At 44.0% G+C, this 72,089-nt stretch overlaps 2 protein-coding genes across 5 annotated transcripts; one reads left to right on the top strand and one right to left on the bottom strand.

The window, feature by feature from the left end:
- Positions 1 to 17,537: 17,537 nt before the first annotated feature.
- LOC122932454 (protein moonraker-like) lies at positions 17,538 to 54,296 on the bottom strand. Of its 3 annotated transcripts, none has more exons than XM_044286865.1 (16): positions 54,103 to 54,296; positions 51,843 to 52,404; positions 48,726 to 48,832; positions 46,364 to 46,426; positions 37,751 to 37,990; positions 37,458 to 37,659; positions 33,375 to 33,559; positions 32,132 to 32,289; positions 29,610 to 29,729; positions 27,945 to 28,034; positions 27,585 to 27,645; positions 27,332 to 27,463; positions 25,749 to 25,827; positions 25,533 to 25,653; positions 20,280 to 20,492; positions 17,538 to 18,211 (listed from the first exon to the last, which is right to left on the bottom strand). In XM_044286865.1, exons 1-16 carry the CDS (start codon positions 54,145 to 54,147, stop codon positions 18,088 to 18,090), a joined length of 2,502 nt encoding a protein of 833 aa, XP_044142800.1. In that variant the 5' UTR covers positions 54,148 to 54,296; the 3' UTR covers positions 17,538 to 18,087. The 3 variants fall into 3 exon arrangements, with proteins under 3 accessions (XP_044142800.1, XP_044142801.1, XP_044142802.1); XM_044286866.1 differs by having other exon boundaries at positions 25,533 to 25,668; positions 37,751 to 37,966; XM_044286867.1 differs by having other exon boundaries at positions 37,751 to 37,966.
- A 550-nt stretch (positions 54,297 to 54,846) lies between these two features.
- LOC122932662 (thioredoxin domain-containing protein 17-like) lies at positions 54,847 to 60,320 on the top strand. 2 transcript variants are annotated; one of them, XM_044287206.1, is made up of 4 exons: positions 54,847 to 55,068; positions 57,275 to 57,356; positions 59,525 to 59,591; positions 59,879 to 60,320. In XM_044287206.1, exons 1-4 carry the CDS (start codon positions 54,924 to 54,926, stop codon positions 59,945 to 59,947), a joined length of 363 nt encoding a protein of 120 aa, XP_044143141.1. In that variant the 5' UTR covers positions 54,847 to 54,923; the 3' UTR covers positions 59,948 to 60,320. The 2 variants fall into 2 exon arrangements, with proteins under 2 accessions (XP_044143141.1, XP_044143140.1); XM_044287205.1 differs by having other exon boundaries at positions 54,870 to 55,068; positions 59,525 to 59,600.
- The last annotated feature ends 11,769 nt before the right edge of the window (positions 60,321 to 72,089 follow it).

Here is a 72,089-nt window from a genome sequence, read left to right as displayed (position 1 = left end):
CTCATCCATACTTAACCTTCATTGCTGTTGCGTCCAATTGATGCAACCACAATAGGTGAGCAAACTATTTTCTTTCAGTAGAAATTTGATTTGCTGAACTTACTCACCCTATGAGCGCCTTTCTCTATCCTATTGGCCACTATTTGCTGCACCACCATGTTTGACAGTGGGGATGGTGTTCTTTGGGTTGAAGGCTTCTCCTTTATACGCCAAATGAAGGAAATATCATTGTGACCAAACAATTCAATTTTTGTTTTCATCATAACACAGAAGACCAGAAGTTTTCTTCTTTGTCCAGGTGAGCTTTTGCAAAGGCTAAGCGAGCTTTTGTGTGCCTTATCTGGATAAGTGGCGTCCTCCTTGGTCTGCATCCGTGTGCAGTGTCTGTTGGATTGTCTGCTTTGAGACATTGCGACCAGCAGAGCCCAGATTCACCAGGATGGCCTTGGTGGTGATCCTTGGATTCTTTTTCACCTCTCTAACTTATCCTCCTGGCCAGCACAGGTGTCACTTTTGGCTTCCAACCACGTCCTCAAATGTAAATAAAAGCTGAGAAATGTGTTTTTTCCCACAATAATGCCTCTTGTACACCGTCTTATTATCTTTTGGGAGACACCTATGTCATTTCCCATCAAAAAATTACTTGCTGGTTGAATAAAAGTAACTTTAAGTCAAAATTTTCCAGGGGTATGAATAATTATGGGCAGCACTGTAGCTTGACATTGATTAGGATGCTCAGAGTTTGTATTTTATGATTGTTTTGAGCAGTGGAAGCACCAAACCATCAATTTCAATGTCAATGTTTGGGTACGTCAAAATTTTAAAGGGGTTTTCAGAATCAAAGTGATGAACGCCCTGCAGGTGTTTGTGGCCTGCAAGAAGGTTACCACTTGTGGTTGCTGCTATGTTAGGAGGTATTGGGTTTAAAGAAGCACCTCGGAAGCAAAGCTCTCTATGGGATGTAATTTGCGGCAGATTTCTCATGGATTTTGCCGCGGGTTTCACCCTGTGCATCTCACCATGCTTCAGATTTATAATCTACACCAGTCAATTCACACTGTGCATATTTTCAACAGAAAATGTCCTAAAATCGCATCCAGATCGATAACATACTGCAGATTTACCACGTGCAAATTTGTGATGGCAAATCCGCAGTATAGCCATCCAGGGTGGACATACCTTTAGGCCACCCGCACATGATGCGGATGAGCGCTCATAAGATCCACACAAATGTCAGTGCAAATTTATGTGCATTTCTGCTGCATATCTTTCTAATTGCGGATTTTGGTGTAGATTAGATGCAGTTTTCCCACAGATCTCACCCGTATTTGGGTAAAATCCGCTACTAAAACTGCAAACATAGATGACATGATGTGGATTTCGAAATCCGCAGGGCAGGTTAATTTCCGCATGGAATCTCATACTGTACTACCCTGCGGCTTTTCAGCGCGGGAATACTTACGGAAAAACTGTGCGTATTCCGCAACGTATGCAGGTGGACTTAAAGTGGCTCTAATATATGAGGCTTCCTTCATATAATGTTTTATGTAGTGTTTTCTGTATATGGACAGTGTAAGAAAATAACATTTTAGTGACGGCGCTTAACATATCGTACCAGGTATTGCAAAATGTGTACAATATGTGTGCGTTCTGTAAAGTACCTCTGCCATCTAGTGGCGAAAACTGGAATCAGCAATTAAATCCGTCTGTAAGGTCTCTGTCTCAGATTCATCAAATATGGTGGCATAAAATAACATACTGTAGCATGCTGATATTTTTGACCGGTAAACTAATAGACAAGTAAATGGGTTCCTTTGGGTGCTGTCGTTTCCAGTCATGTGCTGGACACCTCCTGAAGAAACTGTATTGGGTGAAACGCACGTTGAGGTATGCTGTTCTCCCATACATGTGGGTGAGCTGTTTTACATCTTGTGCTACTTTAGTTTTTATTGATCTATTACTCCTCTACTTGTAGCCTGTATTGTGGGACCTCTCTAGGAATGTATTCTGGATTATAGGACATTCGTCTAGTTTACGATATACTGATGGACATGTCGGTCCCCTCTGGAGTGTTGTTCCGCTATTGCTATTTCAAATGTTTGTTTTTATAGGTATGTAATTAATTCATACAATAAATGATTCCTTTGATTTACACGTGCTGGTGGTTAGGGTTGCATTGATTAAGAGCTTGGCACTTTATTAGGCTACTTTCACACTGGCGTTTCTGGGTCCGTCTGTGAGATCCGTTCAGGGCTCCCACAATCGGTCCAAAACGGATCAGTTTTGCCCTAATGCATTCTGAATGGATAAGGACCCGCTCAGAATGCATCATTTTGCCTCCGTTCTGCTCTGAAGACGGACAACAAAAAGCTGCTTGCAGCGTTTCGGTGTCCGTCTGACGAAACTGAGCCAAACGGATCCGTCCTGACACACAATATAAGTCAACTCGGACGGATCCGTTTTCACTGACACAATAGAAAACGGATCCGTCCCCCATTGACTTTCAAAGGTGTACAAGACGGATCAGTCTTGGCTATGTTAGAGATAATACAAACAGATCCGTTCTGAACAGATGCAGACGGTTGTATTATCTGAACGGATGCGTCTATGCAGATCCATGACGGATCCGCACCAAACGTGAGTGCGAAAGTAGCCTAATATTTACATATATGGTTGATCTATGGTGTAATATTTTCCACATTTATTAAAGGTTTTATGAGAGACATGATTCAGGCTACTTTTACATATGCGTTTTGGCATTGGATCTCAAAACTGGGCCAAAATGGTTCAGTTTTGTCGCCATGCATTCTGAATGGAAAGAGATCCGTTCAGGAAGCATCAGGATGTCTTCTGTTCCAGCAACATTCCGCGAACAAACCGGATCTGTCACTAAAAACAATGTAAGTAAAGGGTGACAGATCCGTTTTTTTAGGATCCTGGATGCATCCTGATGTTTAAAAAAAAAAATTGAACCGTTTTGGTCAGGGTTTAAGATCCTCTGCCAGATCTCAAAACCTGAAACCGAAAAAGCATATGTGAAAGTAGTCTAACTAACCTTATGTAATTTCTGGATGTTGAACACAAAATTACATGGAATATGCTAAATTGGTTCTTGTTTGGAAGCTACAGAGGACAAAGGAAAGAACATTTAAGTTTGGCAAGATTTTCTTTTATTAGAAAGAATATGCAAGTACATGCTTAAAGGGACACTGACGGCCGTTAGAGCATATAAAGTGACATATATTCTTCTATTGGTCTTAATATGCTTAATTAAACTATACCATTATCACCACTCGCTGCCTTTCCGTTACCTATGAAAAGTGTTTTTATCAATATGCAAATTACCTTTCTTCATGCCCAAGAGGCTGTCCCTCATTCAGTTCTGTGCCCAGCCGCGCCCCAACTGCCGTCTCCTAGTGCCGCCCAGCTCATTAGTATTCACTGCACTGGGCGGCTTTTTTTTTCTCCCGACGCAGTGAAATCCCGCACATGCCCAGTACTATCTTCCTGGCATCAGCCTCATCTTGTCGCTCCGTGCCTGCGCCGGATAAGGTCCCCGGCACCCTCCAGCTCGAGTAGAAGATAGTACTGGGCATGCGCGGGATTTCACTGCGTCGGGAGAAAAAAAAAAAATCCGCCCAGTGCAGTGAATACTAATGAGATGGGCGGCATTAGGAGACGGCAGTTGGGGCGCGGCTGGGCACAGAACTGAATGAGGGACAACCCCTTGGACATGAAGTAAGGTAATTTGCATATTGATAAAAACATTTCCGCTGTCCGTGTTTTGCGGATCCGTTGATCCGCAAAACACACACGGATTAAACTAGTTCACACAATAGTGAAAGCTCTCCATGATTCTCTTTCGCTGTCCTTCAACCGACTCACAAACCAAAGCACAAACACGGCCCATGCACTCAAGGTCAGCAGCTGCCTCTGCGTTCAACCAGAGATACAGGACCGTCCGATTTTGGAAAACAAGTGATGAAGTTGTAGTTCAAGAACACAGCACTTTATTATCAAACTTACTGGTCAGACAGATCAACAGCAAGGACAAAGAGATCAGCGTCAATCACTCGGTTAGGGAGTAAGATAAGACATCAGGAGATATATACAACTGTAATAGTATATACAAAGGTGAAATAAAAATACGAGAAAAGTAGTTTAATTCCCAAACATACTGCAACTGAAAAATTGTAACAAGTATGTAGATTAAAGCTCTAAAATTATCCTTTTTTTCAGCATTTGACTTTTTCCAAACAAGAACCAGTCTCACATTTTTTATGTCATTTTTGTGTTCAGCACCAGAAAATTACGTAAAGGGGTTATCAGAGTTATGCGGGGAAAAAAATTATTATAAAACTCATTAGGACATACATATACATTAGTTAAGCTTGAGTTCTTAAGAGAAAACCCGTACTTACACCTTTGCATGGCTCTGTTATTCTTGCTTTGTTTACATGCTGCAGCAAAGCTGTTGGGGCGTGTACCAACAATGACTGAGCTCGCTCTCATGAATATTTGTGGGTGTGACTAATCTGACCTTCCCCGCCTCCTGCTCTGCACATCCTAACCTCACATACAAACACTGTCACATGATCATCTCCTAGTTCATATAGGCAGAAGATCTGCACTACATACATCACACACATGTACAGTCATGGCCAAAAGTTTTGAGAATGACACAAATATTAGTTTTCACAAAGTTTGCTGCTAAACTGCTTTTAGATCTTTGTTTCAGTTGTTTCTGTGATGTAGTGAAATATAATTACACGCACTTCATACGTTTCAAAGGCTTTTATCGACAATTACATGACATCTATGCAAAGAGTCAGTATTTGCAGTGTCGGCCCTTCTTTTTCAGGACCTCTGCAATTCGACTGGGCATGCTCTCAATCAACTTCTGGGCCAATTCCTGACTGATAGCAACCCATTCTTTCATAATCACTTCTTGGAGTTTGTCAGAATTAGTGGGTTTTTGTTTGTCCACCCGCCTCTTGAGGATTGACTACAAGTTCTCAATGGGATTAAGATCTGGGGAGTTTCCAGGCCATGGACCCAAAATGTCAACGTTTTGGTCCCCGAGCCACTTAGTTATCACTTGGCAGCCAAGCGCAGAGAGAGGAGGGCGAGCACTACAGTGGATAAGGGCGATGCTCCTTTCACAAGTCTGCCGGTGTTCTGCCAAATCTGACGCACGTGCGCACTTAGGTGTATAGAGATTGTGCAGCGCAAAATGTTTCATCAGATCTCTCTACCCCTGAGTGCGCAGGCGCCCACAAATCATCAGTTGCAGTTCATCTTTACCGCAGGGCTGAGTGCTGGATACCAAGCTCACCACATAGTAGAGCTGAACAGCAACTGATGATTTGTGGGCGCCTGCGCACTCAGGGGTAGGGAGATCTGATGAAACATTTTGCACTGCAAAATCTCTATACTCCTAAGTGGGCACGCGCGGTTTACGAAGTACTTCTATCGCGGCGCTGCAATAATTCTTTGCTAAGCCGGTGGATGTGCGCTTGCGCAGCGCCGCACATACCCTCCTCCAGCTGATTCATTGGCGATCTTGTCACTTCCGGTATAGACTTTTGGCAAGGTATAGAGATTTGGCAGAACACCGAAACTGGTAAGGATCGCACATGCGGAGGGGGGGCACACAAGGCTCTGACGTTTCGTGTACAGAGCAGGGCCCCCCCCTCAGGCAGGGATAAGCCTGTACACAAGACGTCATCACAGGAGCCTGGTGGATGATGTGACCGGGTCACATGACCCGCATCGGCCCTGCAGAATCCCGGTACTATAGAAGAAAAAAATTAAACGACAAAAGTATTATTAGAAAACGGAAAGTACGGATTCTGCAGATAACTGACACCTAACTGAGCTTAACGGAGCCTAAAGACCCCATAGACTATAATGGGGTCCGTTCAGAACATGCAGGACTTTCGTCTCAACTTAAAAATCATGTTCTAAGCGGACACCAAATGGACCCCATTATAGTCTATGGGGTCTTTAGGCTCCGTTACGCTCAGGTCTCAGTTATCTGCAGAATCTGTCCTTTCCGTTCTCCTGCTCCTCAATGGAGCCGGAGAGCGGAAAGGAGAAACGGTGATGTGAATAGAAGCCTAACACAGACAACTCCTTTAAGCATGTCTCCGTTACAAAAAACTCCTAATTTTTGTAGGACTGTTTTTAACTCAAATGTGGGAAGAAAGGGATGCAAATGAGCTCTTAAGCTCTGCCTCTGATGCCACCAGATGTAAGGCAGCTATCCTATAAGTCAATGTTCAGTCCTTTAACTATGCCTTGAGACAAGGCTTCTTTAAAGGGTCAAGCATTGACTTCTAGGATAGCTGCCTTACATCTGCTGGCATTAGAGGCAGAGCTTGATAAAAGCTCATTTGAATCCCTTTCATCCCAGAAGAACATGTATGGCCTGTAAGTCTCCTCACGTCGATTAAGGCGCTCTCCCCCCAGAGAGAGAGATAGAACCCCCCAAATCCTAAGACCTCATGCACACGATCGTACTTTGTTTCCGTGTCCGTTCCATTTTTTTTACGGATAGGATGCGGACCCATTCATTTCAATGGGTCCGCATCAGTATGTCCGTTCCGTTGCTGCACAAAAAAAATAGTGCATGTCCTATTTTTTTATAGTTTGCGGACAAGGAAAGGCATTATTACAATGGATACGCAAAAAAAAAAAAAAAACAACGGATGCCATATGGAACGTCATCAGTTTTTTCTGCGGATCCGCAATTTGTGGACCGCAAAACACATACGGTCGTGTGCATGTAGCCTAACTCATATGTGAACATAGCCTAAACTTGTAAAATTATGTAAGGTTAATATTTTAGTACCTTCAGAATGTGTGTGTCCCTACACACATTAATTTGGTCTAGTGCTTCACCAGTTAAAATAACTTCTGAACAACCACTTTTTTGGGCTACCAGAATTTGAGACTTTTTTTGTAAAGTGTATTTGACCACTAGCATTTTTTAATAGTGTTTTCCCCCTGGAGAAAAAAAAAAAAAACATGCTCGAGTGTCTTGCATTTTATATTTCCAATAGACCTGTAGCTATAAACCAGAGCTGGTGTTTTTACTGCAAAGAATGCACCAAAAAGAAGCAAGTCCAAAAATGTCCGCCTTCTCTCTGACCGTCGCTGGCAATCGACATTGGCAAAATTAAGATATTGGCTGTGTGCATACCGAACTTTGCTCGGTCCCCATTATAGAAATGCCTATTCTTGTCTGCAAAAATTTGTAGAATGGCTGCATGGATGCCATATGGATTTTGCAGCGCCAATGGAAATGAATAGGTCCCCGTCCAAACTAAAATGCATATTGGACGTGGACCGAAAATATGGTTGTGAAAAAGCTGAAAAGCAAATCTAGGGTAGATAGGAGCCAGCATATACTGTATAGATAAGGTCACCCTATCACTGAATTACTTTTGGATAGTCTGCCATCAGTACACCAGAGCTTTGACTTTTAAAGGCTATGGAAACCCCTGACATGGAAAAAATTATCTTTAAAAATGGTAGTGATTACCTTAGGTAAAAAATAATAATTAGGTTTCAGGATACAATCTTCATTCCTTTTCAGATGCCCTGGTATTCAGTTTGCAACCTGCATCTAGTTTCAGACTCTTCCAATGTGGTTGTGTCCCTCCAAGAAATACATGCTGGATGTGTGTCCAGGATGCTGATGTCTTCTCTCCGCAAACTGCCTTGTAAGTTCTTCTCAATATATGCAAGAGCTCTCCACATATCTGCCATGTACAATCTCTAAAACTGAAAGAAGGGAGAGCAGAGAGCCATCAGAAGCTTGAGCAGTGCACTGACAGGTGTATGTCAGATTCAGCAGCACCACCAGCTAGGACTTACACACTGCAGAAACAAAAAACGGTAGGAAATTTATAATGGGGAATGTTTAGTAAATTGCCCAATTGTGCATTTAGGAAGAAATTGAACAATACAAAAAATGTCAGTACAAAAGGTGTCTATAGTCCTTAAAAAAAAAGTTAATAAACGCAAAGTCTTAATAAACCCAAAACCTCTAACAAAGCCTTCGCTGTGCGTCACAACTGACAATCAAGCAGCGCCGTCACAAACCACTCAAGAGCCCGTTTAGGATGAACCCCAGCTGATAACACCATTGTATTGTAATTGCTATTAGGTTAGAAAAGTGGGTTTGCAATCTAGGGAAAGCATTTACACAGCGCAAAAAAAAAAAAGACAAAGTTAGTCAGCACATCCTGTAGAAGGAAGTGAACGCACAGGTTTGCGTCGCCATGGCTGAAGATACAAAAGTACAGGGAGATTCCCTCAAAAGAGGCCCCAAATATTTTGTAATAATTCTCACTAGGGCAAAGCAATTAGAAGGAAAGAACATGAAGTGTGCTCCTCAGTATATGGAGCTTCGAACAAGCCTCGATGTCCTGCGTAGGAGCAATGACAGAGGTGCCGGGCGGCCGTTGTGACGTTTAACCTCAGTTTGCGACTTCCAGATGAATAACCCATACCTCTTCATTCAGTCACTCGACTACTCATCAGGATGGTGCTGCACAGTATTCAGCAGGACATCTTCATGGTGTGACGTGTCCCTGGACATTTGTGAACAGTTCATGAATCAAATGGATGATTGTGAGTTAACGGAAGGTTACTGCCAGTAAGATGGAAGAACTAAAAATGATTACTTTTGCAGCAACAGAGTAATTTTAATGGGGCTTTGGCCACCATGGTTATGACACCACCAGACTTCTTTCTTTGAGGAATGCTCAAAGGAAGAGTCAATCGGAAAAAGGTCAAGTGATATTTTACACTGTGTTGGTTTCCTCTCCAGATGACAACACATCCGCAGCATGGCAAGGCTTGTACGGCTCTGCCCTGTAGACACAACAGCATCAGCCTCTCAGGGTGTTTTTTTGCTAGGAAGGTTTTAGGGTTATATGGAGGATGAGTCAGGGCAGGTACGAGACCACAGGCCATCCACCATCAGGGTGTTCCTGTGGGTTGAGGCACCACTGAGGGTCCTCGTAGGGATAGCCTAGTCCCCCCTCGTGTCCTCTCTATCAGTGTCTCCCCTCTGTTTCGATCAAGGTGATACAAAAATTGTGACAAATTTTCTTATTTGTTCATATCTATACTTTGAAGTGGTGGAAATTATTAACATTAAATATTAAAAGTTCCGTTTTATTCATGCGTACTGTGATCTAATTCTCCTGGACCTTGCCCTGTGTGGACTTTTTCCAGTAGGGCTTCAAGCAGGGCGGGCATCAGGAATTTTAGGGCTCCATACAGGCAAACCGTGTGGGGCCCCCCCCCCTCTCCCATTTCTATTCACACTGTTTACCAATCATCATATATATATTATGTTCACTATATTGTGCAGGTTATTATGATTTACAGAGATATCAAATACTGTTGTCATATTTAATTAAAAAAAGCAGCAATACTATAAAGGCATAAAAAAAAAATCTATTTTTAAAGCAGAGGTTTATCTGTAGAAGAGTGGGTAAGGCAGATGTTTACTGTACAGAAGTGTTGGGGCTAAAAGACCTATAAAATTATGATTTTTATGGTAAAAGTTGACTTTTTTTTACAAAGTTACCATTGAAAAATATCAAAGCAAAAAACAGTAAAGTTTTTGTAACATAAACCACCAAAAAATGTGAACAATGCAACAGTGAGCCACTATCCGAATCAACTACCACTAAATCCAAAAAACAGTAATTAAACTGGTGGAATAAAACCTAAAACTTTTAAAAATCGATATTCTTAAGTTAAATAAAATCACAATAAAAAAGGGACATATCTGTGTACAGAAGATTCCGCCATAGCACCGCTGATAAAGCTTGGTTTTATAACACAGAGATTTATTATAGTCATCAACATAGTATGAAATATAAAAAAATTTACTAAGTATCCCTGTAATCATAATATGCTGTACAATATAGTGAACACATTATTTATGGTGACTGGCAAAAGGTGAATTTTTTATTTTTTTTATTTTAGTAATATATTATTTATTTAATATTATGCCTGTGAAGAAAATTGCTTTTTAAGCACAGAAAATTCAGCTCTTCCAACAGAGCAGGTCTGCAATGTAACTCTTCTGCCTGTCATACAGAAGGTCTGGGTTTCAAATTCCAATACTACACCTATAAAATAATTTCTTTAGTAAAAGTCTATGTGCTGGGAGAGGGCCCTATCCCAAATCATATCCAGCACAGCTTCACTAATATTTACTGCACTACTGCACTGAGAATACTAACGAGGCTGATAGGGTCTGTGGTGTTCCGGCTAGGAGAGGAAGGAGATGCAGAGACCTGATGCACTGTGCCGCCGGAAGTCCGCTCCGGTCACATTGACAATAATGGGGGCGGGCCGGAGGTCCGGCCACAGCACGGCAAACATGCTGAGAGGCGGCAGAAATTAAACTACGACATGTGCACAGTGCATTAGCAGCAGCACGGATCAGGCAGGCTGTTCACCCGCCAGAGAAGGCTGCCGCTAGTGTGAAAAATGGTATTACTTACCGGTAATTTGATTTTACAGAGCCCATGACAGCACCACCGGAGAGAGGAGGATCCGCCCCACAGAGACAGGAAACCTGCAGGATAAAATGGGCGGACATTCTCCTCCCCTTCAGTGAGTTTTCCCCAAGTATCGGAGGAAGGCCGCCCACATATGTTAGACATGCAATTTATATATAAGAGATACCCCTTTGCCAAAGGAAGAATCACCAGAAAAGTTAAAGTCCAACCTGTAGTGCTTAAAAAAGGTGGAAGGAGAAGACCAGGTTGCTGCCCCACAAATTTTTTCAATTGGAACCGAGGACCTCTCAGCCCAGGAAGCAGCCACCGGCCTGGGCGACCAACCGGGGGAGATAACCCCGAGGAAAGGTAGGATAAGGAAATGGCCGAAACAACCCACCGTGATATAGAACTCTTAGAGGCAGCAGAACCCTTGTTCCTCCCCTGAAACTGCAGGAAGAGTAAAGAAGACTTCCGCCAAGAGGAGGTAGAGGACAAATAGGCCAAAAGGGCCCTTTGGACATCCAGACAATGGAGAGATTCTTCTTCCTCAGAGGAAGGATTTTGAAAGAGTAGGAAGAACAATCTCCTGAGAGCGGTGAAATTTGGTGGCGACTTTTGGCAGAAAAGCCGGGTCAGGACGGATAAGGACTTTGTCCTCTAAGATTAAAGTGTACGAAGGGTTGATAGAGATGGCTTGTATCTCACCAATCCTGCGAAAAGAAGTCAAAGCTATCAAAATGGCTAGCTTCAGGGTAAGATGCTTAATTGAAATGGAATTAATGGGTTCAAAGGGGGGGACCAGATAAAGCATTTAACACTACTTCTAGACTCCAGGGGGGAGCTCTCTGAGCTACCACTAAGGAAGACCTCTCCATGGCCCTAAAAAACCTGGAAACCCAAGGGCTCACGGCTATGTTCTGGTTAAATAGAACAGACAGGGCAGAGACCTGAACTTTCAGGGTACTGACTGATAGACCCATTTCTAGACCCTTCTGAAGGATAGAATGCAAAGGAGCAACCAAAGGAATGTTCCTTAACTGGATCTGGGCAAAATCTAAGAATTTGTGCCAAATTCTTCTATAAATCCTTACTGTAACCTATTTTTTTGCTTTTCAGCAGGGTAGAAATTAAAGCATTTGAGAACCCTTGCTTTTTTAATAGCCACCTCTCAAAATCAAGGCCGTTAAGTGTAGGCTGTCTACAGCTGGATGTATCACTGGTCCCTGGCTCAGAAGGCCCCGGACCGTCGGAAGCACCCAGGGATCGGAGACCGACATGGTCCGGAGACCCATGAACCAGGACCTCCTGGGCCAGAAGGGGGCAATTAGGATTACCGTGGCCCGCTCTTCCCTGATTTTCCATAAAACCCCGGGAATCAGGGGAAGGGGGGGGGAGGCATAAGCCAGGCGGAATTTCCACTCCTGCGTCAGGGCGTCTATCCCACAGGGGGATCCTGCTCTGCCCAGGGAAAATAATTTTGGCACTTTGTTTGAATGGGTAGCAAATAAGTTGATTTCGGGGATACCCCCAAAGATCTACTATTCTCTGAAAAACAATTCCCCCTGGGACAGGGTATGGCGGCTTAGGAAATCTGCCTGTCTGTTTTCTACCCCTCTGATGTGAACTGCCGACATCGAGGAGCACATCCTCTCTGCCAGACTCAAAGTGACATAAGCTTCTTCCATGTTCTTCTGTTCAAATAGGAGACTACAGTCCTGATGTCTGAAATAATTCTTAGGTCCTTTCCTTCAACCTCCGGGAGGGAGGCCCTCATCGCAAGGCCAACCGCCATCAGTTCTTTTAGATTGGAGGACTTTTTTTTTTTGTAGGGGGTCCCAACGATCCTGGAAGAAAGTTCCCTGAATGTGGGCGCCCCACCCCCAAGGACTTGCATCCGTAGTCAGGCACACTAACCTGTCAGTCTTCCACGGGGTACCCTGAATAAGATTCTCCGTATTCAGCCACCATGATAGCTTCTGTAGAGTTTGGACTGAGATCGTCAGCTTTGCATCTAAGGACCAGTTTTTCTTCAAAGCGGATAGGATCTCCCACTGTAAGGCTCTGGAGTGCAGCTGAGCCCACCTCACTCCCGGAATGCAGGATGTGAGGGAGCCGAGGACAAACATTGCTGTTCTTACTGAACTGTATTCCGGGTCAGATTCCTGATTTTATTCTGAACGACATCTACCTTGTCTGTAGGTAAAAAAGTTCTCTGGAGAGACGAGTCCAGTATTAAGCCTAGGAAGGTCTGCCTTCTTGATGGACGGGGTCTTGACTTCTCTTCGTTCACTATCCACCCTAACCTGTTTAAGATGGACCGGATTTCTGAAACTGCCGAATTGCAGGCTTCTTCTGTCTGACCCACTACTAAGAAGTCGATAAGGGATAAAGAGAATATCCTTTTCACTTATGTGGGCTGCCATTTCCGCCACCAACTTTGTAAACACCCTTGGGGCCATGGAAAGGCCAAAAGGGAGAGCCTGGAACTGGAAATGTTCCAGTTGACCCTTCAAATGGATGGCCACCCTTAGGAACCTCTGGTGCTCTGTTGCAATGGGGACGTGGTAGTACGCGTCTTTTAGGTCGAGAACAGCCATGAAGCACAGAGGATATAGAAGAGTGATTGCTGAACGTAAAGTTTCCATCTTGAAACTTTTGGGTTGAAGAAATCGGTTTAATTTTTTCAGATTTATGATTGTTCTGAAAGAACAGTCTGGTTTTCTGACCCAAAAAAGTGGCGAGTAGAACCCTCTGTCTTCTTTTTTTACCGGGGTTAAAACTGATTTTTATATTAATTTTAACACCTCTCCCTGTATGACTGACTTCCCTAAAGCTGAAGAAGGATCTACGGTTGGTAAGAATCTGGCAGGAGGGGACTGAAGGAATTCTAATCTTAATCCGTTGCCGATGGTATCTAAAACCCACGGACTTCGGGAAACTTTTCTCCACTCTGCTAAGAAGTCCTTCAGTCTGCCCCCTACCGGAGTTCTGGTGTCATTGTTGGTCTGGCTTTCTCTTATCCGAAGAGGGCTGGTTAAAGAAAAAAAATTCTGTTTTCCCTTTGACCTCTGAACCAGTCCTCCCTGGCCTTCTTATCCTGTTCCTGGCTACCCCTAAAGGGACGACAACCTATTCTTATAAGAAAAAGATCCCTGGAAACCAGGAAACCTTTTCTTTTTGTCTGCCGCTTTATCCAGCAAGTCGTCTAGGCTTGGACCGAAGAGGTATTCCCCCTCACATGGAACTCCAAAGCTTTGATTTAGAAGCAATGTCCCCAGTCCAATCTTTTAGCCAAAGTGTTCTTCGCGCTGAGTTGGATAAAGCTGCTGATCTGGCTGCCAACCTAACAGAGTCAGCTGTGGCGTCTGCCAGAAAGTCTGCTGCCTTCCTGATCGTAGGGAGGGAGGCCAAAATATCTTCCTAGGGGCACCTATTCTTTAACTGGGACTCTAGCTCACCTAACCATACAATAAGAGACCAGGCCGTGCAAGTGGAGGCTATACTAGGCCTAAAGGAGGAGGTTGATGCCTCCCAAGCACCTTTAAGAAAGGCATCCGCCTTTTTATCCAGGGGGTCCTTCAATATTCCCGTGTCATCAAATGGTAGGGCAGTCTTCCTAGAGACCTTGGATATAGCCACATCGATTTTAGGCGCATTATCCCATAAGGCAGAATCTTCCTCTTTAAAGGCATATTTACGCTTAAGATTCTTGGAAATAAATACCCTTTTATTGGGTCTCTTCCATTCTCCTTTTATCAATGCAGAAACATTTTTATGTACTGGAAAGGTACTATGTTGTCTGGACTCCAACCCCCCAAACATAATATCCTGAATTGAGCGGGGTTCCCGAGTTTCCTCTTTGCCCATAGTCGAGCGGATAGCTTTAAAGGAGCTTTTCGGTGTCTTCTACCGGAAAACAGGGTCTCCCCCCTATTTCTTCTTCCCCCGAAGAGGTCTGCGATGAAACATCAGAGGGGCCAAATATCGAAGAAGGGGTCTCTCCCTCATCTGATGAAGGGGGTTCTCTGGAGTACGCTTAGATTTTTGCTGTTTTTGGGTAGCCTGGGATGCATTAACTTCAGAGCGTACTAACGCTTGCAGGCACTTGTAAAAGGAGGGAGACTCCTCAGCCACTGTCCTATCTATACAGGGCTGGCACATCTTATCCCTGAGAAATATGAATTACATGAGGATGCAGGCCATAATATAAAAACATAAAATGACCCCCGACCAAGCTATAACCAACAGCTATGTCAGACGTTCCATCTTACCAATCAGATGATAATCCCACTCTGCATAAGGCACATTCCTTATTATTTTTCTTTGACACAACTTTCTTAGGCCTAGCTGGAACAGGAAGAACAGTGGGCTCCTCAGATAGCTTGTCGTCTTCCATCCTGCAGGGCTGAACAGCTCAAGTCAAAGGAGACGCCGGCCGTATTAACCTTGCACTCTTCTCATAGGGCGCCCGAAGATGACGTCACAGCCAGCGTTTCAGAGGCTGGTCATGTGACTTTTAAGAGCTCTCCATGGCCTGCGCATAGCTGGAGCCGCTCCTCTTCCTCCCCCTGGTGGCCGGCGTTCTTCTTCCGGGCGTAACACGATGCAACCAGTCTCCAGCACCCCAGCACACTGACCGCCCCCTCCGGAGCTCAGCTGTGCCTCTGCCTGCCTTCAGCGCACCACCTGATGCCGCAACTCACCCAGGACTCGCAGGTTGGTAGAGGAACCACCAGAGGGAAGGAACAAGCACGTCGATGCTGCAGGCTTCCCATCAGAGACAGGAAACCACACTGAAGGGGAGGAGAATGTCCGCCCATTTTATCCTGCAGGTTTCCTGTCTCTGTGGGGCTGATCCTCCTCTCTCAGGTGGTGCCGTCATGGGCGATAGGAAAAGTAGCCTTATATGATGCCGTAAGGTTGAATGCTGGTGTAATTTTTTTGCGTAACCAGAAAACCTCTTTGTAAAGTAGAACAAGAACACATCTTACAAAATGTTTTATTTTATATTTAAAGAATAAAAATAAAATTTACACAAAAAAACATTAAAATTTTCATGATTTTATATGAGCAAAGTCCAGAGGATCATCATTTTTCAAGATTGAGGTACAGTAAAATATTATTCACATTAAGCAGATTCTCCTATTCTGAGTCACATCATCGACATGAGAATATTACATTTATATGTTTATCGCACACAATGGGCTACTTGCGCATTTCTTACTCCATGTACACTTAGCAACAAATTGATAGGTTGGGGGGAAATTATCTTTTTTTTTAGTTTTACAATTCTCCCTTTTTCCCCCTGCTGGACCGGACCTATGGAGTCAAGCATACTTACCTGCACCCTGCTGTTTGGTTCTGGCTCCTCCAGTCCCTGAAAGTAAACTTCTGGCATAGATAGGGGTCATGTGTTCCCCATCTGTGCTGGAATTTTACATTTAGGGACTGGATCGTGGTGAAGAGAGCAGTGGACCAAAGGAGCTGGAACAGAGCAGAGGGGGTAGGTGAGCAAGGTTGTCTCCTCAGATCTGGTGGAGAGGGGGGAGAATTAAAAAACTTAAAGGATGAAAAACCCTTTAAACATTTATTACATCTTCACACACAAATTTAAATGCAGTTAGGAATATCTTTCCTATAAAAATTTGTCACCCTAAACAGTAAAACATGAGGCAAAAATAGAGCTCTGCAGTAACTTGAAAACGTTTTTTAGTAAGCATCACAAATATTGTGGCAAGGAAACTAAGGCTCTGTTAAAGGGGTTCTGCAGTTTTTTTTAAACTGATGATATATCATCAGCATCTGATCGGCGGGGGTCCAACACCCAGACCGCTGCCGATCAGCTGTTTGAGAAGGCAGCGGCGCTGGCAGTAGCGCCGCGGCCTTCTCGCCGTTTACCGTAGGCCCAGTGATGTCATGACTAGTATTAATGGCCTGGGCAGGGCTAAGCTCCATTCAAGTGAACAGAGCTTAGCCCAGTCCAGGCCATTGATACTTGTCGTGACGTCACTGGGCCTGCGGTAAACAGCGAGAAGGGCGCGGCGCTACTGCCAGCTCTGAAGCCTTCTCAAAGATGAGGATAAGGGACTGTTATATATTTTTATCATGTTAGACAGCAAATAGAAGATAAATATGTGAAGCTTCAGATACTGTCTTAAAAGATGCCTAAGGAAGAGGCCGACGTGGTCTCCAAAGCTTGTAATTGTGTCATCATCTTTTCAGTTAGCCAATAAAAGTTATCAACCACTGAGGAATCTAGGGACGTTTGTACGTTGGCATCCGTTGGGCTTACAGTGGTGTATGGAACCTTGATTGTATGTGCCAGGAATTCAGACCTCATATTTTCTCCACGTTCACAAACACATGTCCCGATGTCTGACCGACAGTAAAAGGACACACACACACACACAAAAAAACTTGTCAGAATGTGTGGGTTTTTTTTGCAGGCAATGCTGCAAAGCAGTCACACTGACAGTGGCCACATTTATTTTTACATCAGTTTAGTAAGATGTGGGCTTCTTTTTGGTAGGATGAGTCCTTTTTTTCATAGAACTATTTGTGGCTACATATAAATTATGGATTTCTATTTTTTGCATTATTGACTGAGCGGAATAAATATAGTGTAACTTTATTATACGGGTCTTTGTGGTGATACCATATACCGTATGTGTGCGGATTATTTTAAACACCTTTGCAAAATAAATTCATTGTTTTGATGAACTGATTATTTATATTTTGAGTGTTTTTTTAAGTATATTTTATTAAATGGGTGACAGGGTGTCCAAGCTGTAGTGTACAAAGTCCTAGAGCAAAAGCTATATCTCTGTAAAGAATAAATCAAGGCAACTGGACGTACTGTAGATTTCCTGAAAACGTTTCACTTGTTCTTCCAACGAACTTTCTCAATTCTGAGTGACTGTACAAAAATTCTGGGAATATATACGTAACTGAATCCACATCTGGTAATTATACCCAGCATTGGGTCAAAGGTGTTGATTCCATTATCCTAATTGGAGTCAGTAAGTGATAAAGACTTCCCAGAAAAGGGTGTCAAGACAGCATTGTATGTGGCAGACAATAGATGTCTAACCCCCCCACGTCTATTCAAGCTTGGCTTCTACATTTCTGTACAGTCACTCGGAATTGAGAAAGCTCGTTGGAAGAACGAGTGAAACGTTTTCAGGAAATCTACAGCAAGTCCAGTTGCCTTGATTTATTCTTTACAGATATACCATGACCTGGATAAATGAGAACCTTCACAGACATAGGAGCAAAAGCTGCTCAACTTTTAGGGTTCACATTTATATAAGACAAAAACAAAAACACAACAACATGTGTTTGGCACAATATTTAGGTGCATAACAAAGTAGCCTCCACTTGGTTCCTTTTGTTCTTGCTAAAAATAGAGATAATGGAAAGACTGCTCATACAAGCAGGAAATGATTAAAAAATACCCCACATTCTGCAAAGTTGTAGATAGTCATTTTGCTTAAAATAAATATAAAAATAAAAAATTTGCAATTGCACCAATTCATTAAATAAAATTTATGGACTAGTTGTTTTCTGAAGGCTCCATGAACTCTGAAGTAAAGACAGCTTCTGCGTAGCCCTCACAAAGGTCTTGTAGTTCTGCCGCTACCTCACCTACGGCATCACTTATAAGCTCCTCTGCCAGGCTGCAAAATAATAGACATAGTTACTTACTGGAACTTCGGGTATCTAGTCACTTTAGCAGGAGAAAGCATGTAAAGGGAGTCTATCACCAGGATACTCACTGTAAAACCAGGCACAATGCCCTGTAGGACTCGCTCAGCTGAATGTAATTATACCTTTCACTTAGTGATCCACTGCTTCATTCTTGAGAGAAGGTACTTTTAATTCATATGCAAATGAGCAGTTAAGTGCGCCATGGGCGTGCCCAAATCACTCTGTGCATCCTCTCTCATCCAGCCGCTCACTCTTCTTCTTGATGGACAGAGCCAGGCGAAATCACTATGCAGAAACCTGGCCCAGTCCGCCAAGAAGACAGAGGGTCAGGTAGAGGAAGCAAAAGGAACAAGGCCCATCATGGGTCATAATGCATGACGAGTCCACCAGAACAGAAGCAATCCATTCTGGCACACGGAAGGAAGAGAGGTTCCGAGTGGAGAGACCCCCCCATCTATGACGATCATATTCTCGAATAAGAAAAATCCCTATGAAGTCTTGTGAGAATGATTAGGGAGGGGGTGCTGATCTGATGTCTTGTGCCTGAGAGACACTCCTCTAAAAATATTACAATCAATTTCTCAATATTTATACTGATGCTCTATCCTTTAAATAGGTCATCAGTATCTGATCGGCAGGGGTCCAACACCCGGGACACCTGCCAATGAGCTGTTTGAGGAGACTGCCTCCTCACAGGTTACCAAGTATAGCACCGTATATTGGATAGCGGCTGTGCTTAGAATCACAGAAGGGCCTAGGACAGTGTTGGCGAACCTATGGCACGGGTGCCAAAGGCGGCACGCCGAGTCCTCTTTGTGGGCACCCGCACCCTTGAAAAAGTCTTTGGTGTACTAATATGCCTTTGATTTTTCCTGTCCTTCATCAGCGCAGTGTGTACTATGAATGGCACAGGCAGTGCATTGAATGTAGGCAGGCTATTATAGCTAAATGATACATGGAAAATATACTATATTGCTATTCAGGTTAAATTGCTGGCTTGGCATTTGGCGATAATTAAGTGGGCTTTGGGTTTCAGTTTGGGCACTCTGTCTCTAAAAAGGTACACCAAATGGTAAACTGCGAGAAGGCTGCAAAAAAATGAGCCCTCACACAGCTCCATAAAAAGAAATATAAAAGAAATTATGGGGGTTAAAATATGGCAATGCAAAGAAAAAAATATTGGTATTTTTTTTAAAGTATATTTAAAGTATTAAAAGAAGAAAAACTACCGGTATAACTATACAAATATGGTATTCTCTGTAATCGTACTGACCTAGAGAATGAAGTCAACAGGTCAGTTTTCCCGCATGGTCCGCAAAAATTAAGACCATAAAGCTGCAGAATTGCATTTATTTCCAATTCCACTACATTTGGAACTTTTTTTCTAGCCTCCCACTACATGATATGTAATATAAAATAGTGCCACTCAAAAGTACAACTTGTCCCACAAAAAACAAGCCCTCATATGGCTTTGAGAAAGCCCCCCCCCTCCCAAAAAAAAAAAAAGTTATGGTTCCAGGAAGTAAAAAAACTAAAACTTTTAAAACAAAAATTGGTCTGGTCCTGAAAGGGGTATTCCTGTTAGTAGTTATCCCTTATGCATAGGATGAGGGGATAACTATTAGATAGGTGGGGGTCCTACTGCTAGGACCCACACCGATCACGAGAACAGGGGCCCCATAGCCCCTGCAATTAATGGAGCGGCCGGCTGGGCATGTGTTCAGCCGCGCCATTCATTTCTATGGGAATTCCGGAGAAAGCCAAGTGTTGTACTCGACCATCTCCGGAACTCCCATAAAAATGAATGGAGTGGCTGCATGCATGCCCAACCGGCCGCTCGAGTCATTGCAGGGGGTACGGGGCCCCCGTTCTCGTGAGTAGTGGGGGTCCCTGTGGTAGGGCGCACACCGATCTAATAGTGGTCCTCTATTTTATCAGGAAAGGGGATAACTTCTAACAACTGGAATACCCTTTTAAGCAGTTGAGAAGATGAGTGGTTGTTATACCCAATACTATACATTTCAAAGTATTATTTACCTCTCTGTAATGTGCCATGGGTTGAAATCTCCCACTTCCTCGTGGGAGGTCAGTCGAAGGTGTCGGTCAAAATTGTCAGTGTAATTGCGAATACTCTGTAGCATTTGTGAGGGAACAGACAGACGCAAGAGCCCTGTAGTGTGCTCGAGAGGGTGCTGGATAAAGTGGCGAGGAGACCGGCGAGCCAACTCTTCTTTGTGTATCTGTAGGGAACTTTGGAAAAATAGAAACCAAATTAATGACAATACGCTTTTTACACTACTATGTAAAACTAGCCGATATATTTGCTTCCCTACTGTACACAATGATTAAACACAAACTCTTCTTCCAGTATTAGCAAATAGATAATCAGAAAATGACACAATGTAAGAATCTATGATATTTCTGACAATAGAGAACTCATTTCACTTGACCTGTTGTACAGTCAATACAGAAAGTTTGTGTCTCCATTATGGCCACCACATGGACTAGAGCAAAAAACAAAACAAAAATCTAACTTTTAAATGAATAAAACGAAAACCTAAAAATATAATTGCACAAAAATAAAAAGGTAAGAATAAAACACAATTTTCAAATAACGATCCATTAGTGAATGCAAGTAAAAACAGTTTTTACTGCAATATACAGTACAGACCAAAAGTTTGGACACACCTTCTCATTAAAAGAGTTTTCTTTATTGTGGAATTATATACATAACAAAAACGTGGGAAACAACTGAAAATGTCATATTCTAGGTTCTTCAAAGTAGCCACCTTTTGCTTTGATTACTGCTTTGCACACTCTTGGCATTCTCTTGATGAGCTTCAAGAGGTAGTCACCTGAAATGGACTTCCAACAGTATTGAAGGAGTTTCCAGAGATGCTTAGCACTTGTTGGCCCTTTTGCCTTCACTCTGCGGTCCAGCTCACCCCAAACCATCTCGATTGGGTTCAGGTCCGGTGACTGTGGAGGCCAGGTCATCTGGCGCAGCACCCCATCACTCTCCTTCATGGTCAAATAGCCCTTACACAGCCTGGAGGTGTGTTTGGGGTCATTGTCCTGTTGAAAAATAAATGATGGTCCAACTAAATGCAATCCGGATGTAATAGCAAATAGCATGCTGCTGCAAGATGCTGTGGTAGCCATGCTGGTTCAGTAACCAAAGAACCAAAGATCTCAAATTTGGACTCATCAGACCAAAGCACAGATTTCCACTGGTCTAATGTCCATTCCTTGTGTTCTTTAGCCCAAACAAGTCCCTTCTGCTTGTTGCCTGTCCTTAGTAGTGGTTTCCTAGCAGATATTCTACCATGAAGGCCTGATTCACACAGTCTCCTCTTAACAGTTGTTCTAGAGATGTGTCTGCTGCTAGAACTCTGTGTGGCATTGATCTGGTCTCTAATCTGAGCTGCTGTTAACATGCGATTTCTGAGGCTGGTGACTCGGATGAACTTATCCTCAGCAGCAGAGGTGACTCTTGGTCTTCCTTTCCTGGGGCGGTCCGCATGTGAGCCAGTTTCTTTGTAGCGCTTGATGGTTTTTGTGACTGCACTTGGGGACACTTTCAAAGTTTTCCCAATTTTTTCGGACGGACTGACCTTAATTTCTTAAAGTAATGATGGCCACTCGTTTTTCTTTACTTAGCTGCTTTTTTCTTGCCATTAAAAATTCTAACAGTCTATTCAGTAGGACTATCAGCTGTGTATCCACCCGACTTCACAACGCAACTGATGGTCCCAACCCCATTTATAAGGCAAGAAATCCCACTTATTAAACCTGACAGGGCACACCTGTGAAGTGAAAACCATTTCAGGTGACTACCTCTTGAAGCTCATCAAGAGAATGCCAAGAGTGTGCAAAGCAGTAATCAAAGCAAAAGGTGGCTACTTTGGAGAACCTAGAATATGACATATTTTCAGTAGTTTCACACTTTGTTATGTATATAATTCCACATGTGTTAATTCATAGTTTTGATGCCTTCAGTGTGAATCTACAATTTTCATAGTCATGAAAATAAAGAAAACTCTTTGAATGAGAAGGTGTGTCCAAACTTTTGGTCTGTACTGTATATCATTTACTTTAAGGAGTTTTGGGTATATCAAGGTAGGTGCATGCTTTGATCTAAATATCCCAGTTCCCCCACTAATTCTTTCAACACTCTTTTATAGACATCAGACCGCAGTGATATGAATGATAACTTTGCAGATGTGACAGTACATCACGAGATCTGCACAGCAATGTAGTAATACTACACAGAGTTACTATACAAGTAATGCATCAAGATGCCCAACCTGTAGCTACTGCAATAAAGCAGAACAGAAAAAAAGGAGGAAAAGTTGTGGAATCATGGATATCACTGGATCAATGTCCATTGATCAGGATATGCAAATGATAAGATAAAATAGAAAGAAAATATTCAAAACATTTCAATTTAATTAGTATTGAGCATAAGCACCACATGTAGAAATACACGCACTTACACACCTTGCCATGCTATAAATGAGGTTATTAATGGTTGTCTGAGGAATGTTCTACCACGCTGAATGCACTTGGGCACATAAATCATCAAGATTTGCTCCTGGCAGCATGGGTTGCAATTGCCAAAAAATTGCACCCCAGATTAGTTCATTGGGAGAATGGGAGAAAAGTTTTGAAATGATGGAGGACATGGTAGCACATATAGGCCACGTAGGCTGCTCACAGTAGCACGAGCAACATGCGGTCCTGTTATATAAAAATACAAAAAATTAAAATGGCTCATGGGACACTTTGAAGAAATGGCCGTACCACAGGTTCCAAGACCAAATAAATGTAACAGAGCTGTTAGTGTACCTGAAGTGATGATTAGAGGGGTCTGGCGACTGTATATTATGCTATCCCACACCATAATCCCAGGAATAGGACTGATGTAACATTCCCTTGTAAAAGTCTCTTCATGGCGATGCCCATGTGGTCTCTAGACCAATCTCCAATTATCACTGTGTCAGAGAAAAAAGTCAGACTCATCCCTGAAGAGGATAGGCCTCCATTCCAGGCTTGCTAATCACCATGATAGCCTTTGAAAGCAGTGCCGTGAGGTCAATGGAACACCTGTCACTGGACGTCTGAGTCGTTAAATATTGTGCAAATGCCTTCTGGCGGTTTGTGTAGACATTGTTTGCCACCGTAAACTTGTTATGGAATGTGATATCCAATTTCACTTGCAGAACAGAATAGATCACTACTCGCTATTCCTCTAATCAGACAATCCGTCCGTACAGAGGTTCTAGTTCATTATTGTTCTCCCAACCATCCGGACATGCAACATTGAACAGAGCTGACATCTCAGCCTAGCTGTGTAGCGATCTGCCGGAGTGATTAACCAAGGTCTGTCACTTCTAGGATTCTACTCCTCTTAGTTTTCAACAAGTGGTGATAACTGGCACGTCGATGAACAGGAGGCATCACTCAATCGTCCCACACAACTTGATCTGATTTTTGAGGTTTCATGTGGCTAAAAAACTTCTTTCAATCTGTCTTTTATGCTCCCCACCATATGCCACAGATTGGAGCTAGGTGCTTGAAAATTTGATCATCTGCAGACCTTGGCAAACACCTGACACTTCCTCGATTTGCATAACTTTACAGCTTGTTCACGGTGCTAAAATTTCAATGCTGATGAGTGTATAAACATGCTTCCTAACAGGGTGCAAAAACAGGATGTGAACCCAGCGTTATGGTCACCTTGACAAGTACTATGGGAGAGTTTTACTAAGCTAAATGTGCCAGAATTCTGGTTCAATCTGCAACAAATAAAGGGTGTTGGAGTGAATTCACAGGTGCATGCCTCTTAATAAACTTGGTGCATTTTGGACTGTCTTAAAGTTAGAAAGAGAACTCTATGAGGGGGGATTTATCATTACCACATAAAGTGGTTTTCTGGCTTTAAAAAGTCACAAAACCAGGTTTTGCGACTTTCTTAGTGGCAACTTTTATGTCACACTAAAAATACCTATAAAGGCTGAGCACTCACCACCTGGACCCCACGGAGAAACAGATGAACCTGAATAGTAATAACGCCTGAGTATTTTATTATTAAGAAATGCAGATAATGCAACAAAGAATAATAATAATTAAAAACAATGTAATATGATAAAAACACAAAAGATTACAATAACTGTGGTACAATATAAAATCTAAAATAGTGACTGAGGTAGTTATATAGCAGTACTAAATATTGACAGCGTGGATGGAATCACCGTTCCGATATATAGCAGTATGTGTCTTCTAATATAATTAGAATATTCAATTCTGAGACATCGATATTGGATGGTAGTAATAATCGTAACTAATATCGCATATAATGTTCCCAACTCGATTGTATGTTAATCGATGTGCTGGCAATAGAAAATTCAGCATAAAATCGCTGATTGATATATTGTGATTAGACTTCCCAGTGGATGGTGATAATGATAATCATAACTGGTATCGCATATACTGTTCCCAGCTCGATATGCTGGCAATAGAAAGTTTGACATAAAATCTCTGACTGATATATTGTGATTGCACTTCCCAGGATAGGGTAATTGTATTGCCGTACGACTTGCGCACACAGCGCCACTGTGTGCGCAAGTCATACGGCAATACAATTACCCTATAGTGCTCAGCCTTTATAGTTATTTTGGTCACAATTCCTTATGACTGGGTGAGTCATTAGGCTTAGTAGCACCCAATCCATAGTTATCGATGGAGTGAGCCACCATATCCTAATATTCACATTTTATGTCACACTCGCCAGGTTTTTGAAACAAGGCGTGACAAGGGTGTGATGAGGGCCGGGCCATCAGTCCCAACACATTTACCATCTATACCAGACACTTGCGCAAATAATGACTGAAATGTGCACCAGCTACGAGCTGGACTAGTTGCCAAAAGTAGGCATGTAATTTATGACAGGGCAGCACAGGGCCCCATCAAGACTGGCATTGCAGACCCAGGTCTTGATAAATCAGGGCCTATGCCTCCTATGATCAGGCACAGGTTTCTGCACCATATTTTGGCTTCAGTATCAGTTAATCTGTTCACGAACTAGAGCACAAAACTATGCCCACTTTATCAATTTTATCATGATGAGCATGACAATTTTACAAAAAACTGCAAGTTGCATAAGCAAACTGACTTCATGGGCTTCAGTTTATGCCAAAAACTGGAATAAGGCTCAATAATAAATGTCACACTGTTCTCATTTGTAAATCTGCCCCAAATATGTTTTAAAGACAGATCATCTTTACTTACTCTCCTTCAAAAGGCTCCTGTAGAAGAATGTCTACCACCGGCTCCCGCTGTCCTTTGGGTTTTGTGATCCTAATAGGGTGGGGAGAATGAGGACCCTCTATTATGGCTGCCTGAGATCTCTCTGAAATGAAAGGATCTTATAATTAAAATACAAAACTTAGGACTGATATCATCATCATCGGCAGAGAAATTAAGCACAACGACAATTCCACTAACCTTTATCTTCTTGTGCCCAGAATTCTGGGTCTGAATAGACTATCCGAGTAAACCGCTGCCGAACTGCTTCTTGGTATTTCTAAGGGGTAAAGCGGTTAATTATTAGAGACTCACACTTATGTCGGAGCAGATGAAACCAGAATTAGTGGGTTAGATTTTTTGGGTTGAGACTCGATTCTGACAGCAAACAAAGGCGTATCTGGTTGTCCGTAGAGCATCCAGTGCGTCCGTTTTGTTTTCTGGATCATCCATTTGAATGAGTCTCAGATGGAAATCAGACAAAAATGGTCCGAGTGCTGCGAATGGCACCATTTACCTATTCTGCTGAGCTCGGGCAGAAAGTGGAGGAGGGGTGGGAGGGTGCTGATATCTCATGATTGGTAGCAGCTAGAAACATGCAACTGGTCTTGTTTGAAAGCTGACCATTACAGGCTTTCACAAAAGACAGCATTATTTGAAGAAACAGAGGAGAAAGCACTGTTAGAAAGAAATCCAACCAGACCAGAGATATAGCCCTCCCCCCAATCTGGAGGAGAATGAGGGAGCAGCTGCAGAGCTGACAGCCTGCAGAAGAGAAGTAATAGTACAAATATATAGAAATGTGGCATCATCATCATCAGTTTATGGACCCACATAATAAAATTACGTTATTTTTACCACAGTGAATGCTGAAAATAAATTTCACACAATAATGTAAAAACTGCAGTTTTTTTTAATCTTTCACACTAAAATAAAAGTTCTTTACTACACCATATATACCCCAAAATGGTTCCTAAAAGGTCTACAACTAATCCCGCTAAATAAAACAAAAATTTTAGAAGAATTTTTTATTTATTTTTTATTATGACTGCTGGAACACCAAATATTAGTGGTCCATAAGGCTAAAATTAATTATGTCACTAAGGGGTTAAAAATACAAGTCCCCTGAGTTGTGCGCCAACAAGATTTACTAAAGAAACACATTAAAAATCTACAATAAAAGAAAAAGAAATAAATTTTAAAAAGTTACATTTTTGGGAGGGTTTAACGTGACTGTTAGGAAGTTACTAGGTCCATGTGCTAAGCGGGTGCTGGCTGGATAGCACGAAGATGGAAATTACTGCAGTCTGAATTAAGCTATGAAATAGATGGACTGGACGGTGAAAGTGTGCAGCCATGATTTTGCAAAAATAGATTAAAAATACACTTGTGATGCGACGATGTGTTGCCATACATACCACAATTTCTTTTATTGTTTTCTAACAGTGTTCTCTGCACACTTCATTGATGGCGGTCATATAGAAATAGCCAGTACTTTCCCAAGTAAATTTGGTTGGCCTGCTAGTAAAAGGAAACTTGGCTGCAGGACAAATGCCCAGTTGGCTGTGGCTTCTCCCGGCAAAATCAACTATTTTGGGGGATGCTGGGGGCAGAGTGAGACAACCCCTTTAATACTTTCTATACTTTATACTACTCTTTCTGGTAGGTCTACTTTAAAGTGGGCTTCATCAGGCAGCACGTTAAAAAAAGATCATCCACAGACAAACACGGGGTTAGGCAGATACATGGACAGAAGATGAGACCTGACATTACTAAAGCTTTACCTCCATTTCTTCCATTTTCTGGATCATAGCCTCTAATTCACTATCAGGTTGTTGATAACTGTGTGAAAACTCCTTAAGGTTCAGTTCCTGCAGACTCTCTCTTTCCGTTCCTGATAACACGTCCTCTGCCAACTGATTTGGAAAAAAAAAAAAAAAAACTTTAAAAGGAGGAGAGTTGAGCTGCAAGCAGATTTGAATTTCTTTTTAGTCACAGGTCGTTTTCTGATTAGATTCAAGGAATGTCTTATTATACCTGTCTCCTTGCTTCATTACTACTTCCATCAGGAATTATTTTTGCAGCATGAGCCTCCTCCCTGTACAAAAATAAAGAAGAAACAGCACGTAAATCTTAACATCTGTAAATATTATCATTGTTAAAATTGGGACTTCTAACACTGTCAGACAAGCCAATAAGGACAGTCGGCAGTATTCTCAGCATCCGATTATAACATTAAATATCGCCAAATGACTCCTTCCAATGTCATTTTCAGCTCAAACTCAGTTTCTGGTTGCTATATAAATGGTGTAAAAGTGCAATCTATTAGGTCATGCCATTCTGTGTGTCTGTAATTCCATCTTGCTCTCAGTGTCAGCTTAACCTTTATCCGCTCACCTAAGATGCCGTAAATGGGCTATTTCTTCCCTGTAGAGATTGTCGAGTTGTTGCAGTCGTCTTGCAGTCTCCGTGTCCAGCCAAGACAACCTGCCAAACAGCAGAAGGAAAAGAGGTCAGACTTCTACATTTCTGGGAGATTTTTTTATTTCTTTAGAATCTATACAGGATACATACTTTAAACAGCCTTTTACAATCATTTAAAAATACGGTAATCTGCCACTTGTTTCCAGGAAAGTGTTAATCAGAAACATAGATTGGGTTTCACATTTTACTTTCTCATTGATTCTCTATCCTCACAGGGCCATGGTCAGATATTTGCTAAGAATTTATGGTACAATATATGTAAAAAAAAAAAATGGGTTTTGAAAATGCCATCCTCAAGTATCAGAAAAAATAAATAAATAAATATTTTTTTAAATTATATTATTATATAAAATAAAATAAAAAATAAAATTATATATGCAATAGATGCCTCCCCCATCTCCAATTAGTTCAAAAGGTAAAACTAATGGAATGCCGGATTTCTACAAAATACATATTTTTAAATGTAAAAAAAAGGCAGAGAAGTGTAGCAAGCGGTGGTAGTATAATGGACTGAAAAAAAAATCATTCCTGTTGGTGTTGTATAAACCTGGGCTCTCTAGATGCAAAACCAAATACTGACAAAGCTATAGCATTACTACACAGAGATGTATTTTTTTTCTACGCTTATAAGCGGACACATATTACCAGTGTCTGTGTATTCATATATTGTGAATAAAACTGTAATCTCTCAGTGTGGTGAAGCTATAGTACATAGAGTATATGGTATGTAGATGCTAGGACACAGCTCTGCCCTCATCCTGCTGTCTAGCCCTGTCAATCAAGGGGAGTGTGAAGAGCACAGGGGGAGTTACAAAGCAGTGCTGTAAGGATTTAGCCCCGCCTCCTGGTGCTCCAACTCCTCATTTGCATATGAATAAACACACATTCTGCTGCGAATTAACAGACAGACAAAAGAAAGGTATAGATTTAATGGCCATGAATAGCCCTGCCAGTCAGTAGGTCTGGTTTAATAAGGTTGATTCTGGTGACAGAGCCACTTAAAAAATAAAAAATCTGCATAATTTTTTAAGAATAATGAATAAAGTATTTTTTATTTTTTTTTTAAAGAAATTATTTATATATTTTTTTTTTTAACCAAAATCTAAGGGCAGTAGTAAATTATAACCTTTAATAATGAATCTAAAAAGTCAAATGGCCCGTGTTTGTGGATTGAATACAACTAGAGCCGAAGTCATTGTGTGTGAGGACGAGATTTATTTGGTGTGGATGCTGGTTTCGTCTACCTTTACCTACACATCCATTTGGGTAACCGGTGTATATACATTGCAGTATACCTATCCATATACATGTGTCCGACATGGACTTTGTGATGCGTATTGCTTGATTAATGTGGCCTCATGGTTACAATTTGGGCCATTTGACTTTTCAGATTCATTATTAAAAGTTATATTTTACTACTGCCCTTTTAGATTTTGTTTTTTGCATATGGTGGTAGTCTTGTAGGACGGCATCTTTGACCTATAATGGCAACAGCTTGTGCGGTGGCTGTATTTATTTTATTTTTTTACACAGCCCAAAAAAAAAAAAAAAAAAAAAAAAAAAAGGAAATGCTGTTACCGGGAGTTTATGTTCTCTTTGTCATCTTTCTCAGCTTCCCTTCTAATTGAAGAATCAACCAGATCCCTATTTTTACATGGAGAAGCACTGAAACTTTTTACTTCTGGGTTCCAGCTTGACCTGCAATGGGAACGGGACACAGTGCAGTGTTAAAGTATAGCGTCACTCCATATATACACAAACACACACACAATATAAAACACAGCTATTTATATATAATTGTGTCCAGACTTTTGTCCTAGGGAAAGCTTTTGATGCGATAATGGTGACAAAAGTTCTGATTGTGGTGGTCAGAGTGCTGTGGCCCAACAGATCGCTAGAACAAGTTAAAACAGTGCTCTCATAGCGCACACTCCCTTCTCACCACAAGACAAAGCCGTGACAGACCAGTGTCGATTCCGCATCCTGCAGCGAGCAGAGTGCGTTGTCTGAGCTTTTCTCTCTCTCCTTGTTCTAGCAACTGGCGGGGGTGTCAGCACTCTGACCCGCAGAGATAAACATTTTTGATAAGTAACTATGACAGAAGTACGGTGCCACTTTAAGAATTAAGTTTACCCTGTTTCCCATTCCAAAATGAGCAACTGTATTTCCAAAGCTTCTCTGATAAAATACCCAATATAGTTGTGCTCAGATCTCCTTAAAGGCAATTTGTTGTTATTATTGCATTGTACTCAAGTCATTTTTTTCAATTGGTCTTTATTAAAAATTTTGAACCAGCTTTGAGTTTCTCTAGGAGCAGGATCTGTATTTCCATCAGGCAGCTCAGCTGACGCGCTCCTTATCTCCGACCTTATAAACACTCATTATAGGTCAATTCTTATCTTACTGATATGAAGGTGGTTTAAATAAGTGTTTATGACTTCTGAGTAATTTAGAGATCAGGTTTATAGATGACCGGTACAAAGAGAAAGTAAAAAGTCTGATTCACACAGAAAAACAGTTAACATTTTGTGACAGAATAACTCCATATTTTTTATAAAGACCAACCGAAAAAATTATTTTTAGCCCAAACTGAGTAAAATGCAATCAAACAGATTGCCCCTGAAGGTGAACATGGCCAACTGAGCCGAATACGTAACACAATTTATAAAACAGGAGGCCGGGGCGTTACAGCCCAGAAATTATGTGCAAAAACAAAAAACAAAATCTTCTGATACGTTGCCTGGATAAATAACCGCAGCAGGTCAGAAAGTGATGTGGGTACACTCAGTTCAATTTTAGTAGACAGCAGGTATTTCAGGTAACCACTCCAGAATCAGAGTATCCACTTCTGCATGTATGGGTAAATCATTAATCTCCACAGGAATCCCTCTTCCTCCACTGACTCCTATGGAATACCAAAATCACACTGATAGTGAAGTACTGCTACTGTCGATTGCAAGCACACCTGATATTATACTCACAGGCGCAGTAGTATGCAGGCACTTCAAACAGGCGCTATAGAAGCGAGTATACCAAGGTCCTCCTTCCCGATGGTAATCAAATTCCATAAAAGGTATAAGCAATTTACAGATAAAAAGCAGCAGCCTTTTGCATGTCCCAAAGCTGTGCAAAAGGCTTACTACTGTGCGCCTGTGAGTATAATATCAGGTGTGCAATCGACAGTAGCAGTACTTCACTATTAGTGTGATTTTGGTATTCCATAGGAGTCAGTGGAGGAAGAGGGATTCCTGTGGATATTAATGATTTACCCATATGTGCAGAAGTGGATACTCCGATTTAGACATTATGTGCAACCCTCAGCCCAACTGTCTGGCATCCTAACGGTGTACAGGAGGAAAGTGAGCCTTCATATTTCATAAAAGGAGACATGAGGACTAAAGACCAAACCGCATCCTGGGCAGAGCAGTTGTTCAGGTAGCCATAGGTCCTATTTTAAATTAAAGGGACCCAGCACAATACCAGCTAAGCATCTGATGGTTGCTTTGGCAACTGACCCGGCCAACACGCAGCTGCATCTTTACATGTCAGATTGAGTAGGAGAGCACGGCTGAACTTCCCCTTGGAAATGTTGAGCATGTGCACAACTATTAATAATTAGGGTCATGCACAGTATTCCAGTGAGCACACTCCTGCCCTTCGGTCCCCTGTGATCAAAACCTCTTACATTTCATTTTGGCAGTAATTTTCGCAAACTATTTTGAGCACGATCTCGGCCGGTCCCCATTGTAATTAGGGCGATCGGCAGTTATCAGGTAGACACTTCTGGCAGGAACAGCCTGCCAGAGATGTCTAATGCAGATGTGAAGCAAGCCTAAAGCTGGCCACGGACATGAGATAAATGTTTGGAGACATAGAAGAACCGCGTTTTCATCCAGTTATTGGTCATGACCTTTAATGCAAGCAACCGATAACCAACAGACAATGTCAAAACTTTGTTCTTTTGTCCAGGTTTTTTTTCAGCCACTATGTGGACATGAGCTGCCACACTAGGTGTTTTCTCTTTTAGTGGCATTAATCTGTTGAAATCTCATGTCTATGCTCAGCCTTGCTGTATTCTCATAGTTACTTCCATAAATGACCTTTTTGGGGAAGATGAAGGAGATTTTGGGCTCGGAGGTACCCAAGGAGTTTTCTTCTCTTTGACAACTGGACGAGTCTCCTTCAGCTTGAATGACACAGTTTTCTCCTGAAAATGTGACCGTTGGGATGGGTCTGTCTTTCGTGACTGTCGGAAGCCCTAGGAGGACATTATAGTTAGTTATTTGAGATTCTACAAAGCATAGCAAACTTACACCTACTAAACTGTGTTTCTTTTATCAAACAAAAAAAAAAAAAAAGGATTTTTGCTGTTAGCATAAAATCCTTTTACTCATCTAGTCATCGAGGGATATGGTCTTGACCTTGGGTATAGCTGCTATCACTAGGAGGTGACATTAAGTGCTGGCTTCTACTAGCCAATGAGCTAAACCAGCCTGTACTAGAACAGTAGGGGTAAGAAGAGAATTATACTGAATGAAAAGGTGGAAACATAAATTCGGAGAAAAGAAAACAATGTAGGAAATATTGACCAGCAGTAAGAAGTCCCAAATAGGAAACTGACACAAGCGAACATTAAAAAAAGGAACGGGTCTGTACTGGGTCCATAACACGGTAAGAACAAAAGTACAATTTTCTCGTTCATGCTTTGGAAGATACAGCCTTGATCTTAGAATGTTCCAGAGGATTTCGTCAAGGTGAGAATAGGATCAGAGGATGCAAAAGTATGCACCCTATACAATATCATAGATAGGACGACCAGGTATACACCAAGTACATGATCATGGAGAAGGACTTGTGTTGGACACTGGAGGATGGGTTGATGAGAATAACTGTGGTCTGCTCAGACAATTATGGGGACTCCACTTGGAACTTCATGCTAGGTAGGATGACATTGATTTGCTCGATCTCTTGTACACCCTGGTGTGTCGGTCATGTTTTAAAACGTGGTAGACAGCCATGTGTTATAGCATGGTCGACCAGAGCCCTACCCCATATTGCCCATTCAGGCTAGTGATGTTTATTTACTTTTTATTATTCAGTATGTGATTTGTCTGTGTTATCTTATATTTAATCACATAAGGTTATACATTCTCAAATCTTTTGAATTCACATTACAAATCCGAACACCGGAGAGAAGAGGTCTGTGATATATAATAGTGAAGCATGGTGACCACATCCACCTTGTGCAAAGTGTTTTCCCGGGGTCGGAAGGATTTTGGTAAAAACAGCATTTAGACTCAGCATGTCGGAACATTTACACAAGCAGCCACCAGTATTATGTACCTTAGGTCTCTGAGGAATCAGCACTCCTTTGCTCTTGTTCTGTCCCACCCCACTTCTGTGTAGCCCCTTCAGGTGTCCAGCTTGAATCAGCGCTTTCAGACCTGACTTCAGTGCCAATCGCCTTTCTGGAGGGGATGGTTGTTGGTCTGTCTGGGCTGCAACACTCATTGATTCAGGAGGGTCATCTAAAGAAAGCAAAATGGGAACATAGCCGTTTTTGTTCAACATACCTATGTGAGAGAAACATCATTGTCTAAGGCTACTTTCACACTTGCGTTCTGAACGGATCCGCTTATATAATGCAGACGATGGATCCGTTCAGAACGGATCCGTCTGCATTATATTGTAAAATAAATTCTAAGTGTGAAAGTAGCTGCAGACGGATCCGTCCAGACTTTACATTGAAAGTCAATGGGGGACGAATCCGTTTGAAAATTGCACCATATTGTGTCACCTTCAAACGGATCCGCCCCCATTGACTTCCATTGTAAGTCTGGACGGATCCGTTTGCCTCCGCACGGCCAGGCGGACATCCAAACGCTGCAAGCAGCGTTCAGGTGTCCACCTGCTGAGCGGAGGACAAACGGTGCCAGACTGATGCATTCTGAGCGGATCCGCATCCACTCAGAATGCATTGGGGCCGTACGGATCTGTTTGGGGCCGCTTGCGAGAGCCTTCAAACGGAGCTCACAAGCGGAGCCCCGAACGCAAGTGTGAAAGTAGCCTAATATGCAAAAGGGCAGATTAAACAATACCACAACTGGCCAAAGCCTTCTTGTAAGTAACGGGAATATGCCACCAGAAAAGGACCTATTTTGTTCATCTAGTTTTTATTTAAAAGGTGTTTAAAAAAATATATATATATAATAATATTATTTCGCCAAAAGTGCTTAATTTCACATGCCACTATCTACATTTAAAAAAAAAAAATAAAAAAATATGAAATTCTGAAGTTTTCACATTGGCCATGCTTACAGGCTGACAATGCCCATTGTGTAGATACCAGTTTTCATCAGTCATATTATGAAATGTAACACCTATACATACAGGTGAAACTCGAAAAATTAGAATATCGTGCAAAAGTCCATTTATTTCAGTAATGCAAATTAATGCTGCTTAAAATTAGAATTTTGTGAAAAGGTTCAATATTCTAGGCTCAAAGTGTCACACTGTAGTCAGCTAATTAATCCATACCCCCTGAGCAAAGGGTACCTCAAAATTGAGACTTTGGGGTTTCATAAACTGTAATCCCTAATCATCCAAAATATAACAAAGGCTTTAAATATCTCACTTTGCATGTAATGAGTCTATCTCATAGGTTAGTTTCACCTTTTAAGTTGCATTACTGAAATAAATGAACTTTTGCACGATATTCAAATTTTTCGCGTTTCAACTGTACATAACACATGCAGTGCTCCAGACTAAAAAAAATACCTAGTAGCCATTGGCTCCTGAACTGAAAAATTTAGGAGCCAAATCAAATTTTTAGTCGCCAAATCGAGACCGAATAAAAATTTTGGTATCGTGACAACGCTACGCCGATCAGATCGGCATAGGGTTGTTTTGATACCAAAATTTTGATTCGCTTTCGTCACCATAAAAAAGTATTGCGATACTCAATACCGCGCAAAAAAAAAAAAAAAAAAAAAAAAAAACACCAAAAAAAGCTGCGTGCATTTCGCATTTTATGAAACATTCGGCCCATAATAGAACAGTCCTATCCTATTTTTTGGGGTGACAAGGTGACTATGGCGAATGCTCACCGCATAGGAGACATTTTTTAATAATTTAATAGTTTGGACAGCGCTATGTAATATGTTTATTTATTTATTGTTTATATATTTTATATGTAAAATTGGGAAAGGGGGGATTTAAACTTAATATTTTAGGGTACTTTCACACTAGCGTTTTTCTTTTCCGGCATAGAGTTCAGTCCTAGGGGCTCAATACCGGAAAAGAACTGATCAGGCATATCCCCATGCATTCTGAATGGAGAGCAATCCGTTCAGGATGCATCAGGAGGTCCTCAGTTCAGTCATTTTGACTGATCAGGCAAAAGATAAAACTGCAGCATGCTACGGTTTTCTCTCAGACGAAAAAAACTGAAGATTTGCCTGAATGCCGGATCCAGCATTTTTTCCCATAGGAATGTATTAGTGCCGGATCTGGCATTCAAAATACCGGAATGCACCCGCACTAAATCCGGACCCATTCACTTCTATGGGGCTGTGCACATGAGCGGTGATTTTCACACATCACTTGTGCGTTGCGTGAAAATCGCAGCATGCTCTATAGAAGTGAATGGGGCTGCGTGAAAATCGCAAGCATCCGCAAGAAAGTACGGATGCGGTGCGATTTTCACTCATGGTTGCTAGGATGAAAGTCTATTCACTGTATTATTTTTCCTTATAACATGGTTCTAAGGGAAAATAATAGCATTCTTTAATACAGAATGCATAGTAGAAGGTCAATATAATAAACATTGGTGGCGCAGTGCGCCCCCCAACACCCCAGTATGATAAACATTGGTGGCGCAGTGTGCCTTCCTAATATAATAAACATTGGTGGCGCAGTGTGCCCCCCTCAATATAATAAACATTGGTGGCGCAGTGCGCACCCCCCCCCCCCCAACACCCTAGTATAGTAAACATTGGTGGCGCAGTGTGCCCCCCTCAATATAATAAACATTACCCCCCCAACACCCCAGTATAATAAACATTGGGGGGGCGCAGTGTGCCCCCCCTCAATATAATAAACATTGGTGGCGCAGTGTGCACACCCCCCCCCCCCCAACACCCCAGTATAATAAACATTGGTGGCGCAGTGTGCCCCCCCCCCTCAATATAATTAACATTGGTGGCGCAGTGGGGAGTGCCAATGAGGGTTAAAAAATAAAAATTAACTCACCTCCTCCAATTGATCATTTCCTGTTCTTTCTTCAGGACCTGTCAAAGGACCTGTGGTGACATCACTGTGCTCATCACATGATACATCACATGATTCATCACCATGGTAATGGACCATGTGATGAGCTCAGTGACATCACCACAGGTCCTGAAGACAGAACAGGAGACCGACAGCTACGCGATCAACTGGAGGAGGTGAGTTAATTTTTTAAAGTTATTTTTTAACCCTCATTGGCACTTCCCACTGAGCCACCAATGTTTCTTATACTGTGGGGGGGGGGCACACTGTGCCACCAATGTTTCTTATACTGGGGTGTTGGGGGGCACACTGTGCCACCAATGTTTCTTATACTGGGGTGTTGGGGGGGGCACACTGTACAGGGAGTCTAAGAAAGAATCGAATGAGTCACAAGTCGGATCTTTAGTTCTTTTCACCTGTGACTCATTCGATTCTTTCTCCCTGTACTTGTGTCAGTGACTCAGAGCTGCTAGTGCTCGCCTTGCCTCAGCTGATTGGTTGGTGGGCGGGGAGGGGCTGGCAGAAGCAGCTTCCACTCTAGGATCAGATTACACTGCTCCCGAGCCCCTCCCCTCCCTGCTGCCAGCGTCTCTGCTGTTGTCTGTGTGCTGTGACCGAGCTGACAGACTGAGGAGAACATCGGCGGCGGCGGGGCAGAGAACTATCAGCTCCTGTGCCCGTCGCTGTTCTACTGCAGAGCTGCCGCGGAGGGTCTAGTCGCAAATGGCGACAAGACTAAAAAGTCTTGTCGCCATTTGTAAATTCTTAGTCGCATTGGCGACCATTTTGGTCGCCATCTGGAGCCCTGACATGGTTACCCCATTAACAGTAGGTGATCTTCACAGCTCACCTACTCCCCCTCCCTGCACAATGACCTCTGTAAGTTAGGCCAAGGACAGAAATGTGGCAGGTCAAAAATGGATAAAATATCATTAACCAATGGTGCATCTTCTGGACTCACTCGCTGTTCTCCCTTCATAGCATTATCAGAGGTGTAATCTTCTACATATTCTGGCTACTAGATTTGAAATATTTATGGCATAACACATTCAAGTACAACCAGGAACACCCACCAAACTGAACACCTATAAAACAACTTCACTTCATGGGGAGGTTAGAAACGTAATGTATAAAGTAAGGAGAATACGGATCACTTACCAAGCGCAAGGCGTCTAATCACATGACTCTCTTCGTGCGGCTCTATCGCTTTATGAACAGGCGGGGGATAATGAACGTCTCTAACAGGTGACGCAGTATTTCGGGAAACCTTAATAACAGGTGGAGGTCTAGCCGCAGCTGTATCGGGCAATGGCCTCCTTGCATCTGAAGACATTTTAGCTTCAAGAAGTACATCCAAGTCCTGGGTGGACAAGAAAATATGGGGAACATTGGTAAAAGCAAATTCAGGAGCCACCTGGCCAAGTGTCTGAAGAATGGGCGCCTGCGGTTACCTCGACTTGCTGGAGAATTGAGATAATCAGATTGGAAGCAGCAGGACCAGCGTCAAGCTTTGCGGTGCAGAGTGATAACTGACGGATGATGTGGCCAAGCTCCTTGTAGAGAGAAGGAATCTGTTGCTCGCCCCGTTCACTCAGCTGAGTGATGAATATCTGCAGGGCACGAATGGCTCCACGGTGAACAGCTGCCAGTCTGGACATGGCACGAGACTGAATGGGAGGGGGGGAACCAAACTGTAGAATTCAGTGATTATTATAAGAATATCACCCCAAAATGCTGCGTAATCTGCAGGCAGCGTGTTATAGAGCAGGAGGAGCTGAGCAGATTCATTTATAGTTTAGTGGGAACAAGATCCAGTAAAACTTGTAACCTATGTTTTATATTCCTGCTTTTTCTGAACTTAAGACTAACCCTGCACACAACCATCAGTAAATGACCGCCATCTCTGTATACACACTTATCAAGGAAAGCATCGATCACTGAGAACACCTCCCCTGTGCACAACTGGAGGTAGAAAAAGCAGAATTAAAATGTATAAATTACATTATTTTACTAAAACTTTTCCCATACAACTATATACGAATCTGCTCAGCTCCTCCTGCTCTATAACATGCTGCCCGCAGACTGCACTGCATTTTGTGGTGACAGGTTCTCTTTAACCCCTTAAGGACTCAGCTCTATTTCACCTTAAGGACTTGGCCATTTTTTGCAAATCTGACCAGTGTCACTTTAAGTGCTGATAACTTTAAAACGCTTTGACTTATCCAGGCCGTTCTGAGATTGTTTTTTCGTCACATATTGTACTTCATGACACTGCAAAAATTGGGTCAAAAAAGTTAATTTTTTTGGATAAAAAAATACCATATTTACCAAAAATTTTGAAAAAATTTGCAAATTTCAAAGTTTCAGTTTCTCTACTTCTGTAATACATAGCAATACCCCCAAAAATTTTGATGACTTTACATTCCCCATATGTCTACTTCATGTTTGCAGCATTTTGGGAATGATATTTTATTTTTTGGGGATGTTACAAGGCTTAGAAGTTTAGAAGCAAATCTTGAAATTTTTCAGAAATTTACAAAAACCCAATTTTTAGGGACCACTACAGGTCTGAAGTCACTTTGCGAGGCTTACATAATAGAAACTGCCCAAAAATGACCCCATTCTATAAACTACACCCCTCAAGGTATTCAAAACTGATTTTACAAACTTCGTTAACCCTTTAGGTGTTGCACAAGAGTTATTGGCAAATGGGGATGAAATTTGAGAATTTCATTTTTTTGCCTAATTTTCCATTTTAACCCATTTTTTCTACTAACAAAGCAAGGGTTAACAGTCAAACAAGACCTTATCTTTATTGCCCTGACTCTGCCGTTTACAGAAACACCCCATATGTGGCCGTAAACTACTGTACGGCCACACAGCGGGGCGTAGAGGGAAAGGTGCGCCGTATGGTTTTTGGAAGGCAGATTTTGCTGGACTGGTTTTTTGACACCATGTCCCATTTGAAGCCCCCCTGATGCACCTCTAGAGTAGAAACTCCATAAAAGTGACCCCATCTAAGAAACTACACCCCTCAAGGTATTCAAAACTGATTTTACAAACTTTGTTAACCCTTTAGGTGTTGCACAAGATTTAATGGAAAATAGAGATACAATTTCAAAATTTCACTTTTTGGGCAGATTTTCCATTTTAATATTTTTTTCCCAGTTACAAAGCAAGGGTTAACAGCCAAAAAAACTCATTATTTATGGCCCTGATTCTGTAGTTTACAGAAACACCCCATATGTGGTCGTAAACCGCTGTACGGGCACACGGAAGGGCGCAGAAGGAAAGGAATGCCATACGGTTTTTGGAAGGCAGATTTTGCTGGACTGGTTTTTTGACACCATGTCCCATTTGAAGCCCCCCTGATGCACCCCTAGAGTAGAAACTCCATAAAAGTGACCCCATTTTAGAAACTACGGGATAGGGTGGCAGTTTTGTTGGTACTAGTGTAGGGTACATATGATTTTTGGTTGCTCTATATTACACTTTTTTGTGCGGCAAGGTAACAAGAAATAGATTTTTTGGCACCTTTTTATTTTTTGTTATTTACAAAATTCATCTGACAGGTTAGATCATGTGGTATTTTTATAGAGCAGGTTGTCACGGACGTGGCGATACCTAATATGTATACAATTTTTTTTATTTATGTAAGTTTTACACAATGATTTCATTTTTAAAACAAAAAAAATGTTTTAGTGTCTCCATAGTCTAAGAGCCATAGTTTTTTCAGTTTTTGGGCAATTATCTTAAGTAGGGTCTCATTTTTTGCGGGATGAGATGACGGTTTGATTGACACTATTTTGGGGTGCATATGACTTTTTGATCGCTTGCCATTACACTTTTTGTGATGTAAGATGGCAAAAAATGGCTTTTTTTACACCGTTTTTATTTTTATTTTTTTACGGTGGTCATCTGAGGGGTTAGGTCATGTGATATTTTTATAGAGCTGGTCGATACGGACGCGTCGATACCTAATATGTATACTTTTTTTATTTTATTTAAGTTTTACACAATGATTTCATTTTTGAAACAAAAAAAATCATGTTTTAGTGTTTCCATAGTCTAAGAGCCATAGTTTTTTCAGTTTTTGGGCGATTATCTTGGGTAGGGTATGATTTTTGCGGGATGAGATGACGGTTTGATTGGTACTATTTTGGCGTAAATGCGACTTTTTTGATCACTTTTATTACCTTTTTTGGGAAGTAAGGTGGGCAAAATTTCAATTTTCTCATAGTTTTTTTTATTTTTTTTTATGGCGTTCACCGTGCGGGGAAAGTAACATGACCGTTTTATAGATCAGGTCGTTACGGACGCGGCGATACCCAATATGTGTAGTGTATTTTATTTTTATTCAGTGATAAATGTTTTTTTTTTTATCTTAACTTTTTTCACTTTTTTTTTACATTTTTTTTGACCCAGACCCACTTGGTTCTTGAAGATCCAGTGGGTCTGATGTCTGTATAATACAGTACTGTACAATATATATTGTACTGTATTTTACTTACCACTTTGTCTGAACAGATCTCTGCTTTCAGCACAGATCTGTTCAGCACCATGGACAGCAGGATGCCTGAGAAGGCGTCCTGTTGCCATGGGAACCTTCCCCGTCTGCTCAGTAGTGTTCAGAACTTCGCAGACGGGGAAGGGTAAGGACGGGTCTGTCGGGGGGCTGCCTGGGAGCTCTCTCCCTCTCCCATCGGGGGGCTGCAAAGGCACAGCAGCCCCCGATGGGAGAGGGAGGGAGCTCCCTGACCTGTTAACCTTTTCCATACAGCGGTCCGTACGGACCGCTGTATGGAAAGGGTTAAACGGCTGACATCGCATCACCGATGTCAGCCGTTTATACCAGGGTGCCAGCAATGTGCTGGCACCCTGGTATACCCACTAGAAGCCAACGATTATTCAAGGGGAGGCGGGCGGGGGATCGTGATCCCGCCTCCCGCACCGCCCGCCTCCCGCACCGCCTGCGACACCCCCCCTGCACCTCCCACCCACATAATATCATTCAGGGGTGCAGGGGGGTTAATAAAAACTTAATTTCTGGCATTTTAACGTTTGATCCCCGCGGTCAGAGACCGCGGGGATCAGAATCGGCTAAAAGCGCAGCAAACCGCAGGTCTGAATTGACCTGCGGTTTGCTGCGATCGCCGATACGGGGGGGTCACATGATCCCCCTCGGCGTTGTGACAGGATGCCGGCTGAATGATTTCAGCCGAAATCCCGTTTGGATTAACCCCCGGGGCGCCGCAATCTTATTTTAAACTCATGACGTACCGGTACGTCATGGGTCCTTAAGGACTCGGGAACCATGCCGTACCGATACGTCCTAAGTCCTTAAGGGGTTAAAGAGAACCTTTCATCAGTTCGTACTTCCTAAAATCAATAGCTGGCCAAGATTAGGAGATGTGATATCGCCATTTGTTTTCTCATACGCTGCTCTGTTGCCCCCCTGTGCCCCATTCTGTTTTGCTTCCTTGTGTGCTAATCAATACGGGGAGGAGGAGACGGCCGCGTTTCTCAGTGGGCCTTCTCCTTGGTTATGGCGCGGTCTAATCGCAACTGACCACGTCACAGCCAGAGAAAAAACAGCTCACCTTCTCCCCGGCTGTGACGCGATCCGCTGCAATTGGACCGCGCAACAGCCAAGGAGGAGACGCCCACTGAGAAACGCGTCAGTCTCCTCCTCCCTGTACCGATGATATTGATTAGCATACAGGGCAGCAAAACAGAAGTGGGCCTCAGTGGCACAGCGGATCAGAACAAACAAGTAGCTATATCACAGCGTCTAATCTTGGCCTACAGTGCCAGGTATTGATTTTAGAAAGTACAAACTGATAAAAAGGTCCTCTAAGAGTCCATTCAAATGTCCGCTAAATGGGTCCGCATCCATTTATTTTCAATGGGGCTGCAAAAGATGTGAACAGCACACACTGTGCTGTCTGCATCCGCACTTCCGTTCTGTGGCCCCGCAAAAAAAAAAAAAAAAAATAGAGCATGTCCTATTCTTGTCCGCAGACATGGACAAGAAAAGGCATTTCCATTATAGTGCCGGCAATGTGCGGTTCACAAAATGCAGACCACATATGGCCGGTGTCCGTGTTTTGCAGACCTGCAATTTGCGGATCGCAAAACACTTCGACGTGTGAATTGTTGTGCTTTTTCATAGGTGTACAACATTTATATCAAAATATCCTAATTATAGCGGCTTTGATAAAGAATAGGCCATAGTGTGTTATATTCACCATTGTGTATGTATTTAAAAGTAGGCCGAAACAGGTTCATGGAAAGGACACGGTTCATAAGATTTCTTTTCTATAAGATGTACCGGTTTGAGAAGAGTCATTCTTGTATCCTTATAAATTTATGACTGAAATAAGGATATTCTCTAGATGTGTATGGAACCAATTATCCCTATGGTTTAATGTCCATCTGTGATGTATATGTATAATGAACATTAAGTTTTAGTATAAGACAATCAATAGTACATATATTATTTTGTATTGTATTGCCAATGCTTTTATTATCTTATATATTTTGCACTAGGAATGCATACACTCCTAAAGCATGGTGAGAAATATTTTAGGTGTAAAATTGTTAGTAAGATTCTTATTTTAACTAACAATTAACCAACCGTTGGAGTAACAGAGGAGACGCATCTCAGAGAGTACAAGGTCCATTATATTCTTATCAGTACATACATTTTAGAATATGGGAAAAGTCTAAATGGCATCACAAAGGCTAGGCCTTAATGCGTTTAAGTGTCAAAAATAATCTCTCAACTCTGATTTAGGATTCCATATATTATGTGTATAGAATGTAAGAAATCAGACCTGGACAGTTAAACCCTTAATAGTGGTGATGATGCTAGTAGCTTATGCAATAGTGCCACCTAGGTATCAATAGGTAACATTGCACGAACAGCTGAAATGCATTCTGGGTGATAGTGACATCACAGTTATTATCATATGTACACGCCTAACCGACAATGATTGGAAAACTCCAAGTTAGGAAGCTGTGTCTAACTGATAAGTTTGTGATCATAAACCACAAACACACACACGAAGGGAGAGGACAGCAACAGGAAAGAACAGGGAGCAACAGAAGACACAAACAAGGAAAGAAAGGAGAGACCCCAGGAGAAAAATCCCAATGATCAGAACGGACTTTAGAGCTGACTTCCTTTAGACTCTGCATATTATTTTCACTCGGGTAACGTATAATTTTATTATATCTAGTATTGATTGAATTATTTAGCTTGACATTTAGGAAAATCCCGCTTTATTGCGGATGTGTAATGTTAGATGTACTACATCAATATTATCACTATTCAGTAAAAATGCATATTACTGAATAAAAGATCTAATATTGATTATCAGAGGGAATCTCTGATTGGAATATTCTTTCTATAGTCATATCAGGCTTGATAATTTATCATTTGTGTAGCAATAATACCAGATATCAGAGATTGGTTATAGTTTGAGCAAAGCAAGGGTTCGTATCTGTCCTAATCATTGTTGAGTTTATTGTACATTATCATCTGATAAATATCTCATAATTGTGGTCGAGACGGCTTGTATGACATTTTTATGTTTAAAGGGCTTCTGTCACCCCACTAAACGCATTTTTTTTTGTCTACTTATAATCCCTATCCTGCCATATATCATGTTATTAATAATTTTCGTTCAGTAGATTTAGCCAAAAACTTACTTTTATCATATGCTAATTACCTTTCTACCAGCAAGTAGGGCGTCTACTTGCTGGTAGCAGCCGCAGAAAACCGCCCCTCCTTCTGTTGATTGACAGGGCCAGCCGCGATCTCCTCCTCCGGCCGGCCCTGTCAGCATTTCAAAAATCGCGCGCCTGTGTTGATTCGGCGCAGGCGCTCTGAGAGAAAGAGGCTCGCCTCCTCAGCACTCCCTCAGTGCGACTGCGCAGATGACGTCTTCACTTTCGGTGACGTCATCGGCGCAGGCGCACTGAGGGAGTGCTGAGGAGGCGAGTCTCCTTCTCTCAGAGCGCCTGCGCCAAATCAACACAGGCGCGCGATTTTTGAAATGCTGACAGGGCCGGCCGGAGGAGGAGATCGCTGCTGGCCCTGTCAATCAACAGAAGGAGAGGGCAGTTTTCTGCGGCTGCTACGCCAGCAAGTAGACGCCCTACTTGCTGGTAGAAAGGTAATTAGCATATCATAAAAGTAAGTTTTTGGCTAAATCTACTGAACGAAAATTATTAATAACATAATTTATGGCAATATGGCAGGATAGGGATTATAAGTAGACAAAAAAATAATAATATGCGTTTAGTGGGGTGACAGAAGCCCTTTAAGAAGTGATATGGAATGCTGGTATTCTGTTAGAGCCATCTAGTGTCGAATTTTGGGTACTGCATACCACTGTGTGTTATTGCATATTATTGAGTTTCACATTCATTAAGCATTGATTTTAAGTTATTGTATAATAAATCATTTATATTTTTGCATAGACTATTGTACCATATTTCACTGATTGCACAACATAATTAAATTAACAACAAATTATTTTGAAGGTGTTTTATATGTTCGCTTCTAGGATCAATTCCCTTTGAATTTTTTTCTTTGATCCTTTCTTTTAGGGTACTTTCACACTAGCGTTATTCTTTTACGGCATTGAGTACCGTCCTAGGGGCTCAATACCGGAAAAGAACTGATCAGTTTCATCCCCATGCATTCCGAATAGAGAGAAATCCGTTCAGGATGTCTTCAGTTCAGTCTTTTAGCCTTTTCAGGATGGAGATAAATACCGCAGCATGCTGCGGTATTTTCTATGTCCAAAATTCCAGATCAGTTCCCGGAATGCCTGATCCGTCCGGTAAAAATGAAAATAAAAATAGAAAACGGATCAGTTTGTCCGTATGACGTTCTTGCAATGCATTTGTGAGACGGATCCGCATCCGGATCAGTCTACAAATGCTGTCCGTTTGCATGCAGATTGCCTGATCCGGCAGGCAGTTCCGGTGACTGCAAAAGTGTGAAAGTAGCCTAATATAAAGCATTTGCCTTATATCCCCGACAGAATGGACCCTTACTCCTTGAGGACTTGGCCAATTTTGCCTTTGAGGACCAGAACAGTGGGGATTTATCAAACTGGTGCTCAATAGAACTGGATTACTTGCTCATAGCAACCAATCAGATTCCACTTTTATTTTTCACAGCTCCTTTGGAAAATTAAAGATGGAATCTGATTGGTTGCTATGGGAAACTCCTCCAGTGTTTTTATTTTTGCTCTGAGCATTTTGGCATCAATATATTTTAGTGCCATGTAGCTCTAGGAGGCTTTGTTGTACTTTGTGCAGGTGCGATTTTACACACATGTACAGACAGACAGATTTTGCAGTTGTTATTTGCTTATTTATTTTACAGCATACACTGATCATATGTTATGGTGGTGACAATAAGATGGCACTTAGTAAATAAAATGTATTTATTGAAAACAAAAAAATATTAGTTTTTTATTTTATAGGATTCTTTAACATTACTTTTTAGTATCAACATAATGTTTTTGATCTATAATGTACTGCCATATAGCTATATGCCATTAGATTAGCCTGTGTAGTAACAGACCAACGGGAAATATGGTAAGACAGCGCTGGGGGCCCTTCAATAGACCAGTCACAGTCTGCCAACGCTAGATATGTGCTTTGATCATGTCAAAGGGCTTCCCTGTGATGCAATGAAAGTGGAAGCCTTAGTTTGTCCCTTTTACTTGCTAAAGCACAGTTAATTGCAGAATTCAAGAGGTTAACCGGCTCCTCTGAACTTAGAGCGGGGCGTCAGCTGTGTATTATAGCGGATGCCCCACACCTGATGACATGGGTACACATGGCGTTCCGCAGGACGAGCGTGTGATCTCCCTGATACAATATGAGTAGCGTGCACAGGATATTTCTCACTATTGTGTCTGGGTAGGTAAACACATTTATTAACTTTATTCGTCCCAACACCTTTATTCACAAATTTTGACCGTTCAAGACCACAAGAGAGGAAATCACTAGCCCCTAGTGTCACAAGTCTTTGTTCTTACCTTCCTTGTGTGCCTGATTTTCTGAGGGCTTAGCTTTTCTAAATCCTCTTGGATTTCCTTTACCTATTAAATATGAAAATGACAACATTGTAAGCGAGTCAGCGGTATACATTTACTATCCACTGCTGTGGCTGCAGAATTAATCATAAGCTTGCTGCCACACTACATCTCTTTCCTGATTGACATTCTGCTTTTTTTATTTTTATTTTTTTTACCTGCACAATGCTCTATTTGCATTTATATTCTGGCTTTTATTTCCTAAGAGGAAGTACCGTATTTTTTGCTTGATAAGACCTAGGTTTTTGTCAGCCGGTCCCCCCCCCAGATCAGGACCTCCCGTCAGTCCCCCCCCCCCCAGATCAGGACCTCCCGTCAGTCCCCCCCCTCCCCCCCCCCAGATCAGGACCTCCCGTCAGTCCCCCCCCCCCCAGATCAGGACCTCCCGTCAGTCCCCCCCCCCCCCCAGATCAGGACCTCCCGTCAGTCCCCCCCCCCCCCCCCAGATCAGGACCTCCCGTCAGTCCCCCCCCCCCCCAGATCAGGACCTCCGTCAGTCCCCCCCCCCCAGATCAGGACCTCCCGTCAGGCCCCCCCCCCCCCAGATCAGGACCTCCCGTCAGTCCCCCCCCCCCCCCAGATCAGGACCTCCCGTCAGTCCCCCCCCCCCCCCCAGATCAGGACCTCCCGTCAGTCCCCCCCCCCCCCCCAGATCAGGACCTCCCGTCAGTCCCCCCCCCCCCCCAGATCAGGACCTCCCGTCAGTCCCCCCCCCCCCCCAGATCAGGACCTCCCGTCAGTCCCCCCCCCCCCCCCCAGATCAGGACCTCCCGTCAGTCCGTCCCCCCCCCAGATCAGGACCTCCCGTCAGTCCGTCCCCCCCCAGATCAGGACCTCCCGTCAGTCCGTCCCCCCCCAGATCAGGACCTCCCGTCAGTCCGTCCCCCCCCAGATCAGGACCTCCCGTCAGTCCGTCCCCCCCCAGATCAGGACCTCCGTCAGTCCGTCCCCCCCCAGATCAGGACCTCCCGTCAGTCCGTCCCCCCCCAGATCAGGACCTCCCGTCAGTCCGTCCCCCCCCAGATCAGGACCTCCCGTCAGTCCGTCCCCCCCCAGATCAGGACCTCCCGTCAGTCCGTCCCCCCCAGATCAGGACCTCCCGTCAGATGCATGGATTATGCATATTCAAGTGCTGTAGGCATGCCTCCCATGTCCTTACAGATGAGGGGGAGGAATGCCAGGAAAAGGAATATTGATTAAAGGGAGTGGTTGGGATTGAGACGTCAATCTACAGAGTCGCTCTGCCTTGCGGGACCTTTATGGCAGTGCGGCAGGAAATGACAGAGGGAGCGCTGCAATGTAAACAATACCTAGCGCAGCTTCGGTAACCTGGAGGAGTGAGAGAGAGGGAGAAAAAAAAAGGGGGGGGAACCTTCAGGGGGACCTTACAGATACATTTAACGGTGAATACTAATGTTAGTTTAAAAGACTGTGATCCCGGACAACCCCTTTAACTCAAGGTAATGACTTAGTGTCAATAGCCTTTAAAGCAAAAATGTCTACCTAGCAATAACTTTCTGTTCTGCATCATATAAGTTAATTTTAACTTATAACTGATTAACTTCATCTGAATAACAGGAAAGCTAATTATAATAAAATTCTTCGGCGCCAGGAAATGGGACAACAAACATGGCTGCACTTCACAAAAACGGCCACAACAAAGCAGAAAAACTATAATGTCTCCGTCAGTTAAATTTTGCTTCAACTTCTGATTTACAAACTTAAAGGGGTATTCCCATCTTGTACATTGGGGGTATATTGCTATACTTAGAACGAAGACTGCAAAGTGTTGGGGGGCGCAACACGCATGTGCGGCTGCCCTTTATTCCTTTAGATGTGACTGCCGAAAAACGGCTGAGTGCTGGCTCAGCTATTTCCGTAAGCCCCATAGAAGTGAAAGTAGCGTTGGCCGCACTTGCGCGTTGCGATTCACATTCACTTCAATGGGACTTCCGAAAATTGCTGAGCGCGCCACTTGGCTATTTTCAACATCCCACAGAAATGAATGGAGGGCTGCCACGCATGGGCCCTACGGCACTTTGCAGGCTCTGTTCCAGAGATGGGACTGGCACCTATGAGACATTGGGGGCATATCCTAGCAATATACCCCCAATGTCCAAGATGGGAATACCCCTTTAAAGGCAACTTACATTTTGGGTGGTATTCCTATTCATGTTCTTGTTTTCAGAGCAGTTCTGTTAATACTAACCAAGATCACACCCAGGATTTATTGCACTCAGGAATGAATGCTCTCTTATGATCCATCCTCTGCAAAAAAAACAAATTCCTCTTTAAATGTCATCACCTGTTGCTGCAAAACATAGAGCATCCTGGCTGATCGAGCTGTTCGTTCCTGCTGGCGTACGCGGCCTCTGACTTCTTCTGATGGATCCAAGAAATCTATTTGGTGGTCTGAAAGATGAAACGTGCAAAAATAACAGAAAATATATTAAATGGTCACTAACATTCCAACAAACTTTGCATAAATCAACAGTAAAGCCAAACATAAATCTCAGAATATATCTTGTTTGGGGAAAATGCCTCTTTCTCCACTTATCAGCCACTTTCTCCCTTCCCAAAAACTAATAGGTCACCCTTCCTGTTAAATCCATCTTGAGAGACCAAGACGACTGCCAGTTCTCTGGAGGATCAGATTATAACTGGAAATAAGGAGTCGGGAGACGAGCTGTAGTGAGAGTGACTGGAGCAGCTTTTTCATTCTGCAGTCTATGGCGAGACATCAAAGCAACTAGTCTCCACCGACCTGAGCTGGCAGAGGGGAAATAAAATCAAGTACCAGATAAAAGCCCTTTATCGCTCATGTGGCAGCCAATTCTGAAAAGTCTGAAAGTGTAAGGCTACATTCACATGTGTGATTTCCTGGAAAAAGATCTCAAAACCGGAGGAAAACGCTTCAGTTTTATTTAATACAACTGGCTGCGTCCGTTCCGTTCGGATGAGATTGTAGTAAAACAAAAGTGAACAAACCCTTTTCCAGTCTGAAAACCCCCTTGATTCTGCACCATTGACTTCCATTGTTTTTAGTGCCGGATCTGGCTTGTTCAGTTTCGCAAACCATACACAAGCAGCGGTTTTGTGTCCGGTCACAGAACGCAACAAACCGGAAAGGAATGCATTTGTTCAGTTTTGTTTCCATCGACAATAAATTGGGACAAAACTGAGGTGGGTTCCTCCGGTTTTGAGATTCTCTGCCGGATCTCAAAACCCGATACGAAAACGCATATGTGAAAGTAGCCTGAGCGCGCCTTAAAGGGGTTGTGTCACTTCAGCAAATGGCATTTAGCATGTATAGAAAAGTTACTACAAGGCACTTACTAATGTATTGTGATTGCCCATATTGCCTCCTTTGCTGGCTGGATTCACTTTTCCATTGCATTATACACTGCTCATTTCCAGGGTTAAGGACCACCGTTGGCAGTACTTGCCCACTATAGGAAAAGGTGCCGACCTACAGTATGTGAGCTTCTATGGTACCGGCTAGGGATCGACCGATTATCGTCACCTAAGGGGTTTACTGCCGCTGAACGCAGCTCCCCGTCAGGGGCAGGGCGCCGGCAATGCGATTCTGTTGCCGGCACCTGCCTCCTGTATTATGTGTTAAAGCAGTGGTCCTCAGCTCCAATCCTCAGGGCCCAGCTGCCGGTCATGTTTTCAGGATTTCCTTAGTATTGGGCAGCTGATATAATTAGTGTCCATGCATCAGGACTTGCCACAGGTATTCATTCTGTGGGATACTCCCAAATCCTGACCGGCAAGTGGGCCCTGAGGACTGGAGTTGGGGAACCCTGTGTTAAAGTCTGGAACCCATATAAACTAGTCTTTAAAGAGGACCTTTCACTAGTTTAAAACCTAAAAACTAACTATATCTGTGGGCAGAGCGGCACCCAGGGGTCCCCCTGCACTTACTAGTATCTCTGGGCGCCGCTCCGTTCGCCCGGTATAGGCTCCGGTGTCTGCAGCTCCCTCTGTTGTACTGGGCGGAGTTTTTGTATTAGGGTTTTCCCTTGCTGCAGCGCTGGCCAATCGTAGCGCACAGCTCATAGCCTGGGACTCCCAGGCTATGAGCTGATGCGCTACGATTGGCCAGCGCTGCAGCAAGGGACAACCCTAATACAAAAACTCCGCCCAGTACAACAGAGGGAGCTGCAGACAAGGATAGTACTGTTCTATTAGGCTAGGGCAGGGATCAGCAACCTTCGGCACTCCAGCTGTTGTGAAACTACAACTCCCAGCATGCAAACATGCTCGGCTGCTCTTCTAGCTTCCATGGAAGTGAATGAAGCATTCTGGGAGTAGTAGTTTCTGAACAGCTGGAGTGCCGGAGGTTGCTGATCCCTGGGCTAGGGCTACACGACGACATGTGTCGCGCGACACATAGGGCACAACTACAGCGCAACACATTGATGTCGCACGACAATTTTTATAATGATAGTCTATGGTGTCGCACTGCAACATGCTGCGACTGCAATGCAACAGTCGCCGAAAAATCCATCTTGGATGGATTTTTTGCTACTGTCGTATCACAGTCACAGCATGTGGCATGGCGACTATCATTATAAAAATTGTTGCGTGACACATGTCATCGTGTAGCCCTAGCCTTAGGGGACAGCTGTTTTGTTCCGCAAAATACAGAATGCACATCATACGTATTTTTTGCGGATCCGTTTTTATGGACTGCAAAATACATACATCGTGCATTACACAGCCTGAAGTGGCAGATTGTTGGGAAGGACACGTTCGCTCTCGGCAATCGCCTGCTCGCTAGTGGAGGAGATCACTGCTATTACATGAAGCGATCTCCTCCACAGTATGGGGAGGAGTGATCACGCTGAGATCACTCTGTCCCCATGCTGTATAGTGGTTTGCCGGCTGCAGATGCAGATCATTAATTCGTTATTAGACACCACGATCTGTCGCCTGCCAACTATTATTTTTCAACATGTCAAAAGATTTGGATTGCGCAATGATCAGGCAATTGGCGGCAATATTACACAGCCAGATGATCGCTAACGAGCATTCCTGCGAGCACGCATTAGTAATTACCTGCCGAAAAATCACAGAGTATAATACAGGCTTTAGTCAATAAAAGATCTCTCTGCCATAATACTTTTGTATTTATTAACACACAAGTATTCAACATCACATAGGGGGTCATTTATCAAACTGGTGTAAAGTAGAAACGGCTTAGCTGCCCATGGCAACCAATCAGATTCGACCTTCCATTTTGGACAGCTCCTTTGGACAATGAAAGCTGGAATCTGATTCGTTGCTATGAGCAACTAAGCCAGTTTTTTTTTCTGGCTAACACGGCACTACACAAGTCCTGCTCCACATTACTTCATATATGGAAGTATGTTCGGAAATCGCAGTATTTATGTAAAACGTACAACCCCGTTCTTACCTTTCTTGGCAAGGTCTTCAATTTTCTTCATGTAAGTGTGCAGCTCTTTCTGCAGACGCCTCACTTCATGCTCACTGGGGTCCATTCCTTTTTTCGGGCTTCCTCCAGGACCAGGATCTCGTGTAGGTGGCGAGTCTGAGACCCCCATGTCCATCCTGTTTCGATCTGGGGTATACACATATACTCTGGCCCCCGATCTGGTGACCTCAGGTTTTCCCGGACCGTTGGCCCTCGGCTCTTTGCTCGGCAGTCTCCTCCTGTCAGGACTGCTGGACACCACCCCTGGTTTAGGCTGAGGTTGCGCTTTGGAGCCGATCTTCTCCCTTAAGTTACTTCTTTTCACATCTCGCTTTGCAAGCTGGACCGCAAGATTCAGCCGCTCCTCCGAGACGATGCTGAACGATACAGATGAACAGGAATTTCGGAGCAAATCTTCAGCGGCTGAATGGTCTGCGTGTTTATTCTGGGCTCTTAAGATCTTCTCTATTACGATGGGATTGGGGCCTGTGTACTGGGCGGCTAAATTCGTTGGGTGCGTTACCACATCCAAATTAAATCTAAGCTGTGGGGGGAAAAAAGAAAAAATATATATTATTGCCATTGTGTTCTGCTTTTCTTGGGTACAAGCTAGGTGACATCCGATATGGCGGCCATTACAACCAGTGCACCAAGCACAGCGCCGTCCATTGTATAGTGGCTGTGCTTGGTATTGCATCCCAGGCCCACTCACTTGAAGCTGCACCCAAGTCATAAGACCAATGAAGGCCACATCTCTGGCCAAGGAGGAGGCCGGAGTGCTGTGGCCTCCTCAAACAGCTGATCCCCTGGGATGTTGGGCGTCAGACCCCAACAGTTCAGATATTCCCAGAAGATCCCTTTAAAATGTGCTGCACCCATTCCCCCAGATCTAAGGGCAGTAGTGCGCTGTAGAGTACTGTGACCCCTCTATTTGGGATAGTGACTACAATCTAAGCCTATAGACCCCCAGAAATTGTGGCCAAGAATATTTTCACACCAGCGTTTTCCCTTTCCGCTATTGGGATCCATCATAGGGTCTCAATACTGGAGGAAAGCACTTCAGTTTTGTCCCCATTCATTGTCAACAGGGACAAAACTGAACTGAAGGGAACGGAGTAACCAGAATATGTTCCCATGACGCACAGAATAGCGCAGCAAGCAGTGTTTTTGAGTGTGTCCTGGGATGCGGAGCAAGACTAATCCGTCATGACTCACAATGCAAGTCAATGGGGACAGATCCGTTTTCTCTGACACATTAGAAAACGGATCCGTCCCCCATTGACTTTCAATAGTGTTCATGCCGGATCCGTCTTGGCCATTTTAAAGATCTGTTCATAACGGATGCAGATGGTTGTATTATCAGTAACTGAAGCGTTTTTGCTGATACATGACGGATCCAGCAAAAACGCTGGTGTGAAAGTAGCCTAAAGATCTCAATACCGGAAAAAAAAAAAAGCTTCTGTTTTGTCCCCATTCATTGTCATTGTCCAAAATGCATTCCGTTCCGTTTGGTTGTGCTCCCATACCAGAGAGCAAACCGCAGCATGCTGCGGTTTTCTTTCCGTCCTGGGATGCGGAGCAAAACAGATCCGTCATGACCTACAATGCAAGTCAATGGGGACAGATCCGTTTTCTCTGCCACAATAGAAAACGGATCCGTCCTCCATTGACCTTCAATGGTGTACATGACGGATCCGTCTTGGCTATGTTTCATAACGGATGCAGATGGTTGTATTATCAGTAAGGCTACTTTCACACTGGCGGCACGGAACTCCGGCAGGTGAACAGCCTGTCGGATCCATCCTGCCGCTAGTGAACGTGTGCCCCCGGACTGCCGCTCTGTCCCCAATGACTATAATGGGGGCAGAGTTCCAGCGGAGGCACAGCGAGAGGCTGCCGGAATAAAACTACGACATATCCAGCATTTTTTCCGGCAGCCTCTCGCCGTCGTGCCTTCGCCCACATTATAGTCAATGGGGACCGAGCAGCAGTCCGGCAGCACACGTTCACTAGCGGCAGGACGGATCCGACAGCGGAGGTCCATGCTGCTAGTGTGAAAGTAGCCTACAAGATGTTACACTCTTGAAGGGGATTCCCATCTGATACAGTGATGCCGGATGATTTTATGATCAGGTTGCTGGGAACACAGTGATGCTGCAGTTCCCTGTACAGCCAGGTGGTCGGGGGGCGCTGTGCAGAGTGAAGGAGATGTAGCACTACACTGAATCCAGATCAAACTCACCTGTGTCCCCTTGGCTGATGCACTCGGCAGCCGCTCCAGAGCCATGGCTGATAATACTCTATAGAGAGGCCCCTTCCCCCGGCTGCACTACACTCCCGCACCCCTTCCCATCGTACATTGCCAACGTCACGTAAACCTCTCGGTGCAGCCTTCCATTCCCCCACTACAAAGCGGTTGAAACCGGCGCCATGACAACTGCGTACCAACTACGGGTCACCGCCCGGCCCAAACTTCGTAGCGAATCAGTTAGGTGGCGGGAATAAGCGAATGTGCGCGGGTGGTTTATAAATAAAGTTTATTCACTTTGAATGTATTTATAATAAAATGCAATGACGTACTAGTCAATTGAATAAAATACGAGGCCTGTGTCGTTAGCCTAAATATTATAATGTTTTGTTTGATGTGCCGTCCTAACGTCCTGCCAGTAGTCAAGATGGCCGCCAATGCATCATCACCATAGGCCTAAGAAGCCTTTATTTATATTCGTAGAATGTCACCTGTGAGTGTCGTTGGGCGAAAATATAAAAACTGTAAACTTCCATGAATCTTTATATCGCTATAACAGGCGCAATGTGGTGCCCTTAGATGCCTCACTAAAGATGGCTGCCAGCGCCTCACTGCCATGTGTCTGCGTAATGTTCACAGTGGGCAATTCTGCATTAACCCCTAATGATATAGTTAGGGGGTTAGATATGGTTTACATAAACCGTTTCTATGGCTGATAACTAGTGTTGAGCCGGCTGCAGTGACTTGGGTGTGCGGGCCCTTTAAACGTTAAGGAAGGAAGTGTCCGTAGTGGTGAATGAGCAGTCAGTGCTGTGATGGCGGACTACACGGAGGTGAAGGTGCGCGGCTACGAGGACTACTGCAGAGAGGCGGAGAAGCACAAGGGGAGGCCGCTGTTCGCTCTGTTCTGTGGGGACAAGGACGAGCAGGGGCTGAGCTGGTGCCCGGACTGTGTGACAGGTAAGGCCAGCACTACAACTCCCAGCAGGCTCCATGACAGATGAGCAAGTGTGCATGCTGGGAGTTGTAGTTTCACAACACCTGGGTTAAAGGGATCGCCCAGGAGTTCATGTGTGTGTTTCCTGCACTGACCATCAGATTGTGCAGAGAGAATGGCTGCATGATTAAAGGGGTTATTCAAGCTCTAAAATGCCTCCCCCTACCATAGTACTTACCTGGCTCCCCAGCACCCGCGTCAGGAGCAGGTAAGTACTATCTGTGGGAGGGGCCGGGTGTATAGGGAGGCATTTTAGGGCTTGGATAAATCAGAAGATAAATGTAATTTAATTCTTGTCCGTGTTTTCCAGATGGAACATGGACGAGTCTAAGGCCTGTTTCACACTTGCGCTTTGGTTTCCAGTTTTGAGAAGAGGATCTCAGAACCCGACCAAAACGGGTCAGTTTCATGTTGACACATCCAGATGCATCCGTTCCGTCAGGATGCGGTTGTGTTACATCGAAACGGAACAAATGGGTCTGTGATCCGTCCGCTCTGCAAAAAAAAAAAAGAACATGTTCTATTTTTCGTGCGTTGCGGAGGCACGGACAGAAACACCAGAGAAGCTCTCCGTAGGGTCCGTGCCTCTGTTTCACACCGCAGCTCCGGATTGTGGACCCATTCTAGTGAATGGGTCTGGACCCGCGATGCGGGGAGCACACGGCCGGTGCCCGCATGTTGCGGACCCGCGATGCGGGGAGCACACGGCCGGTGCCCGCATGTTGCGGACCCGCGATGCGGGGAGCACACGGCCGGTGCCCGCATGTTGCGGACCCGCGATGCGGGGAGCACACGGCCGGTGCCCGCATGTTGCGGACCCGCGATGCGGGGAGCACACGGCCGGTGCCCGCATGTTGCGGACCCGCGATGCGGGGAGCACACGGGCCGGTGCCCGCATGTTGCGGACCCGCGATGCGGGGAGCACACGGCCGGTGCCCGCATGTTGCGGACCCGCGATGCGGGGAGCACACGGCCGGTGCCCGCATGTTGCGGACCCGCGATGCGGGGAGCACACGGCCGGTGCCCGCATGTTGCGGACCCGCGATGCGGGGGAGCACACGGCCGGTGCCCGCATGTTGCGGACCCGCGATGCGGGGAGCACACGGCCGGTGCCCGCATGTTGCGGACCCGCGATGCGGGGAGCACACGGCCGGTGCCCGCATGTTGCGGACCCGCGATGCGGGGAGCACACGGCCGGTGCCCGCATGTTGCGGGACCCGCGATGCGGGGAGCACACGGCGGTGCCCGCATGTTGCGGACCCGCTGCTGCCCAGCCGTGTGCATGAGGCCGAACTCTTCTGCTACGTGCAGGGCTGTTAAGTAATCTTCTGCTCCTGAAGAATGTGTCAAAGTTCCCAGTGACTCCGGAGCCACATCATTAAGATTAACCATTGGTGGAACGTCATTGTTCAAGATTAGTGTTGAGCGAACTTGTGTTTTAAGTTTGGCGTCTAAAGTTCGGGTTATCGAAGTATCCCGTTATGGATTCCGCTACCATGGACCAAAACGGGATACTTCGATAACCTGAACTCGAACTTTAGACGCCGAACTTAAAACACAAGTTCGCTCAACACTATTCAAGATTATTTTTTTTCCTCTTGGGTCGACATATTGTTGTAAATGGAGGAGATGAAGTACATGGGTTCTGAATATCATTACGGGGATTTTTTTTTTTTTTGTGCTAACCTGTTTTTTTTCCTCTTGTTTTGTAAAATATTTCCAAGAACTTTATGGGTTTGCGATCCTTACACCATGAGGCCCATAATTTCCTACTGACCTACATCTGTCTATGTGGCTATGACATTTTGGGGGGTTTTCTGGACCCAAAAGTCAGTACACGCACCACAAAAAATAATACTGTGTGACACCACCGTTAGGTCCGCAGTAATCGTTTTGTTGCAGAAATATCTGCGCCTGAAAATCCATTTCATTCATGAGGTTGTCAGCGTGAGCCCAGTTTTCTGCTAATCCCCATTCAGATGAAGACTCTGCAATAAATCTCCCGTGTGTGAATATACCCTTATACTACAATTCATGACCAGGGAGGAGCGAACTTGTGTTTTTAAGTTCGGCGTACAAGGTTCGGGTTCTCTAATAATTCCATTATGGATTCCGCTACCACGGAGCATAACTTACATTTATCTGTATTATATATTTTTTTTTTTCTAGCTGAGCCGGTCGTGCGCAAGGAACTGACACATCTTCCTGAAGGGTCTGTATTTATATACTGCCAAGTTGGAGAGAGACCTTAGTAAGTAACTTGTGTCGTCATCACTTTACTAGTTTTCCATCGGCCTAGCTGGAGGAGGACGAGTTGTATTCTGTATCAGAGGTTGCGGTACGTTTTTTCCAGATGAGCAAAAAGGTTAGGTCTACACGACAACGTGTGTCGCGTGACAATAAGTCACAACTACACTACAACACTTTTTATAATGATAGTCTATGGTGTCGCAATGCGACATGCCGCGACTGCGACGTTCGCAGAATTTTTTTTCTTGGATGGATTTTTTGCGACTGTCACGTCGCAGCATGTCACAGTGCGACACCATAGTATCATTATAAAAATTGTCGTGTAGACCTAGGGCTACACGACGACATTTGTCGCACCAACGTCGCGTGAAAATATTTCTAATGATAGTCTATGGTGTTGCACTGCGCAAAAAATCAATTCGAAATGGATTTTTCTGCGACTGTTGTGTCGTATGTCGCATTGCGACACTATAGACTATCATTATAAAAATTGTCGCGCGACAAACGTTGCAGTGCAGTTGTGCCCTCTCTGTCGCGCGACTTATACATGTCGTCATGTAGACCTAGCCTAAGGCTTCGTTCACATCTCCGTTAGGAGATCTGGCCGGCTGTGCTGGATCCCCACTGACTGCAATGACGTCCGGCGGTGATCCGGCCGATTTCAGGCATAAATGAAGCTGTGGCTTGTTTTTTGCAGTGTGAGATGTAGTTTTCATTGGTGCCATTTTTTGGGAGTACATGAGACTTGCTGATTGCGGTAACTTTAAAAAAAAAATTGGGGTCGGTGGTGAATAGGAAAAATACCAATTACGTATAGGCCTCATGCACACGGCCGTTGTTTTGGTTCACATCGGCTCGGATGCTGCGGACCCATTCACTTCAATGGGGCCGCAAAAGATGCAGACAGCACTCTGTGTGCTGTCCGCATCCGTTGCTCCGTTCCGTGGCCTCGTAAAAAAAAAAAAAAAAATATAACCTGTCCTATTCTTGTCTGCGCTTTGTGGACAAGAATAGGCAGTTATATTAAAGGCTGTCCGTGTCGTTCCGCGATTTGCAGACCGCAAAACATACTACGGTCGTGTGCATGTAGCCATATGCAGCATTTATTTTTTTTACGTTGTTCATGGGGTGGTTTAAATAACATGTTAGGGCACTTTCACATCAGCGCCATTATTTTCGTTCTTCTGTTCCGTTGCAGAAGAACAAAAATAACGGAAGTGCCAGTGTCCGCACATAAGTGACAGGAACGGAGCTTACCAGATCCTATTGTCTATAATGGGATCAGTTTGGGAGAACATTTCTTTATGTTGCTGCATTCAAGTAGCCATATGTGGGCTTGTTATTTTTTATTTTTTTTATACAGACAATTATTTTTGTGGTGGGGTCTGGGGGGGGAAAAAAACAATTATACTGTTTTTTGTGTTATTCACATGTTTGTTATATGGGTTATTATGATTGCAGCCATACAATACATGTGATTTTATTTATTTTTATACAGGTTTTCATTTTTGTTCTTGCTTGTTAGTAATAAACTGAGAGGGAATCTATTAGGCTGTGCATTCAGTATGTGCTCAATAGGCACATAGACATGGCAGTCCAACGGGGGGCTTTTATTAGGGCTCCGGGTGCCATGGCAATCCATAGGTGTCTTGTAGCAGGGTGCTGATGAGGTGACTGTGGGAGTCTCTCCACCTGTCTAACCACCTAGATGCAGCAGTCGCTATTGACTGTGGCTTCTAAGGAGATAAAGAGATCGGATCGGACTCATTTTTGATCCCAATCATTACATCGGCTGTATATTATAGCCAGCGACTGCTGCGGGCACTGATCATGTGCCATTCAAAATTGTGGTTAAAATGTGGTCCTCTCAAGGATACATTGGATATAAAGGAAATTAAAGTGTCATCACAGACAACTCTTGTCTAGTTCAGGGCTGGTCTTCACAAAAAGGTCGCCGTGGTCTTCCAGAGAGGTTTCACTGTACTTTAGTATAACAACTGTGTAAATGAATGTGACTTAAACTATTCTAATGAATTACATATAGATTGAAGGGTTTTCTCATGTTGGAAAGAACTTTGGCCATGGGTCTCCTGTCACCAGTCATGGTATATCTGTGCTTGGGTTGACAGTGGGGAGCCATGTTCATCTGTATTGCATTTTGTTTTGCAGCTGGAAAGACCCAAACAATGAATTCAAAAGAATTTTAAAGCTGAAGGGGGTCCCCACTCTTCTGAAGGTAGGAACGGTAAGTCTTCAGAATATACGTTATACGTAGCCTTCACATGGAAACTGCTTTTGACTAGAGATGAGCACGGTTACAGCAGCTCGCCAGCCCGCAACTTACCCGCTACATAACAGTATTTCCACCTCCTATAAGACATTGAAGGCATTCTCCAGTCACTAGTCAGACCTATTTATACACAGTTCAAACATTAAATGGAAATTTAGGAATTCTCAATATGGGCCTTGAGATTAGGAGCCTAAGGTTATATGAAAAAAACTTTCTTTATGTCTACTTTACAGCCACAGAAACTCACAGAAGAGGAGTGCCTTAAGTGTGATCTGGTCCAGATGCTCTTCTCCGAAGATTAACCATCCTTGGACGGTGCCTTTTACATTTACTCTCCACTTACACTTGAAGATCAGAGGCAGAAGGAGGTTGACGAGTGTTCATCCAAATCTCCCATTGTTCAGAATGAAGAGGGACAATGGCGTTTTCACATTCCTAAACTGGTCATATTTCAGGCCTGTAGGTCTAAAATGATCTCCTCAAATTCAATTAAACTGGTTTCTAGTGATGGCTGCCTGGTTTTCACTCCTGATTTGAGCACCTTAAGGGTCCATTCACACGCCCGTGAATGTGTCCGCACCCGTTCCTCAAATTGCGGACCCATTCATTCTCTATGGGGTAAGAATGGATGCAGACAGCACACTGTGTGCTGCCTGCATCCGAACCTCCGGTCCGCGTCTCCGGAAAAAATAAATAGAACCTGTCCTATTCTTGTCTCCGCAATTGCGGACAAGAATAGGCAGTTCTATGGGGGTGCCGGCCGGGTGTAATACACTACGGACATGTGAATGGACCGTAGAGAGACCTCGTCACCTTGAAATGGTGAAAGAGCAGGAGGAGCTGAGCAGATTGATTATTTACAGGTCCTTCTAAAAAAATTTGCATATTGTGATAAAGTTCATTATTTTCTGTAATGTACTGATAAACATTAGACTTTCATATATTTTAGATTCATTACACACAACTGAAGTAGTTCAAGCCAAAAATTAGCATATCATGAAAAGGTTCTCTAAACGAGCTATTAACCTAATCATCTGAATTAACTCTAAACACCTGCAAAAGATTCCTGAGGCTTTTAAAAACTCCCAGCCTGGTTCATTACTCAAAACCGCAATCATGGGTAAGACTGCCGACCTGACTGCTGTCCAGAAGGCCATCATTGACACCCTCAAGCAAGAGGGTAAGACACAGAAAGAAATTTCTGAACAAATAGGCTGTTCCCAGAGTGCTGTATCAAGGCACCTCAGTGGGAAGGAAAAAGTGTGGCAGAAAACGCTGCACAACGAGAAGAGGTGACCGGAGCCTGAGGAAGATTGGGGAGAAGGACCGATTCCAGACCTTGGGGGACCTGCGGAAGCAGTGGACTGAGTCTGGAGTAGAAACATCCAGAGCCACCGTGTACAGGCGTGTGCAGGAAATGGGCTAAGGTGCCGCATTCCCCAGAAACAGCGGCAGAAGCGCCTGACCTGGGCTACAGAGAAGCAGCACTGGACTGTTGCATGTCATTCGGAAATCAAGGTGCCAGAGTCTGGAGGAAGACTGGGGAGAGGGAAATGCCAAAATGCCTGAAGTCCAGTGTCAAGTACCCACAGTCAGTGATGGTCTGGGGTGCCATGTCAGCTGCTGGTGTTGGTCCACTGTGTTTTATCAAGGGCAGGGTCAATGCAGCTAGCTATCAGGAGATTTTGGAGCACTTCATGCTTCCATCTGCTGAAAAGCTTTATGGAAATGAAGATTTCATTTTTCAGCACGACCTGGCACCTGCTCACAGTGCCAAAACCACTGGTAAATGGTTTACTGACCATGGTATTACTGTGCTCAATTGGCCTGCCAACTATCCTGACCTGAACCCCATAGATAATCTGTGGGATATTGGGAAGAGAAAGTTGAGAGACGCAAGACCCAACACTCTGGATGAGCTTAAGGCCGCTATCGAAGCATCCTGGGCCTCCATAACACCTCAGCAGTGCCACAGGCTGATTGCCTCCATGCCACGCCGCATTGAAGCAGTCATTTCTGCAAAAGGATTCCCGACCAAGTATTGAGTGCATAACTGAACATAATTATTTGAAGGTTGACTTTTTTTGTATTAAAAACACTTTTCTTTTATTGGTCGGATGAAATATGCTAATTTTTTTAGCTAGGAAATTTGGGTTTTCATGAGCTGTATGCCAAAATCATCAATATTAAAACAATAAAAGGCTTGAACTACTTCAGTTGGTGTGTAATGAATCTAAAATATATGAAAGTCTAATGTTTATCAGTACATTACAGAAAATAATGAACTTTATCACAATATGCTAATTTTTTTAGAAGGGCCTGTAGGTTTGTGGGAAAAGATCAGAACGTGTAATTCATACATTTAAGGTCTCGTGCACACAAACTTAATATTTGTGTCTGCAAAATATGGCGCAATTTGGTGCATCTAGGTTTAGACAAATTATCTGTGCCTAGCCGACAAGGGGACTTGTCTTACAGGAAATAGTGATGTGGCCAATGTGCAACATTTAACACCAATATTGCACCACAATTCTTATGGGAATTTCTGTCCTAAACTAAAACCCCTTTTCCACTGCATGGTGAACACGGTTTTCCAGTACGTGAGAGGCGTATTTCCCAGACTGCTCCTCTGATTTATCATGCTGTGAATTCCATTCTTACCGCAAGTCTACTGAACTTTTTCCGTACGCCTCCCACAACGGCACTTCAGCAGGAGGGAACCCCGCCCCCAGGGACAGGAAACGACGTAGAAAGCAGAAGAATAAATGCCTCCTCCCCATTACCTTCTCCAGTCGTTTCCTGTCCCTTGGGATGAGTGGAAAGCGGGCAGGTTCTCTCCTGCCGAAGTTTCATGCGCCCAGCCTGCGGTAAGTATTCCCTGCTCGGCAGGAGGGCTGAGGCAGAGCAGCGGACGCTGGGGGCGAGATACGGCTCCCTCCGCTTGCTTTCGGCGTAAGTCCTTACTTTAGGCAGCCCCGGACGGTGCACCGGCTCAGATGGTAGCCACTTGCAGGGCCGGAAGGCGCGCGAGATCTCTGGGCCGGGATCTCGCGAGACCCGGTCACGTGACTCCGGCTGGACATGTGACGCGCCGGCAGGTCATGTGACCCGGAAATTATTCAAATAGCGGCGGGAAATGAAGAAAACGCCGCTCAGTGTCTCCAGCAGAGCAGCAGTGGGATCCCTCAGCATGTCTCTGCAGCAGGAGAAGCCTTCTGATGCCCCTAAGGCCCCCAGTCCGGTAAGCCTCCTCCTCTGGAGTAATTTTATTGTTCTCTTCACCTGAAGGTTATCCTGGTGACGGTTGCCCCACTCCTTCCCCTATAATAAAAGGGAGCCCTTGCCCCTTTTTTGTGTTTTTTCTTTCAGAATAGAGAATCTGGAAGGAGTGGGGAATCTGCACAGAAGAAAAAATGTGCTATTTGCAAAAAGCATCTGGCAGCACATAGTAAGAAACCTATCTGCCAGAAATGTACGGACAAAATAATGATCGAGGATTCCCCTTCTCTTGTGGAGAATTTACGATCCATTATAAGAGAGGAAGTGAGCTCAGCAGTGGAATCAAAGATGGCATCCCTTTCCCAGATAGAATGGGATATGGAGGACGACGATGTTAACGATTCGTCTGACTCAGGATCCTCCTCTGATGAAGAAATCAGTGGTCCGTTATGCTCAGTAGAGGACTCTGACGCCCTCTTGAAAGCGATAAGATTAACTCTTAATATCGAAGAAACTAGACAGTCACAGTCAGTCCAGGATCAGATCTATAAAGGGCTGGGTGATAGGAAGAGGAGAGTATTCCCGATCCATGACAGGATCCGTAAGCTTATACGGGATGAATGGAAGGACCCAGAAAAGAGGGCTGGTACTTCAAAAATCTTTAAAAGAAAATATCCCTTTAGCGAGGAAGATTCGGCTCTTTGGGATAAAACTCCAAGGGTTGACGCCCCTGTTGCCCGAATTTCTAAAAGGCAGCCTTACCCTTTGAAGACGTCGGCTTATTGAAGGACACTATGGATAAGAAATGTGAATCCGTACTTAAAAAGGCTTGGGAATCCAATACCGCCATGTTGAGACCTAGCATAGCTGCTACCTATACTGCTAGATCCCTGTCTCTCTGGCTCTCCCAGCTGGAGGAACACCTGGTCTCTGACACCCCCAGAGAGGATCTCCTGGCCTCCTTGCCGATTTTGAAACAGGCCTCTAATTTTCTGGCAGATGCTTCTGCCGACCTGGTAAAGTTATCAGCTAGGTCAGCGGCTCTTTCTAATACGGCAAGGAGATCAATTTGGTTACGCTCTTGGTCAGGTGATACTGCTTCTAAAAATAAACTCTGCAGTATCCCTTGTGAGGGAGATCGTCTTTTCGGTTCTGTCTTAGATGACATTTTGGAAAAGGCCTCTGATAGAAAAAAGGGGTTTCCTCCAGAGTCCAGGTTCTTCCAACAGCGTCGTTCCTTTCGCCCCCAAAGAAAGGGTAGACAGGACCGTAGGAAGAAGGATCCCTCTAGCTCTTGGCAGTCCTCAAAAGGGAGAGGTAGAAATTTCCTCTTTAATCAGGATAAATCCACAAAACAGTCCTCCCAATGACGCCAGCAGTCCGGTGGGGGGGGAGATTGAAGGAGTTTGTCCCGGCTTGGGAAAAAATCTCAAATTCAGCCTGGGTCCTAGATGTAGTCCATCAGGGATACCAGCTGGAATTTTGCACTCTCCCTCCAGACAGATTTATTTTGAACAAAAGGTTAAAATCAGATCACAATCTTTTAGAGTCTCAGATTGTGCCTTTTGTTAGAAAAAAGAGCAGTAGTTCCAGTTCCTGCAGACCAGGAAAGAAGGGGATTCTATTCCCCAATTTTTCTCATAAAAAAAACCCAATGGCTCTTTCAGAGCAATTATCAATCTAAAAGGCCTCAACAAATACATAAGATACAAAAGGTTCAAGATGGAGACAGTAAAATCTACAGTAAACCTTTTAACCCAGGGCTGCTCCATGGTAACGCTCGACCTGGCGGACGCATATTACCATGTTCCAATTCATCAGAAATATCAAAAATATCTACGTTTCACCATTTTTCAGGGGGAGCGTCTTCTCCACCTCCAGTTTCAGGTGTTACCCTTTGGCCTGGCCTCTGCACCCAGAGTGTTCACAAAGATCGTTGCAGAAATTTCAGCCTTTTTTCACCAGAAGGGGATAAGCTTCATACCCTATTTGGACGATTTTCTCATTACAGCAGCCTCCCCGACTCAACTGCAGCTACAGGTGAAGTTCGTCCTAGAGACCTTAACGTCGCTGGGTTGGAAACTAAATCTAGAGAAGTCAAATCTATCACCCAGCCAAAAGATGATCTTTTTGGGTATTCTTCTGGATTCCACCCAAATGACCTCTTTTCTTCCAGAACAAAAAGTCCGGGACATCATGTTAAGAATTTCGGTCTTTTCAAGCCAGACGAAAGTCACGTTCCGGAGGATTATGAAGATTCTGGGACTCATGACATCAACGATTCCTGCGGTGAGATGGGCCCAGGCTCACGGGAGACCTCTTCAGGAATTCCTACTAAAAAAGTGGAACAAAAGCGTCTTCTCCCTAGAAGAAAGAGTTACCCTACCTCCAGGGGTCAGGCTCTCCTTGCAGTGGTGGCTGAACGAGAGAAACCTAGTCGGGTCCCTTGGAGACTCTTCAATCAAATTGTAGTAACAACAGACGCAAGCGGGGGAGGCTGGGGAGCCCATTGTCAGGGTCAGTTGTTGCAGGGATCCTGGGACGCAGAGACCCTTCCCCTTTCTTCAAACGCCAAAGAACTTCTGACTGTATTTCTGGCCCTAAAATCCCTGGCTCCAATCGTCCGCGGACAAAATGTAAAAGTCCTCTCCGACAACTCCACCACAGTGGTTTATCTCAACAAGCAGGGGGGCACAAGAAGCAGTTCCCTTTGTCGGATAGCATCTCGAATCTTTTCTTGGGCAGAGGCAAACATTCAGTCCATAACCGCGGTCCATCTAAAGGGGGACGAGAACACGCTAGCGGACTTCCTGAGCAGGAGAGAATTTGGCCAGGGGAATGGAGCCTCAAAAGAGCAGTGTTCCAGAACATCTGCAGCAGATGGGGAGTCCCAAGACTAGACCTCTTCGCTTCCCAGAAGAACAAACAGGTGGACCTTTTCTATTCCCTTTCGGCGAGGGACCATCCGGTGAGAGTGGATGCCTTAGCGGGTCCATGGCCTTTGGGGCTGCTATATGCGTTCCCTCCTTTCCAGCTGATACCAAAGGTTCTGGCAAAGATAATAGAGGAACGAGCCCATGTCATCCTAGTGGCTCCATACTGGCCCAAAAGGCCCTGGTTCTCCCTCCTTCTGAACCTCTCCAAGGGGGACTTCTGGACCCTTCCTCTGTCTCCAGACCTTCTCCATCAGGGCCCAGCCTGGCATCCGGCAGTCAGCCAACTAAAATTGACAGCTTGGAATTTGAGCGCTCCATTTTGAAGTCCAAGGGCTTCTCGGATGCAGTGATTTCCACATTGCTCTCTAGCAGAAAACAAGTAACTTCCAACATCTACTGGAGAACTTGGAAAGCCTTCCTTTCTTTTGCCAAGGAATCCTGGAATCCCACTCTTCCCCCAGATATGAGGGTAATCCTGGACTTCCTTCAGAAAGGGCTAGGGAAAGGTCTTCGTGTCAGTACTATTAAAGTCCAAATTTCAGCCCTTAGTGCCTTCCTGGATATGAGACTAGCGGATTTGGATGTGGTCAAGAGGTTCATAAAGGGAGCCAGCAGACTTCACCCGGTTATTAGATCCACGGTTCCTCCTTGGGACCTTAATTTGGTCCTTTCTGTCCTTATGGACCATCCCTTTGAACCTCTTGAGTCAATCCCCCTCAGGTTGCTATCCTTTAAGTCCGCTTTTCTCATAGCTATCACTTCAGCCAGAAGGGTGGGGGAGATCCACGCTCTATCATGCAGGCCTCCATATCTAACCATCCTTGATGATAGGATTGTACTGAGACATGAGCCCTCCTTCTTACCGAAAGTTTTTTCTAAATTCCACTGCCAACAAGGAGATCTCCTTACCTTCCTTCTGCGCAGGGGCTAGGTCTTCAAGGGAAAGACGCTTTCACCATCTAGATGTACGTAGATGTATTCTGGGCTACCTGGAAGCCACCAAAGGACTACGAAAATCCGACCGTCTTCTGGTCCAGTATGCAGGCCAAAATAGGGGGCAGGCAGCTTCAAAAATTACTATAGCCCGTTGGATAAGAATGACCATTGCAATGGCCTATACAGTTAAGGGTCTTACTCCTCCAGGGGGCCTTAAGGCCCATTCAACCAGAGCAGTCTCCACCTCCTGGGCAGAATCTGCCTCCGCCTCCTTGTCACAGATCTGCCAGGCCGCTACATGGGCTAGTCCTTCCACCTTTTTTAACCATTATAGGTTGGACGTTCAGTCCAACTCGGATTTGTCGTTTGGACGTAAAGTCCTGTCTGCGGCAGTCCCCCCCCCCCCTAATGGATTCCTTTGTTATTCCTCCTGCTGAAGTGCCGTTGTGGGAGGCGTACGGAAAAGATGATAATTACTCTTACCGGTAATTGGATTTTCCGTATAGCCTCCACAACGGCACTGGGTTTTTTCCCACCCATTAATTTCTTACATACCTTGTCTATTATAACTTGATTTATATCTCCCTACAAATAAAAGGTTACTTCTTCAGCATCATCCTGGTTCCTTTGGTACTTACTGGAGAAGGTAATGGGGAGGAGGCATTTATTCTTCTGCTTTCTACGTCGTTTCCTGTCCCTGGGGGCGGGGTTCCCTCCTGCTGAAGTGCCGTTGTGGAGGCTATACGGAAAATCCAATTACCGGTAAGAGTAATTATCATCTTTTCTCACAGAAAGGGGTGACTACAGTTCAGTAGTCCATTGGTGAGACCAGAATTCACAGCATCATAAATCATTCACTTCAGTATTCAGTCCGGGAAATACAGCTCCCACATGGAGTGCGTTTCCCAGACTGAACACACTTTTGTGAAGTTACTGTCCAAAACCAGTAATTAAATTTTTGTAAGACTGTGTGGCCCCCAGCTTGCCTTTACTCACTATCAGCCTTTTTGTGCCCCAGTTTTCAGTCGCCATAATAAATGTAGTTTATCACTTCCTGAATCTTTTTTTGAGAAATAATTGTTGTCTGCCTTATAGAAGTTTTTGCCTTTCTCCGAATCAACACCGCAGGATCGTAGGTTGGTCCTGATTGACCTGCATCTTTTTTTCAACCTTTTTGATTGTGTGACTGTGAAGTACAGATACCCACCATATACCCCAATCATATCCGGTCGGAATGTGGCAGGTATATGCCTCCCCCGTGAGCCCACCTTCACACATGGCAGAATTTGTTGGAGAATTAGTTCTATTTATTTGAATGGGGTTGTTTTGGGAGAAAGCACATGGATTGCTGCAGCCCCATCCAGATGAAAGGAGATGATTTTCAGTCGCAGACCTTTCTGCATCAAAATCTGCCACGTGTGCAGAGGACCTTACCATCCCCACAGATTGCTTTCATGCACATGGCCTTCAGCTCCTCCTATACTATGCCTCCTTAGGCTACATTCACACGAACGTTGTGCTTTGCAGATCCGCAAAACACCGATACCGGCCCATGTGCGTTCTGCAATTTGTGGACCGCACATGCCGCGGCTATTGTAGAAAATGCCTATTTTTGTCAGCAATTGCAGATAAAAATAGGACATGTTCTTTTTTTTTTTTTGCGGGGCCGTGGCACGGAGCAACTTTTGTGGCCCCATAGAAATGAATGGGTCCACAACAGATGCGGACTCATCATTCATACGGTCGTGTGAATGTAGCCTTACGCAAATCACAGTTCACATGTAGTTTCTCCTCAGAGCCTTGGCCATTTCTGCAGTCCACACATCACGGGTATTATGTAACCTGGACCACACCATGTCAGACTGGGGGTGCCCCTGAGTAGGAGGATGTACAGTACAGACCAAAAGTTTGGACACACCTTCTCCTTCAAAGAGTTTTCTTTATTTTCATGACTATGAAAATTGTAGATTCACACTGAAGGCATCAAAACTATGAATTAACACATGTGGAATTATATACATAACAAAAGTGTGAAACAACTGAAAATATGTCATATTCTAGGTTCTTCAAAGTAGCCACCTTTTCCTTTACTGCTTTGCACACTCTTGGCATTCTCTTGATGAGCTTCAAGAGGTAGTCACCTGAAATGGTCTTCCAACAGTCTTGAAGGAGTTCCCAGAGATGCTTAGCACTTGTTGGCCCTTTTGCCTTCACTCTGCGGTCCAGCTCACCCCAAACCATCTCGACTGGGTTCAGGTCCGGTGACTGTGGAGGCCAGGTCATCTGGCACAGCATCCCATCACTCTCCTTCATGGTCAAATGGCCCTTACACAGCCTGGGGGTGTGTTTGGGGTCATTGTCCTGTTGAAAAATAAATGATGGTCCAACTAAACGCAAACCGGATGGAATAGCATGCCGCTGCAAGATGCTGTGGTAGCCATGCTGGTTCAGTATGCCTTCAATTTTGAATAAATCCCCAACAGTGTCACCAGCAAAGCACCCCCACACCATCACACCTCCTCCTCCTCCATGCTTCACGGTGGGAATCAGGCATGTAGAGTCCATCCGTTCACCTTTTCTGCGTCGCACAAAGACACGGTGGTTGGAACCAAAGATCTCAAATTTGGACTCATCAGACCAAAGCACAGATTTCCACTGGTCTCATGTCCATTCCTCGTGTTCTTTAGCCCAAACAAGTCTCTTCTGCTTGTTGCCTGTCCTTAGCAGTGGTTTCCTAGCAGATATTCTACCATGAAAGCCTGATTCACACAGTCTCCTCTTATGGCCTCTTTCACACGGGCGTCGTATTTTTGGCCCGGATAAGAGGCGGGTGCGTTGTGGGAACACCCACGATTTTTCTGCGCGAGTGCAAAACATTGTATTGCGTTTTGCACTCACGTGAAAAAAATTGCGCATGTTTGGTACCCAAACTCAAACTTCTTCACAGAAGTTCGGGTTTGGGATCAGTGTTCTGTAGATTGTATTATTTTCCCTTATAACATGGTTATAAGGGAAAATAATAGCATTCTGAATACAGAATGCATAGTAAAATTGCGCTGGAGGGGTTAGAAAAAAAATAAATAAATTTTACTCACCTTAGTCCACTTGATCGCGAAGCCCGGCATCTCCTTCTGTCTCCTTTGTTGAATAGGACCTGTGGTGAGCATTAAATACAGGTAAAGGACCTTTGATGACGTCACTCCGGTCATCACATGATCTTTTACCATGGTGAATCACCATAGTAAAAGATCATGTGATGACCGAAATGACGTCATCAAAGGTCCTTTACCTGTATTTAATTCTCACCACAGGTCCTATTCAACAAAGGAGACAGGAGATGCCGGGCTTCGCGATCAAGTGGACTAAGGTGAGTTAAATTATTATTTTTTAACCCCTCCAGCGCTGTTTTACTATGCATTCTGTATTCAGAATGCTATTATTTTCCCTTATAACCATGTTATAAGGGAAAATAATGATCGGGTCTCCATCCCAATCGTCTCCTAGCAACCGTGCGTGAAAATCGCACCGCATCCGCACTTGCTTGCGGATGCTATGCGATTTTCACGCACCCCATTCACTTCTATGGGGCCTGCGTCGCGTGAAAATCACACAATATAGAGCTTGCTGCGATTTTTCACTCAACGCACAAGTGATGCGTGAAAATCACCGCTAATGTGCACAGCCCCATAGAAATGAATGGGTCGGGATTCAGTGCGGGTGCAATGCGTTCAACCCGCGCGGAATACTCGCCCGTGTGAAAGGGGCCTAACAGTTGTTCTAGAGATGTGTCTGCTGCTAGAACTCTGTGTGGCATTGACCTGGTCTCTAATCTGAGCTGCTGTTAACCTGCGATTTCTGAGGCTGGTGACTCGGATGAACTTATCCTCCGCAGCAGAGGTGACTCTTGGTCTTCCTTTCCTGGGGCGGTCCGCATGTGAGCCAGTTTCTTTGTAGCGCTTGATGGTTTTTGTGACTGCACTTGGGGACACTTTCAAAGTTTTCCCAATTTTTCGGACTGACTGACCTTCATTTCTTAAAGTAATGATGGCCACTCGTTTTTCTTTACTTAGCTGCTTTTTTCTTGCCATAATACAAATTCTAACAGTCTATTCAGTAGGACTATCAGCTGTGTATCCACCTGACTTCTCCACAACGCAACTGATGGTCCCAACCCCATTTATAAGGCAAGAAATCCCACTTATTAAACCTGACAGGGCACACCTGGGAAGTGAAAACCATTTCAGGTGACTACCTCTTGAAGCTCATCAAGAGAATGCCAAGAGTGTGCAAAGCAGTAATCAAAGCAAAAGGTGGCTACTTTGAAGAACCCAGAATATGACATTTTCAGTTGTTTCACACTTTTGTTATGTATATAATTCCACATGTGTTAATTCATAGTTTTGATGCCTTCAGTGTGAATCTACAATTTTCATAGTCATGAAACTGAAGAAAACTCTTTGAATGAGAAGATGTGTCCAAACTTTTGGTCTGTACTGTAACTACAAGTGATCTAGACGGGGTAGCTCTTAGGCTACTTTCACACTTGCGGCAGAGGATTCCGGCAGGCAGTTCCATCGCCGCAACTGCCTGCTGGATCCGGCAAGCTGATGGCATTTGTCATCCGGAAAAAAACAATCCGGCATTAATTTTTTTCACATTGAAGACATCCTGAATGGATTTCTCACCATTCAGAATGCATGGGGATAAAACTGATCAGTTCTTTTCCGGTATTGAGCCCCTAGGATGGAAATCGGTGCTGGAAAAGAATAACGCTAGTGTGAAAGTACCCTTACAGTGCGCTCTCCAGTGCGATCTGTAGAATGAGAAGCTCTTGCTGTGGGAATCATGCTTCACTGAAATTCATTCCATTAACTGCAGCATTCTGAGTAAAATGTAGTGGATTGTAGTGAGGGACACGGGAAGGAATCTGGTGGCATTTCCTGGCAGGAAATTCAGGCTTTTTTTTTTTTTTTTTTTTTTTAAGTCACTAGGCTTTTTTCCCACCCTAGAGCAGGGATCAGCAACAATTCCCAGAATCCTCCTTTCACTTCTGTGGGCATTACAAAAAGAGCCGAGTAAGTTTGCATGCTGGGAGTTGTAGTTTTATAGCAGCTGGAGTGCCGAAGGTTGCTGATCCTTGCCCTATAGGAAAGTCTACAGGAAAATGCAACCCAGAGCATGCTGTGATACACTTCTATGCAACATCTGGCCAAAGGAAAGAAAATATAATAAACTTTGTTGCAAAAACAGCAGCTCCAGATGTTAGAATATGTAGGAGACTCAAGTATTTTTCTCTTCCTGTTTGGAGGCTTTTCTGTGTTTTCCACCTACTTACTAAAGGTCGGTGTTCCGG

This window comes from Bufo gargarizans, chromosome 3, assembly GCF_014858855.1.
Source record: "Bufo gargarizans isolate SCDJY-AF-19 chromosome 3, ASM1485885v1, whole genome shotgun sequence".
Taxonomy (NCBI): Eukaryota; Metazoa; Chordata; class Amphibia; order Anura; family Bufonidae; genus Bufo; species Bufo gargarizans.
This window is presented reverse-complemented; position numbering and strand designations above follow the sequence as displayed.

Bases quoted from the DNA above. Each gene is read 5' to 3' on its own strand.
- LOC122932662 (XM_044287205.1), top strand. From the start codon at position 54,924: ATGGCGGACTACACGGAGGTGAAGGTGCGCGGCTACGAGGACTACTGC. The intron at 55,069-57,274 runs GTAAGGCCAGCA...TTTTTTTTCTAG, and splicing joins GTGCCCGGACTGTGTGACAG to CTGAGCCGGTCGTGCGCAAG. The intron at 57,357-59,524 runs GTAAGTAACTTG...TTTGTTTTGCAG, and splicing joins CAAGTTGGAGAGAGACCTTA to CTGGAAAGACCCAAACAATG.
- LOC122932454 (XM_044286865.1), bottom strand. From the start codon at position 54,147: ATGGCTCTGGAGCGGCTGCCGAGTGCATCAGCCAAGGGGACACAG. The intron at 48,833-51,842 runs GTAAGAACGGGG...TTCATCTTTCAG, and splicing joins TGAAGACCTTGCCAAGAAAG to ACCACCAAATAGATTTCTTG. The intron at 27,464-27,584 runs GTATAATAAGAC...TTTCCAAATCAG, and splicing joins GTAATGAAGCAAGGAGACAG to TTGGCAGAGGACGTGTTATC.